Here is a 69899-nt window from a genome sequence, read left to right on the forward strand (position 1 = left end):
CTAAGTAGTCACCATACTATTTTCTATAATGTTTGTAGAGTTTGCAGTCCCACCAACAATGTATGAGTATGCCTTTTATTTACACACCCATTTTAACATATGGTTGCTTGTATTCTTGTTAATTACCATTCTGGCTGGAGGGAAATGGAATCTTAGAGTAGTTTTGATTTGAATTTCTCTAATTGCTAGAGATGTTGAACATTTTTTCATTTGTTTGTTGATGGATTGTATTTCTTCTTCTGTGACATGTCTATTCAGTTCCTTAGGCCATTTATTGATAGGATTATGATGATGATGATGATGATGATGATGATGATTTTTGCTGTTAATATTTTTGAGTTCTTTATATATCCTGGAGGTTAGTTCTTATCCTGAAGTGCATGTGTTAATGATTTTTTCATTATGCAGACTCTCCCTTCTTATTGTTGATTTTTTTTCTCTTTTTTTTTTTTGCTGAGAAAAAGCTTTTTAGTTTGTATTTTCAGTTTGTATTTGTATTAATCACTTTAATATGGCAGTGATTACATGAGTGTATAAATTTGTGTAAACCATTAAAAAGTATACTTAATATTTGTGTGTGTTTGTGCATTACTGTTTGTGAATTATTCCATAGTAGCATTACTAAAAAAAATTCTTGTCCTCATATTTCAAAGGTGATTTTACTAGCAAAAGATTTACTTCTGTTTAAAGTTAGAAGACATTATGTAAAGACTGAACTTAAAGTATGGTGAGATGCAGGGACTAAGGCATGTCCGCATGACCGTGTCCTATGAGAATTTCCCCATCAACCCTGGGCCAAGGACCTGGGATAAACTGGGGCACCTATGGCAGCTACTTGCATCCACTTGTATTAGACCTATCACTTGTGGGCATCCTGTGCTTGGATTGTTTAAAGAAAGGGCTGGAAAGGGCAGGAATCGTGAGAGCTTTCTAACAATGCTTGAAAACGAGTGATAAGGATACATTTTCTCCTTACTTTCTGGTGGAGGAGCTTACTGAAAAACGGTGCTATAATTGCTGTGCAGAGAAATTCTGGGTTGAAGAATGTAAAATCTTGGCATTGGGTGGGTTGGCATCGCCTCCTTTCTTCCACTTAATCAATGACAGAAGGAGGTGGGAGAGGAGAACTCCACTTAGGGAATCAGAGGGAGGTGCATAATTTTGAACATTGGGAGATTTAAATTTGATTGTGGACTTTTACATGACTTGATCTTGCCACCCGTGGTTGAAGGTCATATTTATGCTCTGAGTGAGAAGCAGTGGGGTTCCTGCAAGAGCTAACTCATCCTTGGTGTCTTTTTCTCTCCAAGAAGAGCTCTGACTTGCTTTGCCACCACTTGGAGCCTCCTGATGACACACAGGCTGAGAGGGATATGTGAGAAGAGTTGCTTTTTCTTTGTTTCCTCTTTCCAGAACTCTTTCTCTTTCAAGGCTACTCATGGCCATGTCGCTAGCTTTCTCAGAAAAGGTCATAAGGTCATTAACAATCTCTTGTTCTCTCAGCCGACCTTTCTTACTCTGCCCTTTCTGTGGGGTTGGAGGAAGGCCCTCAATGCCTTTCTGCTCTGCTCTGGCCCTCTGGAGTGGTGGGCCTGAGCCTTTGCTGTTCCTCATGCACAGTTATTTTCCTCCTGCCTGCCAGCTCTTCTTTGTGAGTGACTGAAAGTTTTTAAAATATAACTCTTCTCTAGAAGAAACCACTGGCTTTATCCTTATAAAATTTGATGGTACTTAAGTAAGGTGCCACCCCCAAACTTGAAGGGTAGCTGAACCAGTTTTTAAAGATTCAGTGGCTTCTTCATCCTCCAGATGTAGCTATTGACCATACACTTGCATCGGAGTGTCTGAACCTGTGGTGGTCCTGATTTTAAAAATTTTAAAAATTTTAAAAAACATTTCTGAGTGACCTAAACATAAGCCTAGCAATTTCAACATTATTCTAGATTTGTATTTGTTATTCATCTTTTATATAGTCTTAGATATGTACAAAAAATGTTTTTTTGAAACTCAAAATGAAGAGTGAATCTTACTTCTTTAATATCAAACCTGTACTTGTTTCTTTCCTGCATAAATATTCAATTCTGAGTTGAACTTGAGAGTTAAGCAAATATGGATTTCATTTTCAGCTAAAGTGCAGTTTTTTTCTTACCCATGCATATAGGAAGTTGAACACTGCAACAAAATATTCATTGCTGTTCCATGAATATTAAGGCATCCTTATTTCACAGAATTTCAGAATATATCTAGGGTTAATCAGTAAATACCACCAAAGTATGCAGTTAGACTCTGGCTCTCTGAGGACTTCCTTCCTCTCAAAGTCTCAAATTCTCAGACTGAGCCAAACAGTGAGAACCAGAGTCCCTCATCTAGTCATGTACTTATGTTAAAAGGAAAGGAAAATACCATTCAATGTTATCTGGTAGTTCTCCTAGCTGTTTTTCAATAGTTTTAAGGCTTGTTAATATTCTATTACTCTCAAGCAGTTTTGGAAACATTTTAAGATTTCTTTTTTATAATTTGTTTCTTGTTTGTTTGTAGTACTGGTGATTGAAGTTGGGGGTACTCTACCACCTAGCTACATCCCCAGCTCTTTGATTTATTTTTTTAGTTTGAAACCAGGATTTTGCTAAGTTGCCCAGCTGGCCTCTCCTGCCTTAACTTGCCAAGTTGCTTGGATTACAGGCATCCACCACTATGTCTGGCTCAGTTTTTTTTTAATCCATGAATCTTGTCACTTGAATTCAAAAAAGGTTTTCTCCAGAGCTTTGCAGAAATTGGTTCATAGGAAATGTCTATTGAGTAGGCTCTTCATCAAGGCTCTAAGCAACATCTGGCCTGCTTTTTCTTGAAAGAGCTCTGGCCACTCAAATTTTTAACCCAGCACCTGTAGTAACTCTTCCTTGCATGCTAAATAGCATCTGTGTATGAAACATATACCCACTGATTAATCGTAGGTTTTGTGAGAGTATTTATTATTTTTTTCCAGATATGATGGTGACACTTAAGAATTCAGCCATTATCCAAATCACATATTTCTGAACACAGAAAAATACATATTTCTAGTACCAGTCAATAAAGAAAATAAAAACAAGAACATACTCATATAACCTATATACAAACAACTTTAATCAGGTATAATTTTTGACAGACTTAGAAATATTATTATTTGAAGCTAATGACCCCTAAGATTTTTATCAAACTTTTAATGTAATTTCAAAGTGAACAAACTTCTTATGATTTTACTCTTTATTTTGAAAGGTTGGAGCAGTTTCTCAACTACTAATCAGTTACCACCCAAAAGAAATTGTGCATGTGTTTTTATATTTTCACACAATTTTTATGTGTGTACAAATTGCAGATGTGCAGTACAAATTGCAAAATTTTTCTCTTGCTAGATTTTTAAGACCCATTTCATGTTTTGTGCCATCTACAAAATGTTATGACCAAATAATGATTTGACAATACCATTATTTTAAATTATGTTAAAATTATCCCAAAATATTAGAAAATATTATTTTATATATATCCTTTTTATTGCATTTTAAAATTACAAAGAAATGTGCACTTAAAAAAAGTGTGTGACAGACTTTGAATTGGTAGTATCAGACATCTGAATTTAATTACAAGTATGATAAATCTAAAACAAAGAAGACATATTAATCATATACATATGATAATGCTTAGTTTACATTTTAGATATCAGGTACATCTCTGTCCTAAAAGTATGGATAAAAATTTTGTACTTCTTATTCATGACATTTAATTCACCAAGCACCAAGGCAAAATGAACACTGACTCACCTCTTATTGAAGTAAATGCCTGTGACAAACATTTGTACAATATTATGTAAAAAGCCAAGCAAATGAAATTACTCAATAAGCAAACTCAAATCAGTGTTTTAAAAAAATATAATCTTTGGTAATTTTCCTCTTTTAATGTTCTGACCTAGACAATAATGTACTATTTTGGACAAAGACTGTCATGCCATTTTTAATTTTGGACTAGAAATTGTCCTTATGGTATGATATGAGATATAAACAATAGCAATTTTTAAAAAGCAAAAATAAAAAGTTGAAAGAAAAAAATGACTTCCCCTTCTGCTTGTGAGGACAGGGTCTTAAGAATCCCACTGACCTTCATATCCATGTCACTCCAGATTCATCTTCAGGCTGGTGGTTCTTTCATTGTCTGATTCTCCATGATCTCTATGGCTACAGAGAGACTATTGAATGTGAGGCCATCCTACTTGATACTCAGACCTTCATGTTTCTCAGCATTCTCTTGGAACAAAGAAGTTGCGGTCGGGGGGTGGGGGGCTTCAGATGCTCTCCCATTGTTTTTCTGTACCTGTTGCAGGTAGAGTGGTGCTTCATTGCTTGGTCTGTGTCAGTGCTGTGGGGTGCCCAGCAGAGGCAGAGGCCTTACTTGCACAATTCCCTTTCCTCTCCACAGTGGAAGTGGCTGTAACATTCTTGGCTAGGTCAGACGCTTTTACCCAGTTTTTAAAACATTCTTGAGTGAACTCGTCTGTGTTTAACAAACAGCCATTTGGGGGATCCATAGCTACCTTCATAAATTGTTTTCCACAGATGAAGCACAATGAAATAGAGCAACTTGAGTTTTTACCCAAGTACTACCTGTTAATAAATAGTTTCCATCAACAAAATGAACTTTTTGGTGTCCCCTATTACAGTAATGTGGTGAAATGATTCCAAACCTTCTAATTCATTGTCATTACTTTATCAGAGTTGTCTTTAGGTTTAGGCTTAGAATCTTCCTCTCACAGAAACTCCCACTGAATTGAGTAATTCCTTACAACTCTTTTTGACACCAGTGAGAGCATGCTTGCTCTGGTTGGTGCATAAGAGGTGGTTGGGGCAGATAAGTCAGAAAAAGACGTGCTTTCTGTGTTCAGTACAACTTGGGGCTCACCAGCTACCAATGGCTTCCTTTGTCTTGCAGTAAAAACTGAAAGTGGAATTAACCAAATGAACACAGTCCTGCTTCTCACTGCTATTTGAGTGTTAAAGACCTATCATATTGCTATCTGGGCTACTCAGTCTCTGTCCATTCCTGTGAATGTGCATTGCCCAGTGTACAAAGTTCAAATGTTACTCTTTTTTAATCACTCCCTTACTTGGAGTTCTTAGTGACAGCTCAATGACATTCCTGGGATGTTATTGAAAACTTGGTTTGGACAGCTGTAGCCATTTAGAGTTTTCCATATTTAAAAGTATAAGGCATAAATAGTGGCCTAACAAAAATGTCTATATTCTAATCCTGGGAACCTGTGACTGTTATGTTACATGGCAAAAGGAACTTTGCAGAAGCTTGAGATGGGGAGGTTCTCCTGCAGTTCCTTTTAAGGCTTTAGGGACAATTAAAATAAAGATGTTAAAATGGGACATGATGGTTAAAAGCATGGACTCTGTAGCCAAACTACTGTGTGATTATGGATAATTTGTTTTTCTATGCCTCACTTTTCACCTCTGAAAAATAGAACTAAACTATTGTTGTGAGGATTAGATGAGAGGATTAGGACAGTACGTGGCACATCACAAATACTCACAAGTGTTAGCTATTTCTTATTTACATAGCAATTCCATGTGGAAGAACATTTCTTCTGATCTCTGTTCTAGATCTGAGAGCAGATGATTTAGCTGGAATAGCACAGTTTACACTGGATTGTGTGTAGTGATTTCTTTCTTATCCTTGTTAGTCTTCAGATTTTATGAATGTACTTGACTTGTTCTCATATTACACTATGAAATTGGATATGTTAATTCTTAACTTATAAATCTTCCTTTTAATGCATTGGCTCAATTTACAACTATCATGGTTTTATCTTTGATGCAAAAACATGCAACCTTTTTCATCTTACCTGGGAGCTATAGATGGTATGGTATTATTTTAGTATTTGATCTTCTTTTATGTTTATTATTTCTTCACTCATTGATATAGATTCTCTAGCCATTTGTTTACTAAAGCATGATAACCTCTAGAACTGGAAATTCAGTCATTCATTCAATAAAATATTTCTTCAATAAAGATCTGTTTATTCCTTGTGCATACTACAAAAGGAAAAGTTCCCACACCTTTCAGGATGCTTATTGTGTAGTCAGCAAGACAGAGCCAAAAGCACATGATTATAATTAGAGATGTGCACCAATGTCATAGGTTGGCAAAAAGAAGGGCTGAGGGAGTTCAATAAATCTAGCCAGATTTAGGACTCACTGAGTATGTAGGAGTTGACCATGCAGAGAGAGAGCACATCATAGACCATTCTGAAACACCTTAAATAGGCACCTTTCTATGTAATCTATGATCTTAATTACAGTCAGCTTCCTTCATCATGGAGCACAATGTTTGACATTCTACCTTGAATTAAACAAGAAATTCAGACTTGCAATCACTGCCTCCATATTAAATTATTTGAAGCATAATGATTACATTAAACTTACTGTGTAATCTCAGGCAAAAAGATTGTTGGTAAGGAATGTAGCATCAGCCCTACCATTTCAACTGAAAGATCTAGATAATGACAGGTTATAAAATTGACTCACCCCAAAGTAACAACAAGTTTAATATCAACTTGGAAAAAAATAAACTTAACATCAAATAGACTTTGAAAGTTGTAAAGCAATCGTCTTTTGACTGTCAAAAAAAGGGTAGTAAAGAGGTAAGACATAAAAGAGGTAACATTCTTGGGGGTTTTGGGGGGTGGGGTAGGGTGGGTTCTTTTTTTTGTCTTTTTTGGAACTAGGCATCGAATCCAGGATTTTGCAAATGCAAGGCAGACACTTTGCCACTGAGCTACATCCCAACCCAACATCCAACATTCATAATATATAAAGAAAAATTTTAATTGTAATAACCAAAGCAGAATACATGAGAGGAACAGACAACATGAGCAAGTGTGCGCACGTGCGAACACACACACACACACACACACACACACACACACACATTTAAAAATACCCGTTAAACATATAAAAAGATACTCAACTTTATTTTTAATAAAAAACCTAAATTAAAGCTACTGTTGGTGAGTCTTAGGGGAAATAGGTACTTATTAATCACTGGTGGGAATAGAAAAATGGCAGAGTTCCTTTGGAGGGAAATTGAGCATTCTCTAACAACATATAAGTACATATTTTTGCCTTAGCAATCCCATTCCTGAGAATTTACTCTGAAGGTGCACCCGCAAAATGCGGGAAAAAGAGGGGGAAACACTTGCATATATACCAGATTCTCTGTTGAGGTGTTTTTTATAATGATAAAAAGTTAGAAATAATGTAGGCATATGAAGATTGACTGAATAAACTATGATACATAGGATGGTGTAGAAAATAATTCAGAAAATCTCCATGAACTAATGAGTGATATACAGAAATGCCTTTGATTTATGGGTGTTGATTTATATCCTGCTTCTTTGCTGAATTCATTTACTATTTCTGGAAAGATCTACCTCGCTCTTGGGATAGGCAGAATTAATATTATCAAAATGATCATACTACCAAAAGCACTATATAGATTTAATGCAATTCCAAACAAAATCTCAATGGCATTCCTCATAAAAATAGAAAAAGCAATCATGAAATTCATCTGGAAAAATAAGAGATCAAGAATAGCTAAAGAAATCCTTAGCAAGAAGAGTGAAGCAGGGAGTATTGCTATATGAGACCTTAAACTATACTACAGAGCAATAGTAACAAAAACAGCATGGTATTGGCACTAAAACAGACTGGTAGATCAATGGTACAGAATAGAGGACACAGAGACTAACCCACAAAATTACAATCAGCTTATTTTAGAAAAAGGTGCCAAAAACATGCACTGGAGAAAAGGTAGCATTTTCAACAAATGGTGCTGGGAAAACTGGAAATCCATATGCAACAAAATGAAATTAAACTCATAACTCTCACCATGCACAAAACTTAACTTAAAATGGATCAAGGACCTAGGAATTAAGCCAGAGACTCTGTGTCTAACAGAAGAAAAAGGTAGGCCCTAATCTTCATCATATGGGTTAGGCCCCAACTTCCTTAATAAGACTCCTATGGCACAAGAATTAAAACCAGGAATCAATAAATGGGATGGATTCAAACTAAAAAGATTTTTCTCAGCAAAAGAAACAATCTGTGAGGTGAACAGAGAGCCTACATCCTGGGACAAAATCTTTACCCCTCACACATCAGATAGAGCACTAATCTCTAGGGTATATAAAGAACTCAAAAAGCTAAGCACTGAAAAAACAAGTAACCCAATCAAAAAATGGGCCAAGGACTTGAACAAACACTTCTCAGAAGAGGATATACAATCAATCAACAAATATATGAAAAAATTTTCAACATCTCTAGCAATCAGAGAAATGCAAATCAAAACTAAGATACAACTCTAATCGGAATGGCAGCTATTATGAAGACAAACAACAATAAGTGTTGGCAAGAATGTGGGGAAAAAGGTACACTCATACATTGCTGGTGGGACTGCAAATTGGTGTAGCCAATCTGGAAAGCAGTATGGAGATTCTTTGGAAATCTGGGAATGGAACCACCATTTGACCGAGCTTTTGCTCTCCTTGGACTATACTCAAAGGACTTAAAAACAACATACTACAGGGACACAGCCACATCAATGTTTATAGCAGCACTATTCACAATAGCTAAACTGTGGAGCCAACCTACATGCCCTTAAGTGGATGAATGGATTTTTAAAAATGTGGCATTTATACACAATGAACTTTTTAAAAAGAGAATAAAATCATGGCATTTGCAGGTAAATGGATGGCATTGGAGAAGATAATGCTAAGTGAAGTTAGCCAATCCCCAAAAAACAAATGCCAAATGTTTTCTCTGATATAAGGAGGCTGACTCATAATAGGGTAGGGAGGAGGAACATGGGATGAATAGATGGATTCTAGATAGGGAAGAGGGGAGTGAGGGAAAGGGAGGAGGCAGGGGATTAGCCTCCTAATGAATGTGGAATGAATGTGATGGACATCATTATCCAAAGTACATGTCTGAAGACACAAATTGGCTGTCAACCTACTTTATATACAAACAGAGATATGAAAAATTGTGGTATATATGTGTAATAAAAATTGTAATGCAAAAAAAAAAAACAAGTACATGTATAACGTGAATTGGCGTGAATATGCTTTATACAAAGATATAAAAAATTGTGCTCTATATGTGTAATAAGAATTGTAATAGACTCCATTGTCCTGTATTTTAAAAAAATAAAATCAATAAAAGAAAAAGAAGGGAATGGGGAGTGGGTAGGGAAAAACTGTGGAATGAACCCAAACTAACTTTCCAATGCACATATGTGAATATACTATAATGAAACTCATCACTTTGAATATCTATAAGATACTAATTTTAAAAAATGTATATCAGTGACAAAGCCTCTGAGAAGGAAATGAGGAAAACTGCCCCATTTACAGTAACCTCAAAAAAAAAAATAAGATACTTGAGAATCAACGAAAGAAGTCAAAGATCTATACAATGAAAACTACAGAACCCTAAACAGAGAAATCAAAGAAGATCTTAGAATATGGAAAGATCTACACATTCCTTTCTTAAAAGGAGAAAGGGAGGAAGAGGGAGGGAGAGGGGAAAGGTGGGCAGGGTCACATCAGAATATGATAGCCCAAAGGGTGGGGGTTTGGCCTGCTGAGAACTTCTAACTGAAGGAGATTGGAATCCCGAAAGCAACCTAGGCAGCAAAGCCTCTGCCCTCCTCCTGCCCTCCTGTCCTTCATCCTTCTCTCCCAAAGCCTTCTCTCATAAAACCTAGAAAGCTCTCTCTCTCTCTCTCTCTCTCCCTCTCTCTCTCTCTCTCCTCTACCCTCTCTGCTATTCCCTTCCTGTCCCCTTACCCTCCCTTACCCCCTCCCTTAAAAACCCTCATTTCAGACAGGACCTGCCTTAGGTCCAGAAGGAAAGAAGGCTATACAGAGAGGCCAAGAAGAATCTGACCAGACAGGGCTTGCTAGGATCCTGGCAGCCTTTTACCATTAGCTCACACCCCCTTTCCAGTCATTTCTACATGGCCGTCCATTCTTCATGGAACATAAACATAAAAACAGGAGTTTTCCCTGGATCTGTAGGTCTTTATTTCTGAAGGCTTTTAGGTCAAATAAAGTTCTATTAAATAAATGTTATGATTTTTAAAATGTAAAGATATATACTAGTTCATAAATTAGAAGAAGCAATTTATATAGATAGACTCTTTCTGAAACTCATCTGAATTTTTATTGCAGTTCCTGGACCTTTTATACAGCTATAGAATTAAGATACTGTATTAGTGATAAGAGGATAAACAGTTTGGTAAGACAGAAAACTCAGAAAGTGATTGCCACATGATTTATGATTGAGGTGGGACTGCAGATCAGTGGTGGAAAATGTCAGTCTTTTTAATAAGTAGTGCTGAGACAATTGAGTATTTATGTGAAATTGAATGAAATTAAAGCTCCTACTATACACCATAGACAATAATTCTGTGTGACATATAGAATTAAGTGTGTGGGGCTGGGAATGTGGCTCAAGCATTAGCATGCTCGCCTGGCATGCGTGTGGCCCGGGTTCGATCCTCAGCGCCACATACAGACAAAGATGTTGTGTCCGCCAAATACTAAAAAATAAATATTAAAACTCTCTCTCTCTCTCCCAATCTCTCACTCTCTCTCACTCTTTCTTAAAAAAAAAAAAATTAAGTGTGAATGGCAAAACAATAAAATGCTTTCAAGATAATACCTTTATGATTTTGGAGTGGGGTAAGTTTTCTTAAATATAACATAAAAAGCACTGATTGTAAAGGAAGATATTAAGAAATTTGATATTACTAGCAGTAAGTATTTATCATAATCAGAAGACACCATGGCAGACAAAAGTCATTCTTAATATTCAAAACTAATACTTGGTGTTAGAAGTTAGCAACGGTTGCTATCTTTTGGAAGAGTGCATTGGATAGGGTGTGGGGAAGGACACTCCCAGGAGGCTGATCATATCTTTCCTAGATCTGATGCTAGTTATACAGGTGTATTCACTTTGTGAAAGTTCAGCAAACTGTGCTAACAATTTGTACATTTTAAAATGTATATGCTCTACTTCAACAAAAAGTCTTTATAAAAGAAAACTAAGAAGCTATTTGTAAAACATTTGTCCAGCAAAATAATGGAGACCTCCTACAGCTCAATAAGATAGACATCTCAATAAAAAATCGAGCAAAATATTTGAACACACTTCAGAAAGAGGAAATCATTTATTTGATTTATTTGAAAAGGTGCTCAACCTTATTAATCTTCAGAGGAATGCAAATTAAAATGATTGATCTCTTTATACCAAAATTGGCTAACATGAAGAATCTGAGAAAACAGTACCTAATGAGGAAGTGGAGCAATGAGAACACTACTGCACTTGGGCTAGGAATAAAAATTGGCACAACCACCTTGGGAAATGGATTGTCATTACATAGTAGGTATGGAGGTTGCTGCAGTCTCTGGCTGGGCACAAAATCACGAGCCACCACACAGCTTGTAGATTCAAACAGCAATTCTTTATTCCCGAACTCACACCGGCCGTCTACAAACACGTTCTGGGGGAATCCAGGTTCTCTGCCCAAATCCACCACTCCACTGGGCTTCTGTCTCCCAAATATACTGTCTGACCCTAAGAACTCAAGAGGAACTCAGGCAGCAGGATATGCCCTATTCTAAAGGGGGAACACTCTAATCTCCTATTATGCTAAACCGGGGACACCCTAAACACGGATCCACCCTGGTCCTTGAGCAAGGTCACCTTTCAGGAGTCCTTCCACTAGACAGCATGGGAGTAGCTGGCAAGGAAATTGTCATACCTACTTGGCTGATGGCTCCCAGCAGAGGTAACATGCCAGGTGACTTAGTGATTCCTCTGTTTCAGAAATGGGTGCTTATGGGCACCAGAAGATGTTCAGAAGAGTATTTATAATAGCCTTGTTAACTATATCCAAACACTTGGAGTAATTCAAATATCTATCAACACAAGAATTTGTACATAAACTGTAGCATATTTATACAGCCATGTACTACATAATAGAATGAACTTTTCTGCAGAAAAATTCATATATGATATACATACATGTGAATATGTATGTATATAAATATCAATGTATACATATTCACATTTTTCATAAAATTTCAGAGGTGTTTCTTAGCTCTCTGAAGTTCATCCCAGATGTCCAGGTACAAGCCCCCTCTTCTAAAAGTACCCTCATTTGTCAATCAAAGAAGATGCATAAAAAAGGTATTATGTATATATTTAATGATATCAGCCTGAGCCCATTTAGGTTTGTTAATGCAACAGTGGAATGCAGCCTCCAGGCCTTCCCATTCTTGCATTTGTCTGTATTGTCTTCATATTTGTTTAAATTAGAAAGTAATACATTTTTAACAGCATTGTTGAGGTATAATTTGTATATCATAACATTTCCCTTCTGTAAGAATAAAATTCATTGATTTTTGACACCTCTATAGAGTTTTGCATCTGTCACCACTATACAAGTTCAGAACATTCCCATCACCTCCCAAAATTTCCTCAAGCCACATTTGCCATCAATCAAATGTGTATTTTCAAATATAGTGTGTTGATTGCTTCATGTATTTCAAATAACTCATCATTAAAAATAGCATAACACATTGATGAATAGAAACTTGAAAAACATCAACCAAAATCTTTTGTTAAATGTATTTTGAGGTTCTGTATACATACTTGATTAAAATCAGCTTATTTGCATCTGTTCTCTACTGGTAGTTTCAAAAAAGGGAACATACTGAACAGTTGATTTCTTCCTTCATATGTTCTTGGTGGGTGAATGTTGTCATGTTGTTCTGGGTGGGTTTTAGTTTCAAAAATTTTACTTGGTTTTGGGGAAAATGTTCAGTTATACAAATGGCCCTTTTATATGGCAGTCTGTATATTACTACTTTCTTAGAATAAATCATACAAAATAGAATGAAGAATAGAAGTTAGACTATATAGTTAAATTAAAATATAAATATCAAATTGTAAATTATTCTTTATTAGGAGTAACTAAAGGAAAGAATGTATTGATCAACTCTGATATTAAATGTCTCAGACTTTAGAACAGAATAACAAGTATTTTAAAAGCTTTTCTTGTCTTTGTTCTACCACTTCATATTAAGATGCTGAGTATAATATAGAAGTACATATGGAATATAAATATTATGTGAGAATATTATACTATTATGTATAATTGGGCTTCCTCAAGTGATGTTTTTAACAAACTTTTATTGTACATACTATACACTATTATTATAGAAATTATTATTTCTGCTTAAAGGTGATTGTATGGTTGGGAAATGCAGATATATTATGTGTAAAATTAAATATTTTTCTAAAAAAGTATAAATCAGATGTTCATGAATTTTGGACATAAAAATACATAATGCCTAGCTAGTTCTTAAGAGGTAGGCTATATCTTCTGTTTGTCAATGTATTTACTCTGAAATATTGGTGGAGCTATCTTTTATTGAGGTTTCTCTGTTGCCAGGTACTTTATTACCAAGGTTGCCATCAGAACCAGGAATGACATTACTCACTATCAGGATTGAGAAAATTGGTCTGAAAGACCCTGGACAGTGCATTGATCCCTATATTACAGTTAGTGTAAAGGGTAAATAACTGGCAAATTGCATTATGTTTTTTCTCATATGGGACAAAGTTTTTGACAGGGGATGGTCTTGTATATGTGACAACTTACTTTAATGCATTCTATAATGAGGCAAAATCCTAGAAGAGATCATAACAGAACATAGTTCTGAAAGACTTACAAAATATATTTCCTACTTGCTTTTGAGTTTGTATAGATTTTTGCTCTTCAGATTCCAGCTAACGTGCGGACTAAACATACACATTGTCCTTAACAGCAGCTACAGCCTTCAGGATGTAGATTAACAATAGCACTCCTCACCTTCCATGGGTGTGTAGTTTTCTACACAAAGCCCCATGTCCTGTTTTCCCATCTCTCCTGCTTCAGCCCCTCTTCTTCCTGTGCTACTGAGGTATCTACATAGGTGAGTCCTACAGAGGCAGATGAAAATCAGGGGACAGGGAAGTAGGGTGCGTCCATAACATCCATGCCCTGAGAGCAATCCCGTGGGATGAAGATGTGATTAAGGAATAAATGATACCATTTTACAGAAATAACTATAGTTAGTACAAATGGCTTATTTTAATCTGTGGTTTTGCACCAAAGGAACAGATCGGTGCTGAAATTAAATGGAGGAACTTTTATCAATTGCAGAAATAAAGTCAGATCCATGGGTTCATTAGTGCTAATTAAAAGAAAAATATGACCACAAAGAAAAAGATTTATTTAAAGAACCTAATCCACAGCACTAATACTGGTACACTTTTAAATTCCGATGTTACTAGTTATCAAATATATAGTATACTGGAAAATATTTACATTGTTTGATAGACCATTTGTAAAACTGCATACTCATTCAGAAAGTATACTTAAAACACAAAAATATTTAATGATGTTGTAAATGTTAAGTTACCTTTGCATATGTTAAACTGAAATATTTTTATGTAAATATTTTTTAATTATTAAATGTACTAAATTGTTTTTGAGCTTTTTGAGACACATAAATGAATAACACATAAACACTGAGGAGTTATTAAATGAGTCCATGTTGAATTTGATTAAACTGAGATTTTAAAACCCAGAAAATTAAAACTATATATAATGTACCATCTGGTTGTTGTAAATTCAGGGTATGTTGTAAACAATATAACCAGAATTTAGATAATATATATGAAAAATTATTCATTAACCAAAGGGTTTTTGTTGGCTGTTCTCATCCATTTTTGGTTCTTAACAGGGAAATTATGATAAGGTTAGGTTTAAAGGCTTTTCTAAATAAGCCATATACTTGATCAAAGTTAGAAATTGGTGGTAGAGCTCCATTGTGGCAAATTATATACTCCAGATTTTTTTTTTTTTTTTGCATAGAAAAATATAGTGGACTATTCCCTAAGGAAAACATGTTTGTTCTTTTTACCACTTCACTATGAAGATCAAGTTTTGTCCACTTGGCCATGTAAAGGCTTCCTTGTCCCCTTCATGAGGTCTCCTATCCAGTCTATATTCATTTCTCTCCACATACCCCATGAACTTCAACAACTCTCACATACTTGCTCACACCAAATAGGAATCTCTTAGCCTGAGAATCTCCTCTCAGCTCTTTCCATGCCTCTTTAGGAACTGTAACCTTTGCAGTTTCTAGATTTTCCGTCTGTATATGTGAATGCTCATAAGCAGAAACTTATTTGTTTCTCCAGATCTGAATGGCATAGATTTAACTCCTGTGCAAGATACTCCTGTGGCTTCAAGAAAAGAAGATACACATGTTCATTTTAATGTGGACATTGAGCTCCAGAAGCATATTGAAAAATTAACCAAAGTTTTGTAATTATCAGTTACTGACTTCTTAAGGACTTCTTAAGGACAGTACTTATCTGGGTTTGTGTTGATAGTGTACTTAAAACAAGATCTTATGTCACATAGTTATGAATATTGACTTAAAGAAAGTCAAATCAACATTTTTTTTAATTATGAGAATTAGCAGTTGCATTATCTAGTTGTGTAATAATGTGGTTAAATATTATTTGACAGGGAAGTATTTCTCATAATACAGAGTTAAGGAAGCAGGTTCTCTAATAATTACCTTAAGTCCTTTTAGGAACCTAATGATTACTTTCTAACAGTTAAGGAATTATTATTTTTCTTTCAATAAGATGCTTTGGGTAAAAAGATACTATAACTGGCAGTTAGTTTGTAAGAATATGGAAAGGACAATCTGGGCATGGTGGTTTCAGGAGGGAGAGAAATAAAATATCAAAGGAACTCTTTTAAATTTCTATTCTAATATAGGTGCTTATTGAAACCATTTTTATAGGTACTGCTGATACTTAAGTAACTTCTGTTTTTCTTGTGGTATTTAATATTTTATATTCTTTGGTAGTTTATGATTCTACCTGTGTACATAACTTACATTCTTGCTATACAATTTTGTTGTACTTTGTAGAATTAAATGATATGGAGAAATGTCACTCAGACATGGTAGATGAGCTTGGAGTGACAGCCACAGTGAGTTATCAACAGTTGTGTCATCAGACTGTTTGACACATGTTACTTTGTAAAATCATAGGCTTCTGGTGACACATAAGAAATGTGTGGTCTCTGGCTTATGTGGTTTGTTTTAATTCCTTAGGTGCAGCTATCTTCTTTGAATTCAAACACTACAAGCCTAAAAAAAGGTTTACCAGCACCAAGTGTTTTGCTTTCATGGAGATGGATGAGATTAAACCTGGGCCAATTGTAATAGAACTGTAAGTGATATACATTTAGGATTCACACTGTACTAATGGTTACTAGTTCATGTTTCTTCTTAGTCCCTCTTATCTAGAATGTAACATTGGAGTAAATCAATCATCAAAGTATTTTAAACAATCATCTTTCTATTGTGGTTACAGATACAAGAAACCCACTGACTTTAAAAGAAAGAAATTGCAGTTATTGACCAAGAAACCACTTTATCTTCATCTACATCAAACTTTGCACAAGGAATGATTCTGACATGAGTAATGTGGAATTTCTGTGAATTTTACCACTCAGTACAAACCATCATAGCTCTGGGTAGCATATTCATCCTTCAGGAGGCAGGAAGTGAGCCGTACCTATAGGCCAGTGAGTCCTTTGCAAAGCTGTACCACAGAACTAAAGTCCAGCACCTCATTGTTATGACTCCTTTGGATACAAGGTTTATTGTAGATTTTGAAACATGTTTTTACTTTTCTATTAATTGTGCAATTAATAGTCTTTTTCCTAATTTACCACTGTTCCTACCCTGCTTCCTGGAACAATACTGCTGTGGTACGTATGCTCATCTTCAAACTTTAAAATACAGCAATAAGAATGTGCTAGAGTTTACACATTTGCTCACTTTTGCTCCAATATGGTCTTTTGATTTGAATTAACTTCAAACTTTTGAATTGAAGTGGGTAGGATAGTACCAGATTGCTTTGAAAGGAAATTGGATCACTTATGGTCTGTCTTATAGGCTGTTCCTTAGAGCTGGCCTAAATTCACCCTCATCTGATAGTTCTACTTAGAAATAGTGTGCCTTGACCAGATCAATATCTTATATGGGAGTGCCCCCCCAGATTGTAGCTGTGATTTTTTTCCAGATGACCAGATTGTTTTTCTGAAAGTGAGCATATTTTTAGTCATGTTGATTAGTTGTTCTACATCACATTGCTATTGATTCTAGGGTTAACATTAATGATTCTAGGGTTAACATTAAAACCATCTCTCTCAGAATAATTACAAATTTTTGGGTGGGTTTAAATCATGTCATCTAAAAATAATTGAGTCAGATGCTAATGAGATACTGCAGGAACAACTGCTGTTTTTCTGACAACTGACTGTGAAACCTTAAAACCTGCATACCTTGTCTTTATAAAGTGATGAGTATGCAAAATCTGGAAAGATATTCTATTTTTTAATATAGGTAGATACAACTGCCATTTATTTCCTATTTAGATATATTGACATTCATATGAAAATATGCAGGTCATTAGCCTATTATAATTTCACCATTTACATTACTTTTAACTTAATGATGAGACATAAATAAAACTTTCATAGTACACAAGGTGGATATTTGATACACAGAACATAAAGATTTGTGAGGAGCTTTTTTGTGGGTTACATGTAGAACCCATGTATTTTAATATTCACTATTTTAAATGAACAATGCATGAAGGGAATGCAATACTTGGCCTATTTTTAAACTAGTGTAAACCCTAATCATACCATCTGTTTGCTTTTTAAAATGAATAACAGTAATTTTAGCCCTTGCACTTCAAGAGATCTAGTCTTTAATTTTTCAGTTGTCTGTTAGGTCAATTTTGTTTACTAGATGAATGTTAATAAAAGGATATGAGCCTGAAAGAATTCTCAACCAAATTTAGTCTTTTCTTTCATCTGGATTGGGTTAATTTCACAAGTGCAAAAATAGTTCAGTCTACAGTAGTTCTAGGAAATGAAGAATTTGCCTTAATAAAATGTTCACTCAACAGAAACTCTGAGTAGTCAAAATTTCCAGACTGTAAACTTCTCAAGAGAAGGGCCTCATCTTCTCCATGTCATGTAAACTTTCCAAGGTGCTTGGCAGCACTCTGTACCCTGTGGAGTACTCAGTACCTTTTTGTTTGATGTTACTGATGTTGAAGTTGCTCCCTTAAAATCTACTATTAAAATGTAGCAAAACTGATACATTGTTCTTTCTGTTTTTTCATAGACTATAAAACATGTATATCAAAGTGATAATTTAAAAAAAAACAAACCTTTTTTTTGGGGTTGTAGATGGACACAGTACCTTTATATTTATATGTGGTGCTGAGGATCAAACCCAGTGCCTCACACGCAACCCCAGCCCCTCAAAGTGATAATTTATATAAAGAAACATTTAGCATCCTTCACATAAGAATGCTTTTTTTTTTTAACCTCTATTTATTTATGTGATGCTGAGGATTAAACCCAGGGCCTTGCCTGTGCTAGGCAAGTACTCTACCACTGAGCCACAACCCCAGCTGCCACCAAAGAATGGGGTTATATGAAAAAAAAGAGGATGCTTTGTATGAATGTCTTTCATCAGCATTAAACAAACTTAAATTGAACATTGTCATTAGCTTAGCTTTAATTCAGACCTGAATGACCAAACCTCCCCTGCCAAAAAAGGTGGTTTTATCTTGAAGCAATTAACACAAAACAATCTGTATCTCACAAATTAGTTGTTTAAATTTACTTTCTAGTGTGGGAGGGGATGAGTCACTGGACAATAATTACAACTATAGCAGTAATACTTTCAGGTTGAAACACTACTGCTTCACAAATGAAATGATTTTAGTAACTAAACTCAAACACAATTTGCTGGAGAGGACTTCTAAAACTTTTGAGATACAAAAGTATAATTGAATCAAGGGACAATATTCTCTCACAACCGGTATATGGGCAGCTACCTTGGGCTTTGCTACAGAAGTGGTACAATCAGATGGATATAAGGAGAGGAAATTATGGGTGGGCTCAGAACTGCTCAGATAAACTACGTAGAACACATTATAGCTTACTAATAGAATAAATACAAAAAAGGCTTTAGAGGGAAAACTACTGTTGCTTTGAATAAAAAAATAAATCTGCCTTTCCTTGAAAATCTATCTTCCTAGCTGACATCACCTTTATTTAAATGCTATTTTAAAATTAGAAGTTATAGTAACTTCAGCATTGCCATGTGTCCTGTAGAGGTTGAAAGATACATTCAAAATTGGTGTTTGTGACTTAAATTTTATTTTACATGGCTAAAAATGGCATAACGTATTATATGGTTTTTCTCTTACACACAGCTGCTGCTTCTGATATTAAATGGAAGCTATGTAGATTGAATTCTTCCTAACGGACTCAAATTCTTTTTGATTCTGAGTCATCTTCAGTAGTTTAGAGATTTTGTTTCACAGAGATTTTGTTTCACACTGAAGCTTTTGCCCCTATTTTGAGAATACTTAGGGGACATAAAAAGAACAATGATATGTTCTAGGTTCCAACAATCCTATTACTTTCTAGAACTTTAAAGAATGGAAGAATATGGTCTAGCAGTAAACAAAAGTACCAGGCTTTTATAATTTTATTTAAATCTTAAACCTCTTAAAATGTACTGTTAAAATTGCTGTAATTAAAATTACAGCTCTGGAGAGCTAGTTCTTAGGAACATTGTTTTAAAGACAGTAGTTACAGATTCAGGACTTGCTTTAATTGATTTTTAAATAAAATATATTTGAGTATCTAAAAAAAAAGAATTTAATTCAGCCCATAGTTGCTGATTAAGGACATTATAAGCCTTAGGGTTTCATTCATTCTTAGAGGATTATACTTTTCTAATTTTTTTATCATATTCCTTGAAAATCAGTGGCAAGGTATGGGAAAGAGAAGAGTGTGTGTGCACATTTTTTTTTAAAAGAAATTTCCTTATTTTTTATAGACACAACATACCACCCTATATTTTACTGTTTTAATGCAATACTGGCAAAAGCAGTAGAACTTCAGGTCAAACAACTCTTGCTACTAATGTAAACTCATTCTCAGAAAACCATTCTCACATGGACAGTGGTTAGAAAAAAGTACATGAATGTGCTACAAAAATAGAGCCACAAGACTTCTCACAAGTAAAAGAAATTCCTCTGTATAAGTCCACAGTTGACCAAGGTCCAGCCTCCTTAACAGTGAGCAACAGGAAATATGCTGCCAAGTCACCATCTTCAGTTCTGAGAGTGAGTTTACATGCTTCCCCAATGGCACAAAGTCTCATGACGATCCAATGAATCAACAGACACTTGGGAAATATTAATAAACAATTTTTTATGAACTATTACAACAAAGAACTTCAGCAAGAAGGAAAATGAAGTTTATGATCTTTGAGTAAACATTTTTAGCGTAACAGTCTCTGCGACCAGATATTTAAAGAGAAAAATCAAGCTTATAAAACACCATTTCTCTGTTATCAACTGGAATACACTAAAAATAGGATACTGGAAATACATGTTCTTAAAGCATTTCCACAGGAAATGTCCATAATTATGACATTCTAAACCATTTAGCAATTGTATATGCTACATTAACTAAAACAAAGGTATTCCTTATTGCATATTTTAAAGTTGGAAGGATACTCTAGTTTAAGTGGGGGATATTTAGGGGGAAAATATTTTGGCTCCAAATGTATACTGCACCAAGGCAGCTTCATTCTAAAAACATAAACCATTTAAAATAAACTTTTATATTTTGAAGCCAATAATCCTTCAACACAATGAATAGTTCATAGTCCACTTTCTGACTAAGTGTCAGAGGTTAATTTTATGGGCCCTGTTTTAAGGCCTGTGAACAGCCCTCACTACTCTGAGAATCGGGTGTAGGTGGAGGTTCATCTTTAAAGCCTGAAGACATTAAGTCTTTTGCAGCAGGTGGTGGCCCATAGTCTTGGGGACGATGAGTTGGAGGTGGTAATGGGGCACCAGGAATGAAGTACTCTCTTGGGCCAAATGAGCCTAAAGGTCTAAATGGTGCAGGTCCTGGAAAAAAATCACGAGGGTCAAAAGGCAAATCCCATTGTCCAGGTGGAACACCTGGTGCATATTCTCTGAAGCCTATTGGTGGACGGATACTAGGACCTGGAAAATAAAAAGGAAGTTATGTAAATACCCAGAAATTTCTGAACTTGGGTGATTTCAAGTATGTTAATATAGTCTTTAATTTCTCCCAAGCCTAGAACATCAACTGGTGAACATCCTGACTTGCCAGATGAGGCAAACTGAAATGGAACAAGTTTAGGTTATAGCCTGGCCAACCAGCCATGAAGCAACATATTAAGGATTTAAACATGGCTCTACCTAGCTCCAGGCTTATCTTTTATCTTTCCCTACTATATAATTGCAGAATTATTTCTATCTCACAAGAGCTCCATTTATATTTGGAAGTACTATATTACCATGACAAGATGATAGATTATGAAATAAGAACTTTACTACATCAAAGAAATTTTGATAAAAGGAAATCCCACTATTTATTACTGTATCCATTAAAAATTCATGAAGTATTTCAGCATGGACTTTACACATGCCATCAGAATCAAGGTGCATGCCCTCCTGGAAAAGGCCTTCCACAGCCACCTAATTAAATCAGCAACATTTATTAGGTCACTGTTAAATCCTCCTCTTTAACACTTCCCTCTGACTTTTCTCAAGGTAAGGAGGGTTTGACTTTTCCTTTTCTATATTCTATAACCTACTGCCTATGATTCCAGTATGGGTGATTACAAACTTTATGTTATAGGATTTTCATATCTGTGACAAAATTTTAAGTTATGGCATGTGTCTCATCCACCTTTTCATCTATTGCAGTGCATATCAACATATTTTCAACAAACATCTGCAGAAGTAATATTTCTGGCTTTTCTCTATATAGCCCCTTATCCTTGTCTATGAGATAGCTATTGCCTATCTCAGTATAAGATTATGTAGTGTCCCATATGTCCCAAAAAACTGGAGGAAAAGTTAAAATGTACTCAGCTGTATCCTTTCATTGTTAAGACCTGAGATAGCAACCAACTGTTTTAGCAAGCAATAGAAATGAAAGATGAATGTGATTTATAAGTCAATCACTACTGTTCAGATCATCATACCAAATGGTGGAGGAATTGGCCGAGGCCCAAAAGGCCCACCGAGCTGAAATGGCGGTCCATACCAAAAGGGAGGTGGTGGAGGCCGTCGCATCGGGGGTTCCATAGGGGGGCCCATGAAGGGTACCCCTGAGAAAGGAGGGGGCCCTTTCATAGCCATATTAACCTGCAATTTAAGATTTTAAAGAAGTTAAAAGTTTTAAAATTCCTATGTATTAAGACAAAGTACCAACACCGATAAAAGCTAAAACCAAAACAGGCACCTGTCCAGAGAACACCATCAGTGCAACAAAACTCTACCCACCCCTCCTGTGTATTCCCACTGACAGCTTACAGAAGTTAGAAGGATTCCACAAGAGGGAGCAGTTTGTTAGTGATTATATCTGCTCAGGAAAGGGAAAGGCAAGAGGACTGGCAGAGGTTATTAACAGAGGTGATTTCTGACCAGTATGTCATGCTGTATTCACTACAACCTATTTCAAAGGGAGTCCCCCTCCTCCCCATCACTTCCCTTTCATCACAATAGCTCATTACTTCCATATTAAGAATGAACAGAATAAAATGAAAAATACATTCTTTACCCATGTAATAATAGCTACTATTCAGAGTATCTTCAGTAAGTCTTTCATAATTATTCAACCTCTGAGATCTTTAAGTAGACTGTCTTGTAAGAGGGAACAAAAGCAAATGGATTATGATAATTTGTTGAAGGCCACACTGCATATTAAAGGGTCTCAATCCCAGGTTTGCCTGCAAGCCATGCTTTTCCCACCTCTACTCCTCTATAACAACGGGTCTTTGCTCTCTTTTAAATCTTCTACTACAAAGGGGTTTGGGGGTCTTATCTAAGCTGCCCTTAGATTGCTCCAGAGATGTATATTCCTGGAATATGTATACACTGGAACTTGAGAAGTATTTTCCAACACAATGCTATATACACAAATTAGGAAGACAAGGCTTTAATATTTACTTTCATTTACTGTACACCATTTGAGATATTGATTTATCATTTCCTATGAGTAGTGAGTTTGAAACTAAACAATTAAAAATTTATTTTATTATAGAGCTGCAGAAGACCTACCAGATATAATAGCAACACAGTTACAAGAAAATGCACTTATGTGAACAAATGAGACCATTGCTTGGGACTGGCTCAAGAGGTCATTTCAGATTATCATTGTTGCACTGAAACAGTATTTCACTTTCAGAAAATCTGATACCAATCTAATTCAAATCACTCAAAATAGGGTTTGCACAAATGGAGGAATTCTTAAATAGCATTCTTCCAAACAAAAATAAAAATGATGAATTATATAAATTATAATGAATTTACTTTGCCTTAGAACATTCAACACAAAACACCATATAAAGTTAGAGTGATAACTTTTCACCTTCTGTAGTTCATTATAGTTGTACACACTTAAGCCACATTTCCAAGGAGAAAAGTAAGCTCAATATTGCATGCAGTTTAAAGCAAACAAGATCAGTGTCATGCTCTGAATATCCTTCCCAGAAATGCACAGAATAAAACCCAATTCAGTTCTCAACCTCTAAGTACTTACTCCAACTGGATGCTCAGTTAAAGAAGTAATGGTAGAAACTGAGGGGGTCTCAGGTTCTTGGGGAACAGTTTGCTTTTTAAAAAACAAATGGGATGGTACAAATAGAACACAAAGAAGGATAAAGCAAAGAGCAAGTACTGTAGGAAAGCAACATGTTCCTGCACCACCACGTGATTCACAGTAACTACAGAACTTACCTTGCCCTCATCCGTCACCTTAGCTGGAGAAGAACTTTTGGAGCTGCTGTTCATGTGAGCTGGACCACATCCTGGGTCTGTTAGAGATCAAAGAATGGATTCAGACTTATTCTAACATGAAGAGAATAAAAATCCTGCATCCACAATTACAGATTCTTTGAAATTACTTGGTCTCTTTACCAGAGGCAACGGGTTTCCCAGATGCCTCAGAAGACCATTGAGTACGAGGTAAAGGTCCATCCATTGACCCTTGGGAAAAAAGATCAGAGCCCTTATATGTATTTTTCAGAAGAAATAAACCACTGGTGGACAGGTCAGGGTTCAACAATAACTAGAAAGCAACATTAAAATGGGTTGCTCAGGGGCTGGGGTTGTAGCTCAGTTGCAGAGTGTTTGCCTAGCATGTGTGAGGCACTGGGTTTGATTCTCAGCACCACACCATCTACAATTAAAAATATTTTAAAAAAATGGGTTGCCCAATACATAAATCACAATTTATGAAGAGACTTAAGTAAAATAAAGAACTGCCTTGGGTTGATAGAACAGCAAATTAATACGTACTGGTCCTAAACTTTAAGCTACAGACTTGAAGTATGTGTAAGTTGGCTTTTCTTTAGTCTGTATAACCTGACTTCCAATCTTACCAAGACTACAGTCCTATTTAGAATTGGAAATAAGACTAAGTATTTCATATTGGAAATATGTATGCTACATAAAGTTTAAGGCTACTTTTATAATATGTGGAAAAGGAACACCATAGAGATTTAATTTAAAGATAAAGGTTTACACTTCACAGTGTAAAATTTAAAAGAAAAAACAATACAGGGACCTCCAGGGAAAAAAAAAATGTTTTCTATTCTAGAACAGATTTTACAGAAAACATTCACTAAGATAAAGTAAGAAATTATCTTCTATATATTGTACAGGCCCAAATTCTATGTTTTCATTAGAATATTCAAAAGGGAAAAAAATCAAAACCTTGAAGCAGTTTACTATAAAGCAACATGTGAATGCTCACCAAATCCATTTCTAGGCATATCTCTTTGATTAAGAGTAGCAGAAGGAGGTCTCCCAGCTGGCTCTGCTGTCAGTGAAGGGGAACAGTCTCCACCACTCACGGGGGATGGACCAAAAGAGCCATTATGGCTCAGTGGACCTAAAGACAACAATGCCGTGTTACTACTTTAAGGCAGCCTTCTCCCTGACACCAACCCCCACACCTCCCGCTTTAGCAAATCATTCAGATTATTTCATAACCATTACACACAGAAATAAAAAGTAATTTACATACATTCTGCACCAAGAAATAAAATAGCTCCTTTTACAAAGTGCCCCCTACCTCTCCGAGGAGGATTTTGTAAATTTGGTCTCTCCGGCATTGGTTTTACAATCACAGGTTCATCTTGCCGCATTGCCATCTTTTGGGTCATTTCCAGTAGTCTTGAATATTGAGAAAGAATGGGCTGAATTATGAAACAGCAATCATAGATAATATCTAGCATAACCTTAAAACACTATAAAACATACAGTAAGATACCAAAAATCACATACTTCTGTCTCAAATTAGCAGCTTCCCTTTTCTCTTCAGCTATAGCTCTTTCTGCAGAACGAGCTTTGAGCTATTAAAGAGAAAATATTCAAATTCAGTTGCGGTAGGCTATGCAAAAATAAAGAAAAGGGGAAAAAAATCTTACCCAATTATCATGAGCTTTCTTCTCATGCATAGCAATCTGAAAAAGGCAACACATTAAAAAAATGTTTTTAGGGATTCATTATTATAGCCTATAATTGTCTGTATTAGATATCAAAGAATTCTGCAACTACAGGACAGTATTAATTACTACCTGGTTTTTAAATGAGCGCTCGGTTTTCTGTAATTCTTCTTCCATCTCTTCAATTCTCCGCCTAAGAATTACAACAATTGAATAAAATTTGAAACATTCTGATCATTTTCTCTTTATTCCATCAGCTATACTTTTAAAGACTTTTATCATACATAAGAAAAACATTTCTAAAGTTATATGAATCCAGTGTGTTCAAAACTAATACTACAGACCAGGTGCAATGCCACATGCCAGTAATCCCAATGATTGGGAAGCTGAGGCTGGAGGATCACAAGTTCGAGGTCAGTCTCAGCAATTAAGTGGGAACCTATGCAACTGAGACGCTGTCTCAAAGTGAAAAAAAGGTCTAAGGATGTAGCTTAGTAGTAAAGCACCAAAAATAAATAAATAAATAAATAAATAAAATAAAAACCTAATACTAATAACTTCTTTATCATTTAATTGCTAGAGATTCTGAATTGATAAATTATAATTTCCTTAACTGTTCATCAGTGTGTTCTCAAGTAATTCTGCTAGAAATATCTTCCTCCTTAAAACTTTTTCTTTTTTTCAAATTATATCCATAGAAGATTTCCAAGGTCTATCAAATGCCACACTTTTGTGGGTCTTGATATAACACACAGCAAACTGATTTCTTAAAGAATTACTACAACATACAAAACCCCCAGAACTGTTTGCATTGACCAAGTTCCCTATGGTCTTGCCCATTGGGTACAAGTAAATTTTTGTTAACATTTTTCATTTGTTAAGTTGAAATTTATCTTTTCTCCTGTGTGAATTGAATGTGTTCATATCCTCTCGTTATTTATACTTCCATGCTATTTTCTTCTATCTACATAATGTAAAAAAAAAAATTAAAAAGAAAGCTAACACTAATTCATGAGACATTAACACCCTCCTTTAGAAACTGAACTCACTTGTAATTTTTAACTTCCTGTACAGCGGAAACCACCTTTTCATCTGCAGCTGACAGCTGCTGCTCTTTTTCTAGTCTCTCACATTCTTCTTGACTCTGTTTCCTAAAAGAAAACCAGTTATCAAATCAAAAGTTTCTCTTTGTGAATATCACTTCCCACAATTCTATAAAATGCTTAGGCACATAAAATAGGAATTCAAACCTGCAATTTCATAAATCAAACTCTGGCAAATCACTTACATTTTCTAACTTATCCTCTTAATTCTCTACTTACCAGTAAATAAAATAAATGTGAAAACAACATGTGCCCCAAGGGCAAGTCTCCTGTGTGTAAGATAATAAAAACTCACTTTACTTCAATGTGGAAGATCAGGACTGATCAACCTAACATAATTAAACATATTAGGATAAAGCAGGGGATAATTCTTTTCTCGTTTCTGCCATGGGTAGGACACTAAGTATATCTTTGTCATGGAGGAACTCTTTTCTCAATCCAAGACTGGTACCATATAGTCAGTCAAAGAAAAAATCTTCTAGAATATATCTTTTAGCTATGCAATTAACCACAGAACATTTTTCACACTTTAGATATTTATTTCAAAAGAATTGTAAATTAAGCAAAAAGACAAATCTGAGTTTTGATAATGTCTATCAACCAGAAAAAGAAGCCAAAGTGACCCACTATCAGAGTATTATCTACTGACAAGTTTTAACTCTGATCATGAAACTCAAGATGTTCATCTACTGACACAAAGGTAGCCACATTTAATGATTTAAAAAATACTATTTTCTGCTATCTTTGTACTACTTTAGCCATATTTCCAATTCAAAAGATAATTAACTTGAAACTTAATTTTCCATAAATCAGAAGAACTACAGTAAAAAAGGATTACTGGTACCAAATAGAAAAAGGGGATAATATATTCTTATATAGCTTCTCATTTAATTCTTCAGCAAGTATTTTATGAGTGGCTATAATATACTAGTTACCTTGTAAGATGCTAAAGAATAAAAGAGCTCACTGTTTCAGGTATAAATGATGCCTAAAGGAATATAATAATTTTCCCCACTGGCTTAAGAAAGAATATGGAGAAAACTGAATCTTGAAGGACAGAGAGAATTTTGATTCCAATTATCAAAGAGTTAGTCTGAGAGCACTAAGAACAATCAAAACATCTAAGAATATAAAATTGTGTTTGAAGGGATCCAAGCTAAAAAGTCAGTGAAGATATATGTATGTGGCCAAGATCCATTAGAAAAAGGAATCTCAGAATTACAAGTAAGGCTGGCACTTTAAGATACTTTTCTCCTATTGAAGATAACACAAAGATATGAGTCTGAACCAAGCCTTCATTAAATTCCTGGGCTTAGAGAAAAAATGAGGCTACCAATAAAGGGACCCTTAATAAAAGCCCTAGCCTTTGAGTTTAGATTAGAAAGTACTGCACACTTAAGTGATGAACAGGCAAAAAAATCCAAAAGGAACAATACTGAAAAACATTGAAAAGACAAGTCATTTTTTAATTATCTTAATTGCTGACTAAGTTTAAAGTGACAATCTTACTCAAGTAACCTCAACACTTTTCTATAAGAAGATAACTTCGTCTTAGTCCTCAAATTTCATCTATAATTATCACAACAATGTTGGCCAATCAAAACTGACCAGGCACTCCATAAGACAAAATTCTGTGAGAAAAAATCCCACAGAAAAGGAAACCAGCTAATGGGGTTATCCGCACATGTTTTAAAATCACTGTGCTTTATATAGTCAAAAAAGTAAAGTCAAGATTATGAATTTCAGGGCTGGGAATATAGTTTAGTTGGTAGAGTGCTGCCTTGCATGCACAAGGCTCTGGGGTTCAAACCCCAGCACCACAAAAGAGGAAAAAAAAGATTATGAATTTTGTCAAAGGATTAGAAACTATAAAACAAAGAAATAGTTGGGTGTGGTGACCTACCTACAGTCGAAGATACTCAGGAGGCAGAGGCAGAATTATGAGATTAAAGACAGCTTGGAAAGCAGTAAGACCCTAGTCCCTTATGAGAAAGAGCAAGGAGTCTGGGGAGGTAGCTCAATAGTAGAGCACATGGCTCAAGGTCCTGGGTTTGAGCTGTAGTACTGAAATAGGACTGGGGTTGTGGCTCAGTGGTGAAGCACAGGCCCCACATGTGTGGGGCACTGGGATCAGTCCTCAACACCACATAAAATAAATAAAATATTGTGTGGGGCTGGGGATGTGGCTCAAGCGGTAGCGTGCTCGACTGGCATGCGTGCGGCCCCGGGTTCAATCCTCAGCACCCCATGCAAACAAAGATGTTGTGTCTGCCAAAAACTAAAAAATAAATATTAAAATTCTTTCTCTCTCTCTTAAAAAATCCTATAAACAATAAAATATTGTGTCCATCTACAACTAAAATAATATTTTAAACCCTGAATTTTTTAAAATCCTAAACTCAATGAATGATTTTAACAGCAGATTTGGGAAGTGAAATAAATCCTAGAGCTTTTAACATAGGTCAGAAGAAAATATCCAGAAGAAGTAAATCCAGAATGTAGGAGGCAGGGGAAATCAAATTCTAATATACATTATTATAATCAGAAGAGAGAATGAGGTAAAATCAACATTTAGAAAAAGACTCGAAAATTCAAGAAGTGTTTAATGGTCCCAAGCAACATAACTGCAAGAGGAAAAGTGGGTGGGGTGGGGAAAACTACACCTAGGCACTTCCCAATACAACTGTTAAAAAAAGAGAAAGGACTACAGAAACTAGAAGAGGGATAAGACCAAAAAACAATGATAATGGACTCCTTAAAAAAAAATTTAAAACAGATGGTAATTAATTGGATATTTTTAAATTGCTAAAACTAAGTAACAGTCAAAATTCAGTAGCCAAAAGAAAGATCCTTTAAAAATGGAAACTGGTTTTAACTCTAATCATGAAGTTCATGTCAACCTAATACAGATTATAAAGGTAGCAATATTTAGTGAATAAAATACTATTCTCTGTTTATCCTTGTATTACCTTTGATACACTAATCAAATCTATCATTAAAGGACAATGTTCAAATAGAATGAAAATAATTTCAAATAAGAAACCAACAGTGTAGAATGCAGAACTACAGAAACTTTAAATATGTGTATAAATTGAATGAATGTCTTGTGGAGTTCACAGTATATGAAGTACTAACATACAATGCCACAACAGTTATCTGATTCAGGAGCTACTTAAAGCCCATAAAAAAAAATAATAAACCTATTAATCTATGTCAGGTTTTTATTAAATCCAGAATATATACCATGGCCTTTAAATTATGAGAAGATGAATAAAATTATAATTATATAATTATAATTCCATTATAATTTATGATTACATCAAGCTTATACAGGGGATGAGGAAAATAATTAAAAATATTTAAACTATTAAAAAGATACAAGGAAGAAAAAAAGAACAGGTCATCAAATAGAAAGCAAATTCTTCATAAACCACACGCACATATTGACATGGACAGACTTATATTTTAGAAAGTCCACTCAAGCGGCTATAGAGAAAACTACTAAGAATTTGAAATAAGTTATATACAAATATAAAAAATGTAGAATGAAGACAGATGATCTAGGTTAGAAACAGAAAAGATGACACAGGCATGAACTAACATAGTACCTGGGGATCAGTAAAAAGAGTAAAAACCACAGATGATGACTGAATGAATTTTGGAGGAGTTGAGAAAAATAGTGCTACAATTTAACTGCATTACAAAAAAATTAATTGCCATTTAGGTCATTCAGATTACTAGTAGGGACAGAGAAAACAAGTGTTCTTTTAAAAAAAAAAAGTGATAAAATGAGAAATGTTTCTTTGAAACAGGCCAGGAATTTAGAACTGGCCTGAACAAAAATTTGAGATTCTAAAAAGGTCGATTGGAGATCACAGAATTTTAGAAAAGTTAATGGAAAGGTTTCAATATTTAATGCATTAATTAGGCAACAGAAGTCAAAATACCTAAAAATAGTTAGGTCTGTAAGAAGGTCTGTCTTTGCTTTACAAGATATATATATATATATATATATATATATATATATATATATATATATATATGAGTAAAATCAGGTGCAAACAAATAAAATCTGACACAACCTATTTTTAGAGAATCCAAGTATTTTTGTGGATTAAAAACTTCAAATGAACTTTCAAAAAATAACTAGCTCCACACTAAGAAGATTAATATATAAATATATTCTACAAACAAGTACTTCTGTAATCATAACTCCTAAGGTCCTTGCCACTGTTCAATTTTGTGTGAACATCTGAGATATTCAAGTCCAAAACTTGTACCATCAATAAGTAAATATTATCCCTTTTTGAAGTTTTTATTCTACTAAAACATGTCATTCCAAATCACTCAGTATTTTTAAAGGTCCAGAGTTAGAGATACAAGTTCAAAACATTAGAATTACATAACTGATCACAATGAAAGGTAATTAAAATAAATAGGGAGATCATAGAAAGGGTCTAGAACTTTGAGAGGTATTTCCACATCAGTGACTGTTAATACCATTTTACCACTTCCTGCCTTCATATGAATTTGACAATTGATTACGATGTCCTCACAGCCTTAGTTTATGGTTCCAACTACCTCAGGACTCTTAAGACTGACAATGGAAAGAAAAATGCAACTTATAGGAAACAAACACAAAGGAAAAAAGACAAATCTCTACTTATTACAACTAGAAGAAATTGTAAATAATCTTAAGAAAACATAAAATTATCTATTAGTTCACACAGTGATAACAATAACAAACAATGAAAATCTTACTTTTGTAGTGCCATCTCATTTTTCTGGTAGAGTTCATTTAAAATCTCCACTTTCTGCCTTAGAGTTTTGCATTCCTCTTCCAGTCCAACTTTAGAAGACTGTAGTGAATTGCAGTCACCTTCTAATTTCTTTATTTGGTCTGTAAAGGATAAAACAGCTTATCTCTATATGTGTACAAGGACTTAAGAACTTGTTTGAGGGAGTAGTGCCAAGAAAAGTAAGAAGCATGAAAGCAAGAAGCCATTCTTTATCTTTCCAATAAAATTTTAAGTCTTTCCAACATGGCAATTTCTTCTCAAAAAGAACCCACCTTTTAGATTACATTTTGTGGGCATCGAGGCTCTTAGCATAAGTTGTAAAAGTTTTAGATCCTCTTCAACTACTGATATTGTAGTTTGTGTCTAAAAATTGCAGAAAAGAGAGGTATTCTTAAAAGTGAGGCACAGGAAGAATTCACAGGCACTATGGGACTCTTACAAAGAACTATACCCGAGAGACATCCATCATCTGCTTAATTTGATCTTTGATCTTCTCGTTCCGATCACCTAAAAAACAAAAGACTTTTGCTTTTTCTTTCCTTACTTTTAACTCTATATTCTCCTAACTTCCCCAAACTAAATAATGATTGTGTTCAAACACCAGAAGAAAAAAAAATCAATTAAATAACTAAACTGATTAGACTAATGACTTTTAAGAGAATTGCAAGCTTAGATTTAAAAAAAGAGAGAGAGAGAGGTGAATTTCAGGCTGGGGTTGTGGCTCAGTGGTAGAGTGCTCACCTAGCATGTGTGAGGCACTGAGTTTGATCCTCAGCATAAAAATAAATAAAAGTACTGTCTGTCTTAAAAACAAAACAAAAAAAGGTGAATTTCTAGTTTGCACAACTAAAATGTTATCTATGCTATTCTTGTAAGATAAAAGCTTTTCTTCTCTCTCAGATCTATCTTCACCTGGGCAAGTAAGTGTCTTATTTAGAAAGATTCAATCCTCTATTTTCTCCCTGAATCTACTACCAGGTGTGGTTTGAAATACTTGCTATGTAAGCAATATCCAACTTGGGAGAAAACATCTGGAAATATTTTCCTCATCAGTAAACACTGTTACACTCCCTCTCTCTAGCTTTCTGATAGTCTCTAGACTCTGTTCTCACAGCCTTAGTTTATGGTTCCAACTACCTCTGGACTCTTAAGACTGACTGTGGACCTTAAAACCACAGAGCCATAGAGATGATGAGTATCAAACTCAACTATCATCTGCATAAGAAATAAATTTCTCTTACTGTACAATGTTCAATACTCTAAGTATTGTACAGGATGTGACTATTGTAGCTGCAGTGTACTTACTAGTTTTCAATGGGATAGAAAAGGTCAGTGTTCTTCACATGCCTATTGCTACATTATACCCCAGCAACCCACCTCTGCCAATGCAACAGACATATCTATAGATCCAGTGATATGTGTCTACAACCCTGAAGCTTAAGAAGAAAATCAGCTAGCTGAAAAGTGGCATCTGTATAAATACTTAATTAAAGACAGGAAAGCAAAAAAAGGATTCAACCTCCCTGAGACTGATCTTACCTGCTACCTCTCCGTTGGTTAATTCATCTGACTCATCTTCTCTATTTTGATCCTCAGATTCAGATTCACATTGTAACCGATTCAACTGTGTGATATAATTAGTCAAAGTCTAGAAAAGAAGCAAAAGGTTGGAAGACTCTCGATTTTAATTCAGAAAATTTCAGGAGAAATCATGAGATGAAACATGTATTTGGAGTATAAACTTACATTAATAGTATCATCTTTGTGATTAAGAAATACAAGTAAATCTTTCTGGGACTTCTCAAATGATTTGATGTGTTCACTGAGCTCAGCGTGTGATGTACACCAGTCTTTGACTTCCTGCTGCAACTGAAAAGTCAAAACACATGAATTCCTGTGGGTTAGGGAGGGGTTTCTGCACTGGATACATCAGGACTACAAGACTTAGACAAAGAAATAGAGAACCATACTCCTCGGTGGCCTGCCTCAATTGAGGGGGTTGAGACCTTGGTTAAGGAAGAGGGCAGAGTGGCCCCAACTCTCACAGCTGCAGTAAGAACATCAGAGTTCTCAGGAAGTTGACCCTGTTTATTGCATTCCCCAGAAAATTGCTGCCAATTCAAATAATTTACCTCCAGCAGGAATGGCTGGGCACATATGACTGTCTCCTAAATTTAGACTCCTTATCATGTAATCTTCCCTTGGCCAGTGAATCAGTAACTACTCAAAAGAGGATCATAAAATACTTAATTTTCTGGTTTAAAAAGTTTCTTTGAGGCTATGCAAGTTAATAACTGATTGACATTTGATAAGAAAAGCAATAATCCAAAAATCCAAAACAGATGGAGAACATATATATGCACTCAATTTAGGGAGCATGTTTAAACTTTGCATATCTAGAAAAGGTCCTACATGAATATTCCTTACCTCAGAAACAGATCCAAGAAAGATACAAGATAATGATATTCACTTCTCTAGTTTACATTATGTATGACATCAAATTTTCTTTACCTGCTCTTTCGTCGTCTTAAGTATGGTATTTTCTTTCTGAAGCTGACAGCATTCCAACTTCACCTTCTCTTCACGAAGCTTAGCTTCATTAAAGACATTTTGAAGCTAATGCAAAACACTAGAGTTAGTGAATTAATTCCAAAGAAAAAACAAAGTTATACTTTCCCAAACCAGACATCATATAGTTCTCATTTTTTGCACATTTTAGCACACTTCAAATTTTTGGTCCGCAACAAAACTAAGATGTAGTATTAACATCCCATTATGCCAACTATCCCATTAGCAAGAGTTGGCAGCTTTACCTCTGAAAATTCAGAAGTATTCACTGAAATGACATCTTCAAGCTTCTCTATAGATTTCTTATTTTCAATTATCTGCCAGGAGAAAACAGAACACAAAATATGCATTAGGATTTCAGTAGAAATAGTGATATGTGTGTGTGTGTGTGTGTGTGTGTGTGTGTGTGTGTGCATGTGTGCGTGTGTGTGTATGTGTGTGTGTGTGTACACACATATATATACTAAAAAAGATAAACACAACAAAATATTTGTCAAGCCATCCCATTACATTTCAGTAATGCAGGGGATCCAGCTTTGAACTAAGCAAAAAATCAAGAACTGAAAGAGATGAGGGAAAATGAAGTCATAAATATTTCATGGCATCCACAACCTTACTGTTTATGAGATAACCAGAAAAAAAGGTCAAAGTATAGAAAATCATAATGCAATAATAAAATGTTTTAAAGCATAGAAAATTAATTAATTACTGTTTCAAATAAACCAGTTCAAATTAGTAATTTTTTTTCTAGTGATAGAGAAAAAAATTTCCCAAGATCATTTTTAAAATTTTCTTATCTGAAGTAAAAAAATGATAAAATTTAAGAGAGAATAGACTAATCTCACATACAGAAGAATTCCCAAAAATTTATAAAGATATTCGCTCCTTAAGAAAGTGGACATAACTCCCCAATCTTTGTTTGCAATGCCTGGGATTGAATCCTGGGCCTCATGCATGCTAGGCAAGTGCTCTACCATGAGCTGCATCCTGAGCTCGTAACTCTTCATACTTTAACTGTGGGCTGTGCATGGTAACTTCCAAAGAATATAATATGAAAAGGATTGGAAAGAATTTTTACAGTGAAGAAATCTGATAAATACTACCTCAGCTAGGTGATCAAGCTTACTTGGGGGTAGGATATTTCAGAACACACTCTCTACTATCTTTTGCAACTTTTATGTAATTACAGAAACTTATAGAAATTGAAAATGAAATATGTAAGTAAAATTTTTTTAAAGTACAGAAAATTGATTAATTCATTACTCTTTCAAGTAAAAAGTAAACAAATACTGTTCAATTGGACAATAGTTTTTTAGTTGATCTGCATGTTTCCAAGGGCAGAGCAAAGCAATATGAAAATTATCCAAGATTGAGAATAAAAATATTTCCTAGGCCCATAAAAATAATTTGTTGTATCAGTAGTTAAAAGTTCCACAAAATGGGCACAGATGTGGGTTCAACTTCCTTGACTCCTAATCTTACTTTAGTTAACAGCTGGACTAAGTTCAACTTAACCAATTTTACAAAATATTTAAAAAGCCAAATTAAAGCAACACTTAGCAGCAAAACTCTTACCAAGTCGTGATTCTTAGCATTCTGTTCTCTTTCAGATTCTAACATAACATGAAGACTTTTAGCTCTCTCATCCAGAAATTCTTTAGCTTTTTCAAGAAGCTTTATTTTATCCTGGGAAAAAAGGTGTCAAGATTACTCACTCATTACACTTACTTTTGAGTTTAGAATGTAATTCCCCCCAAAGAAGGGATTTTTACCTTATATTTAGTTGCTTCATCAGAAAGAATCATATTTTGTTTCATGGTTTCTTGGATCTGTGTCTCTGATTCCTTTATCTATGTAAATAAAGCATTCAGAATTAAGATACACAAATTATAGTGCTCTATACAAGTTACTTCCAGACAAGTGACCCTTTCCAGAAGAAAGCAGTACTTAATACATATGACTGCTTAGAATTTGGATGATTTGTAGGAAATAATGAAGTAAAAACTTTAAAATATGATTTTTAAATTAAAACAGGTAGAAATGATTCAAGCTAGAACCAAGGGAGAAAGAAACAAAAAAATAATTATACCTTCTCTTCATACTTTGAAAATTTCTGTATCAGTTCTTCATCCTCTTTCATGAAATTGATTATCTTTTGGGCAATTTGCTGTTCAGTGACTAAAAGGGGGAAATACACAAGATTATTACAATCACTAAATGAAATCCAATTACTCAATCTACTAAAAGCAAAGACATGTTATATGGTACTATGAGGAAATACTTCTTAGCATAACTATTATGCTTTTAAAGAGCAATCTATGCTTATTAGCAATTAGAGTATAAAATTATTAAAATTTAAGAAAAATATAAAAACAATGATATTTTGCTGGGCGCGGTGGTGCACACCTGTAATCCCAGTGGCTCAGGAGGCTGAGCTAGAAGGATCCCAAGTTCAAAGCCAGCCTCAGCAAGAGCGAAACACTAAGCAACTAAGTGAGACTTGGTCTCTAAATATAGGGGGTTTGGGATGTGGCTCAGTAGAGTGCCCCAGAGTTCAATCCCAGGTACCCTTCCCATCCAAAATGATATTTCAATTTAAGCTTATTTCACAGATGGGAAATACAGTAAAGTGTTGTAGCTTGATATTCCTCCCTTCTCAAAACACTTTCTTTTCAGAAAATGGAATCATTTAATTCTTTGCAAAGAAAAACAGAAATGAAAGCATACTGATTCACATTACCATTCTTTAAATTATCTATTCAATTACTTAATGCATGATTAAATCATTAGCATAGAAATACTCTTCAAATGTAATACATCTGCATTACATCAATATTCAAAGTTAATCTGCCCCAAATTAAAACTTATCATCTCCCTATCCACAATTTGTTCCTCCTCTTTATCTCCTATCTCAGTGTTGGAACCATCATCATCTACTCAGTTATCCATGCTAGCAACCTAGGAATAGTAAAATTTTCAGGAGGTAAAAAAAGTAATAGACATTAAAAGTCACTGTATCTACTTCTAACATACATAAAACACACATCAAACACCAATACAATACAAGTTTAAGAAACCTAAAAATTTACCTTGATATACTCTATCTTTTACCTAGAAGAGAGAAAAAAGATTAAATTTGATGTCAAACATCTGCTCAATAGAAACAGCATTCCTAAAACAACAGTCAGAATCATAACCAAGTGAGAATTTAATAACATTCTGGTTCAGAATAATAAATTTATAGGATTAAAAATAAGTAAAGGTTAACAAGCATTTTAAATTTAATTGGTAGTTATATTTCATAAATAGGCTCTGACATAAAAACACTAAGATATGTACCTTATTTCACAGTAAATATGTGTGTGTGTATGTGTGTGTGTGTGTGTGTACTCAAAATCATTTACTTGAGAATTCTAAATAACCAGGATAAAGTCTAGAAACAATGACTATTCAAAAGTAATTTGAGGAAACAATATTAAAGGCATAATCTTTGTACTAAGATATGCCACCTTCACTCACCAGAAAACATCTTAGAACTCCAATTTAAATTTGGCTATTGGCTGAATTTAGAAACTAATAGGCTACATCATCTTGTTTCTACAAACCACTAAATATATAGCAAGAAATCTGAAAGGGAAGACTGCTAGAAGAAAATGCACAAGCAACAAGAGAAATGACAATTAACATATTCTGGAAAGGACAAAAACAATCATTTCCTAAAGACAGCAAAAAACTGCCTGATAATAAAACCTAAGCAGAAATTTTTTTAAAAACATCACTAAATTTCTTTGTAACTTAGCATATACTTGTCCTTTCAAATGTTATAAATGGTGATGGAATACTCAGATGTGTCCATGGATCATCCATGGGATCTTCGTAATAGGAAATTGCATTCAGAAAACTCCAACACAGAAAGAAATGGCATTTCTTTAATGTCATAGCCTTGCTAACCTTTTACTCAAAATGACAACAGAAGAAAATGGGAAGTAGCATAAAAGTGGTCATCTAAGGAAGAGACTAAAGCTCCAAAGTCAAATGCTGAAACTGAGGAGCAACAGCTAGGAACCAGATCCCACATAACCTAGTGAAAAGAGAAACAGGTATTGTTTCTTTCTTGAAATGAAAGAAACAAGAGAGAAATATAAAGGGTTTTCATGTTTTTCCCTTCTCTTTACCCTTCTATTTCCTTTTTCCTTTTAGCTGAGAAAAAGTTCAATGAGATTGAACTGTGAAAATTCCTCACAGGAATCCAGGCAAACGATTCTTCTATTTAAGAAGGGAATGCTTTTTAAGAGATCTTACACTCAATTGTACAAGGAGAGGAAACTTATCTTAACAATGATATGTCTGATATAATTAAGAAATCAAAAAAAGAACACTCAGATTTGAAAAGATTTGTATCCAATGCTTTTGGCCTCTTTAACTGTTAGGCTTTTCATATGCAAAGTCCATTTACCTAAAATAATTTTCTTCCAATTATGTTAAATAACTATGAAACAGAATGACCTACAGTACAAACATATGTATGTATAAGCTTATATATATACGCTTATACATGTATGTACACACATACACAGAGATAGACTAATTCTGCTCAGAAAAAAAAGACTTAATGAACAAAACATTTAATGGATTTTTGTACAACACATAATCTATACTTCCAAATAAAAAGGTATTTTCTGAACATATGATCAAATCATAAAATCTGGGAAAAATATATATAAAAGACTGGAAAAATTATCTTATCTCCTTTTTCCCATATTACTGTATTTCTTTGTAGCATTTCCCCCTGTTTATATGTGTTTATATTAACATACAGTTCATCAACATTTAAATCTTAGTTTCTGCTTTTTTTTCCACTTCACATTTAATTGTGAGCATTTTCTGTACCTCAAAGTTTGAAATAGATAAATCTGCCTACTATTCCATTAAGCGAACATACAATATCCCCTAAATGAATTATGTTGTGCTAAGTCTTCAATCTAATACACTGTTCCACTGAAAAACATTACCAAAATCTTCAAAGCATAGTTATTTCTTTAATATAGATTACTAGACATATATGCTACATAAAAGGATATTTATCTAACCTATCCCATCTTTTATCCCACTTTTAAGACTTATGATACGTATGAAACTACTGGTCAGGATGGCTGTAAGAATTACCAGTTCTACCAACTGCACCCACACTAAATTATTTTATAAGGTTAGTTTGACTTAAACCACTAATTTGTGTTTTAGCAACTGAAAAGGAAAAAAAAGTGGGGGGGCAGTGACTATATAAGATAATCCTTGTGCTTATGTGCTAAGGTATAAGTAAGTTAATTTACTCACAACAAGAACAGTTCTCCAAAAGAAAATGACAAAGGATACCAATCCAAAGAAAACAGTGAAAACTACAGGCTCCCATGGTAGTCCATAAAAATCAGGCCCAGGTTGATACTCATCAGGCAATGTAGTAAACAGCTGAAACAGACAAATTAGAAGAAATGGGAAACCTTAAATTTATAACAAAACAGTCACAAAGAATCATGGCAATTCTAAACCAACCTCCTCGTCAGAAATCCACCTCCTCAATATTTTCCAATAGTTTCTTCAAGAGAAAGGATACTGACAGTCTCATATTTTTTGTTCACTTGCAGTGTTTTCAAGTATAATGAATCTAAATACTTTTTAAAAAAATTTATTTATGTATCTTTAGTTTCAGGTGGACACATTATTTTGTTTTTATATGGTGCTAAGGATCGAACCCCTAACCCTAACCATCTAACCCTAACCCTAACCCTAACCCTAACCCTGTGCCTCATGCATGCTAGGCAAGCGCTCTACCACTGAACCACAACCCCAGCCTGAATCTAAATACTTTAAATTGAGCATACTTTAAATTTTCCAGTTTGTAACAGGCCCTATATCATCACATTGTCTAACACCTGGCTAGAATCCCTCTGGATCATTCTTTTCTTTTAGATAACCTGGTTTTTATAATTTAAAAAATTTATTTAACACAAAAACTTAAATATATGAAAGAACTAATTAATTTTATGGCAACAAATAAAAACAATGAAACAATAAAAAGATTTCAAGCCCCTTTGGGTATCATTTGATAAGCTAGAATACCTTACTATTCTGAAAAGTGTTTAAATAAAGAAAAGGAATCAAATATTTATCTCCTGCCTTAACTATACAAACCAAATAACTGTGTAAAGAATAATCAATCATAGCCAGGTGCCGTGGCATACACTTGTAATCCCAGTAGCTAGGGAGGCTGAGGAGGGAGGATAGCAAGTTCAAAGTCAGCCTCAGCAAAAGTGAATTGCTAAGCAACTCAGTGAAACACTGTATATAAATAAAATACAAAATAGGGCTGGGGATATGGCTCACTAGCCAAATGCCTCTGAGTTTAATTCCCAATACCCCCCCCCCCAAAAAAAAAGAATAATCAAATTTTTATTTGTGTAGGCATCCCATCCTTTAAATGAAGAAAGAAAAATCCAGCAACTCAGACCATTGCTATTTTGCAACCTATAATATATTAGCAAATCTCACCAACGTCACTGTTGACTAGTAGTCAACATCAAAGGAGAGGATATGCATATGTCAATGCAATATTTCCTATTAAGTTTTCATAAGAAAAAGAATTGAACCTAAACCTGACTATGAATTTCCAAGAAATATAAAGCAACAGAGAGAAGCTGAGGTTGTTAGCTCTGCACTTGCCTAGAATGCATGGAGCCCGAGGTTCAATCCCAGCACCACCAAAAAAAAAAAAAAAAAAAAAGGCAATAGAGAAAACAGGTTAAATTGTTGTACCAGGGGGATGTCATTTATTCACCAAAACTACAATATATCCTAGAAGTCCCACAAACATATTTTTTTCAATTATTGCAAAAAGTTACAACAAAAGGAGAAATCAATTAACTTATATGAGACTTGTTCTCCCACTGAAAGCAACCAGAAAGTTGGAGAATATATATATATATATATATATATATTTGGTACCAGGGATTGAACTCAGGAGCACTTGATCACTGAGCCACATCCCCATTCTCAGCCCCATTTTGTATTTTATTTAGAGACAGGGTCTCACTGAGTTACTTAGAACCTCACTTTTGCTAAGGCTGGCTTTGAACTCATGATTCTCTCTCAGCTTCCTGAGCCACTAGGATATTAAGGCATGTGCCACCATGCACAGTCAAAATATATTTTTAAAGAGCTATTTTTCAGATAGAAAGCCACAAGGGACATGCAACTGTCACCCCTAAGAGAAGGAGAACAAATAGGTGAGCATTCTACCTTGAGGCAGGCTCTAGACCTCAGTTTGGGAAGGGGAACCCAAATGGGGCCTAACAGTCTCACTGAGGAGAAAGAGACCAGAGTTCCAGGAGATTAAGCAGCCAAAAACATGTAGAGAAAACTACCAGAAAGATGGGAGCCACAAAGAAAGAGAGTTCCAGAAATCTGCATGGAGGTGGTCTTCAGTTTGGGGCTACATTCTAAGCAGTACCTGCGAGGGCCAAGAACAACTATAAGCTAACCAATCCCACAGTTGGCACTGAGCTGGGAGAAGTCTGGATTCCAGCTAGTCAGAGAGAGTTGACATACAAAAACAGTATGGTCAACAAGCTCATGAAGAAGTATTTGATCCAGGCATGATGGCACATGTCTGTAATCCCAGCAGCTCAGAAGGTTGAGGTAGGAGGATCCCAAGTTTGAGGCTGGCAACTTATCAAGAGCCTAAGCAAGTTAGTGAGACCCTATCTCAAAAAAAAAGTTCACTCAATATCATTAATTATCAGGAAATAAACTCACAAAGACATACCCACTAGAATGGCCCAAGTGCTAGTGAAGATGAAGTCAAGTGGAAGTCTCCTGAATTGCTGGTGGAAGTATAAAATGATTGTGGTCATTTATTAGCATGGCTTGACAGTATCACATAAGATAAAAACATACATTAGACGTAGGAGGCAATTGCACTCCTAGATATGAGTCCACTTATAGGGGCATACATATGAAATAGTACTGTAGGAAAAATGAATCTATTATTTAAAAAAAAAGTTATCAGTGGTTGCCTGGAACAGGTGGTGAAGGAACTCACTGGGAAGGATCCCAAGGAAACCCCTTTTCTAGTGAAAAAACTGTTCTATATCTTGATTATGGTAGTTTTTACATAGGTATCTACATTTGTTAAAACTCAGAGTGTGATTGCTTTGGCAGCACATATACTAAAATTGGGACAATACAGAAAAAAATAGCATGGTCCCTGAGCAAGGATGACACCCACATTTGTGAAGCATTCCATAGTTTTGTGGAAACAACTCTTCAACAGATGAATGGATAAAGAAACTGTGGTACATATACAAAATGAAATGTTACTTATAGCATTAAAAGAGAAAAAAATTATGGCATCTGCGGGTGAATGGGAATATCAGGCTAAGGGAAGTAAGCCAATCCCAAAAACCAAAAACTGTATGTTCTCTCTGAAAGTGGATGCTGACCCATAATGGGGGTGAGGTGGGTGGCAAGGGGCATGGAAAGAATGGAGGAACTTTGATTGGGCAAAGGGGAGGTAGGACAGGCGAGAGGGCATAGGGATAGGAAAGATGGTGGAATGAGATGAACTTCATTACCCGAGGTACATGTAGGACTACTACACGTGTTGTGTACAACTAGGAAAAGTTTTGTTCCATTTATGTACAATGAATCGAAATGCATTCTGCTATCATGTATAACCAATTAGAACAAATTAAAAAAAAACTCACTGATATTGGCTATCAAGGAATTACTGTTAAGTTGGGTGATGGCCCGTGGGTTCATTATACTATTCTCTATGCTTTTCTTTAAAGCTTTTCTAATTACATTTATTTTTTAATTAGTACATAGAAATAAACATTATAATTATTGAAGTAGGTAACATGACATTTTGATGCATGTATACACTATGTAAAGTTTAAATCAGGTTAAATATATCTACCTCCTCAAACATCATTTATGGTAAAACTTTCACAATCTTTTCTTCTAGTATTCTGAAATGTACAGTATGTTATGGTTACCTATAGTCCCCTACTATTCTCTCTGCTCTTATTTGAAAGTTTCCATGATAAAAATACTAAAAATAATTTTTAAATTAAGATATAACTTCAAATATTTAAAGGATTTCTATGTAGAAAAGAATTCAATTTTATAGAGGAAATCATGTGGAGGAAAATTTGGAGTCAATACAAGGATGAACTAGACAACAGAAGAACATATAGCCTTGTAAGAGAGTGACTCATGCTAGGAAATACTGGTGTAGAGGCCTCATAACTACTCGTCAGGGCCACAGTAAAGAAAATTACACCAATGAGTGAGAAACTAGACTAACAGCCTTCCAAGGTTTCTTCTAACACTAAGATTCCACTAAGATTCCATTGATCAATGAATCTGATTGGTGCACATCTCCCAAACACATCAGAGCCTATTACTCTCCAGTCCTATCAGATATCATACTACTTGTTTAAGATTTTTCATTGACTTGTTCATAATTTTTGCATATATTTGTTAAGTCCTTTTCTTAAGACTTTCAAAAATCACAATCATGCCTTACACCTGTTAGACTCTTTTAGTCCTCGCACAATGTCCTGTACATACTGGGACATCAAAATGCCTTTTTGAAGGCTCCTTTCAAATCAGTCTCATAACATTGTGCCTCTTCTTTGCCACTCACGTCAATGTCTTACCTCAGTGATTTTGCAATGTCACTGCAAAATCACTGAGCATACCTGCACCACATTCGTGTACCCCGACCTAGACCTAGAGGAGGGCTCTGTGCATACCTAAAAATATGAATAAAGAAATCCTTCCCATATCGTGAGGCTGTAAACTTTCCAAGTGATGTTGATTCATTCTGATAATCAAATTATGACTGTGGAAGACTGGGCTTTAATCACTGGAAATATCATTATTCTAACTGCCTGGCTTGTACATACTCCTTACCCAGGTGGCTGCCACCACCATGAACAAACATGGAGCCAACTGAAAAATGATTCATTTCTCCCCATCACATCTTTTCCACCCTGGTGGTCTTTCCTCCCCAGGTATTCATTGTCTTTATACCACATCTGACTGCCTACATGAGAATTAGGGGGTGTGTGGGGGTAAAACCCTACAAAATGCCAGACACCTCACCAGACACTTTACCTTGTCAAATCATTTAATTCTTATGATTGGAGTAAGCATTATCTACATTTTTCAGATGGGGAATCTGATATTCAAAAGTTTAGTTATTTGCCCAAACTTCTAAATGATAACCTTGGGATTTGAAACCAGATCTACCTGGCTACAAAATCTATACATTTTACAAGGAAAACAACAACATCACTTTTCTTACACAAGTCTTGAAATAACACAACCTACAGGGAACAACTTCAGTTGAGAAGGATTACTGTCACAATGGCCCTAGGACCATCTTCACCTCCAAGCTCTAAAAGCTTTCTCATTCCTATAATTAAACTCTAAAAGTCCAACATCAACAAATATCATGAGGGGGAGGTAAGTCCTAAAATGCTTAGATAAGCTTCTAGGCAGATTAAATGTCTTGTTTGGATCATGATTTTCTTTAGAAAGGTCAGCCTTAAGTGACTCTTTCTAAGAAACAGATCTAACCTAATTCCTTTCATTCTTAAAACTTTCTAAGGATCGCCACTATTAATGGTCTAATGCTACTTTGGCTCATGACTTCGTTTAAGATTTGCTGGCCTCTCCAACAGACCATTCCCCTCCAACTTCACACTTTATACAACACCAACTATTCACCTTCTCCTGGCCTCCCCAAATATGCTTTTCTTCATGTTTCCATTTCTCTGAACACATTTCTTCTGACTGCCAGCTTCCCCCACCATCCTCCACCCCAGCCTGACTAATCAACAACAAACCACATGTCACACTCCTGTTTGCCCTTTGCCTGTGCTTCAAACACATCTCAACTACTTTCTGACCTTATTGATCACCCTTCCAACCATAATAAATGCATTTATGGACAATAATGTTCTAGCATCAAATAAATACCTCTCTTTCTGCCATTATCTTACTGTGTTTCAAGAACGAAAGGTTCTGAGGGGAAGAACCAAGTTTTTACAGGTGTACAAATGTCCAGCCTTGGTAGACAGCAAATCTTCCTCATATGCTAAACTAAGTAGCCATTAAGTCACACCCCTATGGCTTTTGTTTTAGGAGCTATCTACTCAAAGGGTCAGGAATCTTTTTCATAAAGACATTTTAAGTTCTTCACTTCATGACCAGAAGCCACTTAAAAACTAATAAATAATCAACATTCTAATTGAAGAAACTATGCCAAACTTACCATCTTAGTGAAATAAAGCAAGTATGAATATAACAAGGAAAGCATGTTGTCCAAAAGGGTGGCATCTGGTGGCTCTTCCACCTTTATCTCCTTTAGTTTTTCTTCTGTATCAGCATCATCAACAGGAGTACCTTCTGTTATAAGTAGCTCTAAAATTGAAAGGGGAAATGGCTATTTTATTTTATGCTATAGAATAAGAATTGTCTCTCTTCAGTTTCAATATTCATCGAGTGTTTCACTAAATATATAAGTCACAGTGCCTGGAATATGTGGCTCTCCTAAAGACAATTAACACAGAGAAAAAAACTTCAAAATCCTAATTAGAGCTGTCAGACCCTTCAATTATAAAATGAACAATCTCCAGTCTACTCTCCACTACTTCCATGGCCATACAACTGCTACCAGAACAATATTTACTAAAGGAAAATTTTTAAAAACAGAGATATATAGACAGGGTCACATTCAACAAACATGGATTTAGTGCTGGTGAAACTTTGTGTTAAAAATTTTAGGAAAGCTGAAAGAGAGGGAGTCTTGGTTTGCAGATTTACAGGTCGAATGAGCCAAGGCTTAACACAGCATCTGGCACCTGGCAGAGATACTCAACAACTATTTATTGAGTGGACAGATGACAGCTATTTAAAAAGAACACAGTAATACCAAGAGAGACTAAAGAGAATTGGGTACAGACCTGCATTGAGGCTCTGTGAATGAGGTAGAATTCCAGTTAGACCTGAGAGCTTGTAGGGGTGGAATTTCAATATGAGTTACATGAGCCTGGAGTATGTTTGATTAAACAGCTAGGAGTCCAACATGCAGTTATTAAGAAGTTGGACCAGTTGGGCTGGGGATGTGGCTCAAGCGGTAATGCGCTCGTCTGGCCGTGCGGCCAGAGTTCGATCCTCAGCACCACATACAAAAAAAAAAAAAAAAAAAAAAAGATGTTGTGTCCGCCGATTCCATTCACCACTATTTTTTTAAGCTTTTGCCTACTTTTTAAAATTTTTTTTTAGTTTTTGATGGACCTTTATTTTATTTATTTGTATGCAGTGCTGAGAATCAAACCCAGTGCCTCACATGTTAGACAAGCACTCTACTACTGAGCTACAACCCCAGGTCCTCCATTCACTATTGGTCTATGAATTTGACTGCTGGTGAAGTCTGCCCATTGGCTCAGCATCTCAGCACCTGAGACACATTAAATGACATTTGGGAAGATTTTACCTATAAAGGTGATTGACATCATTTTGTGATGGAACCTAAAAGGCCAGGGAAATAATTCATGCTTAATTTTGTAAGCCAAGTTTTCCCTAATCTTGAAAGTTTTGGAGCATGAAAATAACAAATCTTAATGATGCGTTATTCATTTTCAGAACCTTATGGAGTTAAACACAGTTTATAAGTCAGTAGTGTTCATATATGGATGCAATGTCTTCTGGAAAATGGGAGAACTGATATGTTATTCCTTCTCAAATTAACTGAATCCCCCCTGCTATGAGTTCTCCTACACTCTGTGTGTGCAGATGGGGGCGGGGTCAGGATCAGTGCTGCTAAGCCCTGCACTGGTGCAGGATAATGCTATAGCTATGCTTACAGACCAGAACCTTTAAAAACACAAAATACAGTAATTATGGCTTCATAGCACCATACTGGATGGATAAAACAAAACAATTAGTCATCATCTAATTTACTGATAAAATGAGAGTGAGCAACACAAAAGTAGAATGCTGTTGATGCCATTATTGGGGATTTTTTAAAAAAATTGTTTCTCATCTCCCACTGGATACTGTGCACTATGATGAAGTATTCATAAGTGTCAGTCTAAAATGGATTGCAGTTCTGTACTGTTTCCTGTAAGTATATAGTATAAAGATCTGGACCGTTGACTGCATTTGAAAAAGTTTAATTACCATGTCCAGGAAGCAAGTCAAAACAGGACTTGAGGTATATTACATTCCATTTAGAAGAAAAGGGAAAAAACACAGAATTTATGAGACTATGAACAGTGATTCTCAAGCTAACTTGTACCAGGCCAGACTTTCCTGGAAGGCCTGCTAAACACAGATTGTGGGTCCCACCCCCAGAGTTTCTGGTGCTGTTGGTCTGGTTGAAAATTAGTTTTAGAGCATAAGGCCTTTGAAGAATAATATTTTAGTTGTAAATGGTTTACACAAGCTAGTCATAGCTAAACATTTGCTTTTAGGTGAGTTACAGTCTCTGGCCTATTTTTGATTTCTAGTCATCTTTATTCTTTATTTTCTCTCACTTAAGAGATTTTTTTTTTGAACTCACATGTACCTATATCACTCTCTGCTCTATTTTGTACCTTTGGCAACAAATATCCTTGAAAGCCTTCATTATGATAATGCCTCTACTTTGTAGAGAAAAATTGACAAGCTTTACCTGGGTCTACTTTCTCAGTATTTGGGATCTGAGACACTTCTAAGACACCCATGTCCTCAGTCACAGGTTGACTCAAGAGGCTGGGCTCTTCAGGATGGTTCATATTTAAATGATGACTCAGGAGGCGAGGCTCTTCATGAAGATTTCTATTAAGATTATTTGTGTTCTCTTTAGGAAAATCATCTTCATGGGGTGGCTGCATCTCTACAGGGGAGAAGAATGCATTGAGCCAGCTGTATGACACTATCTACCCCCACTTAAGCCCAATGATCAGCACTCCCCCTCAGCGCACAGCTCCAGAAACCTCAACACTGCCCTCCATGTCCTGGCATGCGCTCATGAGAACAACTGGGCAAGGATATGGGAGGGTTAATTGTTTTCATCCCATTTAAAGGATGACTAAACTATACAGTCAAATTTATAAAGAAGCCTTTAATCCAAAGTATTTTATAAACAAATACATTTATGATAGAGGCTTCAATAACTTACCTTCCCTTGGCAAACCAACATACACCCACATGAATAAATGTGCAGAAGAGAATTCTGGTCCAGAACAAAAATGTGAAATGTCTATTCTGCTCAGAAATAACAGGAACTCTTTCATCTACAAGTGTGCTGGTCTCACCGAGCCAGTATAGAGAAGGGAATTCCGTAAGTCTAGCTTGCTAATGTGCCTTTCAAATATGTTCAAAGTAACCTAGGAGCCAAATGGTGAACCTATCTCCTTCCTGAGCTCAGGACATAGACCAATAGGATCCAGAGCAAAGATGATCTCTTTACAGCTTCATATTCTACCCTGAACATTCACTTGTACTTTGCATTCTTATCCAAAATATATCTGCTTTGATTAAATGTACAACTGTTTTCTTCCCCAAATTATCAGGTAAAAATAGCATTCTTGGGAAGTAAATTTTTCCAATGGCTTTATGTCCTTCTGAAATTCTTATCATATACTCTCAGTTGAAATATTTCATTTTGAAAAACAATAGATAGAGATGATCAAATATGAAACCAGGAAACAGAAAGCTTTCATCAGGATATTGGCTCATTGTCAGTTTGACGAATATTTAATTGAAAGGCTTCTATGTGTCAAGCACTACATTATAAGGCTTGTCATCCTGGTTCCATCCTTGATTAATATGCATGCAAGGACCTTAGAACCCAGTGGAGTAAAACCAGAATAAGTGACCTCTCCCCCAAGAGACTGGAAATAGCATGGTATCCACAAAAAATAAATGCTGGGGAGGGGAATTCAGGCAAGCTATCCATTAAAAGTTATTCTAGGGCTAGGGTTGAGTGACAGAGCACTTGCCTAGTGCAGGTGAGGCACTGGGTTCGATCCTCAGCACCACATAAAAAGAGATTAAATTCTAAAAAAAAAAAGTTATGCTAGTCACTCCACACCCACATGATCTAGTACAGATATTTTATGATTAAGAAATTATGTTTAATAAAGCCCTTTTATAATTTTAACATAAAATCTGTACTGTTAACAGGTCTACTTTTGTGCATTAGTTTCTCATTTATATCTTTCTCTTTAGCTTTTTATAAAATTTCTCTTTGAACATGCTAACCAATCCCAACTGTCCTAAAGGAAAAAAAGAATAAGCAATGTCCTTTCATGCTCTAGCCCCAAAGAATGAATAAAGGAACATATGGGGCTCCTGAGTCAGCCTTCTTTCTCCTTTAGCACATGGAAACTGAACAGAGCTTTACAATAATACACAAAAACACCTGGATGGAACAACTCCTTTTCTCCAGCTCAAGCCGCAGGCAGTTATTTACCTTCAGCTTTAGCCCAGATTTCCTCTAGAGGAGGCGCTGTTATCAATGAAGCAGTCTCCTCCACTGTGGAGTACTTGTACCTCACTAAATAGATCAAGTATTGGATATCATCCAGCACGGCAGCCTCTTCAAATATGTTACTTTCCTTTATTCCTATGTCTCTAATATCATTCACACGATTATCAAGCATTTGCTCTGCTACGCTCAAAATGTGTGACTCAGAGGCACGGAAGACCTTATCTAGAACTTTTTCCACATTATAGGGCAGGCTCTCCTGCTGTGCCGACTTCAGCTTTAATGACATTTCCTGCAACATGGCTTCCAGTTCTTGGCCATCAAAGTACTTCAGGAAGCGTTGCAAGGACTTTTGTTCTGTAAAGAAGCTGCGGATTATGGGCAAGTCTTCCTCCTGATCGCTAAGCTCTGGCTTTAGGGCTATATGTGGACTCTGTGGAAGTATATCATCTTCAAGGTCTGCAGAAGCAGGACCCTGGCTTTCTGTGTCTGTGATATGCCCTATGTCCTCAAGGTCCTCTTTTGAGATTTCTTTTCCAGTAGCCTTTTCTGTAGACCCTGAAGGGTTCAGATGTTCCTTAGGGTTGTCTTTTTCAAGATCGTCAGAATCTTTATCCTGAAATACTTCACTTATCCCTGAAGTCTGAGTGTTTTCCTCATCACTTCCATTAAAGAGTCCCTGGGCTTCCTCATCTGCCAGAGGACTTTCCTCCTTTCCCATTTCCATATCACCTCGTTCCTTGTCCATCATGTCTACCCTTTTGGCTGTGGTTTCACTTTTCTTAACAATCTCCCAAATTATACTCATTTCTTGTTTGTTTTCTTTGGTTTCTAGATCAGGATTGATAGTCTCTAAAATTGCTTTCTCAAGAACGTGCTGGTTAACATTCTGAATCCCAGAATGTTTTTCTTTTGACTGTTTTGCACTTACAGCATTTTCATCCTCCAGTAGCTCTTCAGGGGGATAATAATCCTCCTCTACTGCTGCTGGCCTTTTGGTATGAAGACCCGGTACTTCTACCTCGTCAGTTTGCACTGTTTTTTTAATTTCCTGTGTCCCCTGTGTTGCCTTATGCTGAATCAATTCTTCAGCCGAGGACTGCTCTTTACCCTCGTCCTTGGAAAGCCCTATCTTCTCATTTACATGACTAACTGTAACAATCACATCTCTTTCTTGTTGCCAAGAAAGATTTTTTCCGGGACTGGGGACCTCTTCTTCCGGTTCTCTTAACAAACCAATTCCATCTGGAGAGGAGAATCCAGATTGATTTTCAGTTTTCAGAACTAGTCCCTCTTTAATTTCCTGAGGTTGATGCTCCACTGAGTCTATGTGCAGGGTTGGTGTACTTACTGAACCTTGCTCCTCCATTCCATCTTTGGATGCATCATTTTGATTATCTCCCAGGAATGTTGCAATACCCAAGGATTCTGGTGGTTTACTCTGTTCTTGGGTCATCAGACTCCCTACAGCTTTATGTAGAGATTTATTCTCTAAGATATCTTCCAAAATCTTCTCTCCAGGTGAAGAGAGTTCTTCATTCACTTCTTTTGAGATATGGATAACTGCTTCTTTTAGGTCATTCTCGTTGTTTTCAAAGGCTGATTTTAATGTGTCCTTGCCCTTTTCAACAGCTGGCAATGAGCTGAGCTTATTGCTTTGGGGAGAAGTATATGCAATCATCCCTTCTATCTTCTCATCCTCTAATTCTGAAACATCTTGCATCAGGTGCTTCTTAGGCTCCTGAACATCTGTCTCTTTTCCTTTAATATGAAGTTCGATGTCCACTTTTGGCTCTTCATCATTATCTGTCTTAGAGGTTTCCACAAAAAGACCATATTTTGCACTTTCAGGATAAATATAATCTGTTGCTGCTTGTGGTTTCTTCTGTTTTCTGTCTGGAACTAAAGCTTCCTCATCTTCTTTTTCTTCTTCTGAATAAGAATTCCGCAAATCCATCATATCTGTTTTCTCATCACCACCTGTGCCAATATATAAAGTATCCTCCAAGGTTGTCAGTATATTTTTATCATCCTTGATGCCTGGGGGCAGAGTTACCTCAACCTTATCTTCTTCATTTGAATTCTGCTCTTCACCTATTGAATATTTCTCCACTCCAAACTCTACTGGGAATTTCATGCCTTCTTCACTTATAAAGGTTAGTAATGGGAGCTCCCCAAAGCTTTCCTCATTCTCCTCTTCTTCCTTATCAAATGCATAATAATCAGCATCCAATTCCTCATCATCAAAATCTTCGTCTAATGAAGTCACCAGTCTGGTCGTCTCATAATCAGACACAAGTGCATCAGCAGTATAACCAAATTTGGTTTTCAAGTCTAATGTCATTTCTTTTTTCAAAAGTGTATAAGCATTAGTCTTCTGTTCATTTGAGACCTGAGAACTGTTGCTGGTTTTGTTGTTTTCACTTTCTGGCACTTTCAATTCATCTTGTAGTATTTCTTCAAAGGGTTCAAATGAAGTTTGTTCACCTTGAGCATTATCTGTTTGACTATCTGCATGAGGATGGTTCTTCTGAGCCAGAAATTGTTCCTCAAGATCCATAGTGTTTTCTGAGAATGCACTTTCAATTTGCTCTGAGTTTGCTAGTACTGGTTTAGGTTCAGGTTCAACATCCTGGGAGACTTCAGGAAATTGTTCCACTTTTTCTATAGCTTTCTCAGAATCTTCATTTGCAGAATCATACAATTCCAAAAATCCTAGAAGTTCTTCTACACTATAATTATCAAAATCATCTCTTCCACCATCAAAACAGACAAAATCTGTCTCCTGTAAGGAAAAGGAAAACATTAGTGTGTCAATAACAAAGTGTCACAAAAGCAAACTCATCCATGCTCCCAAATTCAGGATTGGTTCTAAAGAATCTTTGGGGTCAACCAGATTACCCTCCTCCAACCCCCATTGGCTAACTCCTTCTATGGCTGAGTAAATCTGTCTTTTTCTAGACTACAGTGTTAGAAAGTCTATTCTTTCTTTCTTTTTTTTTAACATGGGTCATATTCTTTAAAAAGCATAATGAGTAAAAATGGTGACAATTTGGTCTCCAACAGCCTGACTCTTGGGTCTCTCTCAATTTGCTCTGAGCATAAGTAGGGAAAGGCAAGGTATCACTTGTAGGATCCTCAATCTCTAAAATCTACACCTATGTTTCAGGAATTTAATTCTTAATCATTTGCTCAGGAGAAGCTGGAAGATCCTGCAGCATTGAGAAAGATGAATCAGTTTTAAAGTATCTTACTGAGATACAAGTACATTTGATGGAATAAAGAATGATATTAAGGAGGCTCCTCACATTATTATTACCACAAGAACAAACTGAAAACAAGATTCAACAAGTTATACACCTTCCTCTTCATCAGGGTTTCACAGTCACTAAGACCTCTCTCAGGACTATCTATATATTTATTTAGTCTTCCTTCTTGCCACTAGTAAGCAAATTGACATATAAAAGGAGCCATAGTATGAATGGAAATTTTTTTAAAAATTTTTTTAAAAATTTCCATCTCCTAATTAAATCTTCATAATATTCTGTGGGGGTTCTGGGGGTGGGGGAGGCAGTTCAATGTAGTAGGGATGAGTGATTTCCTCTCCCCATCACATGCATTTCTAAGCCATGAGGGATGCATGTAATGGGAAACATAATGAAAAGGCAGAGTTCAAAACAAATGAGTTCTCTGTAATCAGTGAACTGCTGTCACAGCTTAAATCCCAAGAACTAACTCTCTTTACCAACAATGAAGTCCAACAAGCAACAGAAGTGATTTTATGGCCCCTGAGATTATGAAGAAATTTTAGGAACAGCAACAACAAACAGGATGACTTTATCCATTCACCCCATCTAATCTAAGAACTATCCTAGCCTAGCAGCTTGCATATTCTACAGCCACTACAAAGAGCTGCCCAAAGATGTTTCAATGTTGGTGGGCATCAATTACTACACAATTTAAAACTCTAGAAAATAATCAGCTGAAGTGAGAATTCTAGAACACGAAATCCTTTCAGTCACAAAATCAATTTAAGTCAGAGCACAATACAGGAATGCTGTATAAAGGAAGCAGTTGGGGCCTTAAAAGATCTGAGACTGAACATCACCTGAAACACTCAGGTCCCCTTTTCCAAATCTATAACATGACTACGATCCCATATATGACTAAGAATAAGAAAACCTTTGTAAGTACGTATTTCTAGCCTAGTATAAAAGTTAGAGTTTATTAATTTAACCTAAATATACTTAAAATGTCTAATAACTATCCAATGAGTAGTTTTCAAGTTGGAATACCTCCTTTTGCCTGTAAAATGAAATTATTTACCTCTTAAATTTAATAGCCAAGTACAAATATATTACATTATTTATTTTTCACATATAAAACAGAAGAGAAAAGCCCTATAGTTGAGTAAACAGCCTTCTATAAGAATATCTGTTTCAATATATTAGAAAACTCTCAGATTATAATATAATCACCCTTGAATGCCTTTCAAACTTTTTTTTATAGGTAGTCTGATTTCAAATGAAAATCTGATACACAAATGTTATAAACACATTATAAAACTTTCAGAAGCAGTTAACTGAATATAATGGGTGGATTTATAAGCCAGTTTACAATTGAGAACAAAAAAGAAATCCATAACTTACATCTGTTGAAATTTGTAGCTCTTCTTTAGTATATTCACGAACTACTTTGATGAAATCTTTCGGAAAATAACCAAAAATATGGCCAACCTATAGTGCAAAGGAGACAAATATAAAATAAATTCTGTACAAGAAATATAAATAAGAGATTCTCAGAAGTGGCAGGAAATATACACATAATAGATAGGTATATGGTATAACCAAGAAAGAAAGTTGCTATAACAATTACACTGAGATTATTATTCCAAATACAGAACTGTTAAAACAACATTTCCAACCACTGAAGTTTTCTTTTTTACATTTAGCTTAATTCTCAACACAGAGCATATAAAGTTAAGACTTCTGAAGTAAATAAAAGATTTGCATAGGAGATTATTGTATATTATATGGTTAAAACTATATAAATCAAAGCTGGTTATAAATGCAATTCCAAATAACCTCTAGCAAGAATTTACCTGTACATTTTGTAGCATTGCTCATAAACCAATATTTATGTCTTTCTTAACCAATATATAACAGTCATGAAAATTAATAAGTAAAAACAATACAAAATCTCTAAAATGTATTACCACTATAGCAAATGTATTGATAGTATATGCTTTCCTAGCTTTTTCCAAATCTACTTTTACAAGTACTTGGGGAGAAAATAAAATTACAATATAATGCATACTAAACCACATATCAAGCTTCAGTTTCACCCAAAATAAATCCTCTGCAGAAAAGAACCCCATTTATTTTCAGCACCAACAGCTAAATTATATGAAGTTACATAAAGTGTACAAAAGGTATATAAAGTTCCCCTTGAGAAAGACACTCTTATTACTAACTACTGACTAAAAGGAACAGAAGATTCTTGCCAATAATTAAAGGAAACTGATAGGCAAATCAAACGCCCAAAAAAGAAAATTAAAAAAGGCATCTTATCACTAACTCTAAAATATCCCCATTCATGAATGTTCTTGTTATATCTAGAAACCATCTGAGAGCCAGTATTAGTGGTAGAATACTGCCATGAAGATTAGATAAGACGGAGCAATTAAAAGTTTCATCACTGGCAGATAAAGTCTGAGACTCTAGAAAATCAACAACATTGCAGAATGAAAACTAAAAACTCAAAAGGAGAATCATTTTGAAAACTAAAGAGTTTTTAATTTCCTAAGTATAACATTCATGACATGAGAGGCGAGTCTGAGGGGAAATACACTTTTCCCTTCTGATGAAAATTCTATTAAGGTTAAATTTGGAAAAGGAAAAAAAAACAGAGATGTATGGAGAAAGGAAACACATTTATCTCTTATTAATCTGTGTCAATTGAGACCATAGATTATATAAAGCTCCATAATTACACACTGGGTGGTATCCCATTTCTTGTGATATGAAAAAAAAATGATGCAGAATCATGGAGGCTCATGACTGGAAATAATTTTTATACCTAATTTTGCTTCCATACATCATCCCTGCTGAGGTGCTGCTGATTTGATTTGTGGGTGGGGAGCAAAGAACTGCCACAAGAGAACAAATTCTGCATAAGCTACTATCAGAACAAATGTACTTAAGTGCCACTGCCCTGAATGGAAATATTCAAAAGGAAGATGGATTAGACAGGGGTCCTTTCCTAACTAAGTTTTTCACTTTATAGGGAGCTAAGATAAAACACAACCTGACTGAAGGCAAAGAAGACAAATGAATGCCACAGGAGCAATGCAAACAAAGTGCCACCCAAACACTCATCAGTCGGCAAAGATCCTTTCTGGTCAGGTGCTGAAAGCAGGGCTCCTCAGGAAGACAGGATGAGTGCTGCCACCCAGAATGGCAAGAGTCCTAGGGATGAACATAGTTAACAGGCTACAATGTGACAGGAGAAAATGTAAATCAAGCCCATTTATCCAAAAGTTCAAAGAAGGGGAGAAAGACGACTACTGTATGAAAAATGCCACTTGGGTACATGGAAAAACAGTTCCAAGTTTAAAGATTACGAATCCTATTTGGTATACTTGAAAGAAACAATAGATGGTTCTTTATATGGAGTACTGCAACTGGGACTCTGTCTAAATATAAAGTTTGTACCTAAAGGCACCAAGTTTCAAGATCATTCCCTAAGAATCAGAAATGGCAACAAAATGAAACTAGTTTTCCCATAGGGATTACTCTTATTTTCTGCTGTGTGGTATTTTATTTAGGGTGAGAACTTTCAGGGATGCAACCCGGAATGTCTCTAAACTGGAACATTCCTACAGTCATCAAAGACCCTTGCTACTATTTTAAGTAAACAATCCACATATCACATTTAAATGAAAAGGACAATACTCATAAGTATCTCAATGAGGTCACTCCTTGTGAATCTCCCCATTTAAAATATCAAAGCATGATATAAACAATGTCATGTCTTTCATCAGAAGATCCATACAACTGGCTAGAAGTAGAACCCCTGGGGGAACCTTCAGGCATAGATTATAGGAAAAGCAGGAAATGGATGACCCAGAAGTTGCAAAAAAGAAAAAAAAAAAGCACATAATGAACATAATATTCTGCTTTTTTAGAGTAAAAACAGCACAAATGATTAGGTAAAATACACAAAAAATCAACTTTAAATATGCATGCCTGAGTTACTATCTCAGACTTAATTTACAGGATTAACTCTAATGTCCTTGAATCCTTCCCTTTTGAAGCAGCAAAGCTAAGAATTGTCAGGTTTTCACCATGACAACCTTTATGATGTGTAGAGCCTTCTGGAACTTGATGTGAGGGGTAGCAACCACAACCAGTTCAGTTCTGTTTCAGAAAGTCTACTGACTTTCTATGCTGTGCCAGGCCTAAGGCATGTTAGGAGCACAGGGCCTGGCAGAGAGGTTAGGTTAACTCTACAAAGACCCCAAGAAATCAGTCATTTAAATCTACACTGCTGAAAAACCCATCAAAAGTAAGAATATAACACCTGTCAAACTTTTACTTACACTTCTGGCCCAAAGTTCTGGTGATACCTCTGCCAGTTTATAGTAGACATATACAGGGTCACCTTTTTTAAAATTCACAAAACGACAATCTGGGCCTCTGAAATCTTCAAGAGCTTCACCTCGGTACATTAACACTGTATATGAACATTGAAAAAAGAAAAACAAACATTAGAATTTGATTTTTCATGATCCACATTGACCCATCAGGAAATATGAATCCCACTATGAACAAAAATCAAGTTTTTCCAGTACTCTCTGGAATCACTTTTAATTCACCTGCTCAAAGTATCTAAAATTCTTCGAGATTTTATTGCTATAAAATACAATATTCCCTGCAATTAGACAAGGGAAAAGGAAGCTTCTCTATTTTTCTCTGTGCTGAGAAATAAAAAGCAATGTGGCTACCACCAATCATGGCTGGTTTCAGTGAAACTCTTGGTTCTTGCAGGCCTCAATTTTTTTCTGTTTCATAATCATAAAAAGCTTCATTTTGCAAATATGTAAATCCAAGTGTAGACATGGACAGGCTTAAGTATGGCTTCATGCAGAGGTAATAGGGAGGGAAGAGGGAAGAATATCCAGGAACCTCCAAGGGGTTAATTAACTTGAACTAACCGCTAAAAGACATTACCTTTAAGTGGCTGCAAGTGCTACCATGCAGCCATAAACACTGTCAATTTCATTTGCAGAAGAGTTGCTGTCTCTGTGTTCAGGATCTGGGTAAATTACCAGGAAATGTATTTTCTCTGAGCAAATATTGTTGACTATATCCAACATTAAGATTGTTTCAAAACATCCTCATTAATATCAAAAATCAAAAGTGGGTATCCTATCTGACAAGGAACAAGTTTAACCATGAGAAAAGGTCAGGCAATACCTTCATGCTTAAAATGCAGGACTAGAATCACAATTGATCTAGAAACTGGTAGAAGCAACATTTTTCTTTTGGTTGACCAAATACACAGTTTCTGATTTAAGATGAAATGGACAATAGATGTATGTAAAAAGCACAAAGAAGAAATGGAAATAACACTTTTTCTAAAGGCCAATTAGCAGTAAAATACACAAGAATGTGTGTTTTATAAAAATATATGTCTGAGGAACAAACACAGATTTGGAGAGGGTAACTTGTTATTTTGAAGCTAAAATAGGACTATTTTCAAAACTGTCAGCATCCTAATTCATAGATAATTAAGAGGCCAAGTTGAAGGTGAGAGAAACTTTAAGGTGGGGAATTCTCATCACAAGTGGAAATGGCAATGTTTCTCTTGCTCCCCCTTAGGTCATAGAGGATTTACAAATAAGTAATATATTAGGTGACAACATAATGCATACTATGGAGCACCTATTTAGTTATTTTTTTTTTGGAGCACTTATTTGGAAGGCACACAAGGACACCTGACATACACACCTCACTACTTCCTACAACACAACACAGACCCACCTGTTGTGTTTGGTCACATCTGTTTGGACACAGGCCATTTCTCAAGCTATGTTACCCCACTGAACCTTACCAACACCATGTCTTAGTACTGAGGAAGCATCAGTGATGAGATTGTCCAGGTAGCCCACATAGGATAGCGCTTGACAGCAAAGACTAGCAAACATTCTACCATGCCGGAAGCCTGATTTTGTTCACCCAAAACTGAAAGGAAATATCATGGCAGCTGCTTTGCTTTTCTGAGTGTTTATTTACTCCAGCCTTAGGGTTACCTCTAGGAACAGCTTAACATATATTGGAAACATCTTTTTTCTTTATGGGAGTGGAACAAACAATTCAAATTATAAAATTTGTTTTTGGTAACACCAATTTAGGCATAAAGAGCTCAATGGTAAACTTCTTGGCCTTTTCAGCATGAATATTTTAAAATATGTACTGCTTACAATTTATGGACAACATGGTCATCAAGTTACAAGGTTACTAGAAACCAAGCAGGAGGCCAAAAGAAGAATTCTGGGCCAGTAAATATATAGAGGAAAGAGGTTCCAACAACACTAGCAACTGAGTCTAAAACTGAATTGGCTTATAAAAATCTTGGAGTATTATTGTTATTGCAACAAACCTCTTCATCTGAATCTGAATGGCTACATCCTCCCCACCGCCCACCTCCAATCCAGGTGTGCAGGAAGCAATTCTGTCCGCTTCCTGCACACAGAAGAGGCTGCAGTTCCCAGGTGGCCAGTGCAGATCCTTGGCCTCTTTCAAAAGCAAAAGATTACTGGCCCACCTGCTACCCTACCTCAAATATGAAGGGAGGCTTCTATGCACAGAAATGACAGGTTGAAGCAGAGTCGGGGCCGAGACCTGGGAACACATTGCGTGCCTGGACTTGGTGCTCTTCCCAAGTCTAAACTCTAGTCCCTGTTAAAAGGCAAAACCAGCCCAATCCCCAGTGCAGCAAAAAAAAACGAAGGGGCCAGTGAGCCTTTCCCAAGGAGCCCCACCATCAACCTGCCACTGGGATTAAGGCCACCTAGCCCTGGAGAGCATCTGCCCTGATACCGCACCGGCCCAGGTCCCTGTGGCGGGGGCAGAAAAGCGCTCTGCTACAGTGTGGGGAGCCCCGGGCGCGTGGCGCGCAACCCCATCACCCATTGAGATCCTAGGCAAATCCTGGAAGGGAATAAACTGAGAGCTGTCCCTGGGGAATCCTGTTTCCCAACCCCCGCCTCAGTCAGTAGAGAAAAATAAAACGCTGGCAACAAGTGGGAGTCCAAACCCCCGCAACCCGAGCGGGCTGGCGGGGGCGCAGGCAGAGCCGGAGTGGGCACACGCAGGGTCCCGAGGCTCTTGTCACTCCTGCACCCCACCCGTCGTCCTTCGACCCCCTAGCCCAGCCCGCGGGGCTGGGGACTGGGAGATCAGAGCCCCATGCAGCCCTGAAGAGCCACCGCAGAGACCCCGGGCCGCCCACCCGCCTGCGCACTCACTGCTGCATTCGTCGTCTGCACAGAGTTTGTGCTTCCAGAAGCGCTGGCCAGTGCTCGGGTCCGGTTGGCCCAGTACTCGCCAGGTCGGACAGAGCACGAACAGCCAGAAGAGCAGCCCCGGCGCCGCAGCCATGTTGTGGTCACCTCGGGGAGTAGGCTGCGGCGGGCATGGGGCTCAGGGGGCAGGGTGGGTAGCAAGGCGCGGAGGGGCGGCACCCGGGAAGGCTTCAGCCTTTCCCGGTTGACACGTCAGCAGGGATATATGGGGGTCGATGCACTGGCTCTACTGGGGAATGCAGGGAGCCGGAGCTCCCCGTCCTTCTCTAGTGGAGACCTGCTCCTCAACTGAAGACCTTCTCCTCTAGTAGCTGCCGTGGCAACTAGGACTCTCTTTCTCGTCCAATCACCTGCCTTTGCTTCGGTGCCCTCACAAGCGACCCTCCGCATGATTCCATTCGCCACCCACCATCCCCCGCCACTCCGCCAACCGGTCTTTTCTGGCTTTCATCAACTTCTCATTTGTGGTCCATCCTGAACTAGCCTACTCCACTTCACCATCACTCCCATCCCCCATTCCTGGTCTGGTACCACCTTTTCTGAACTACCAAATCCCACCCATGACTTGTCACAGCTAGTCTATGGTTCCAAGCTCCCTCCCCTTCAAACTCCTAGAGGTTCCTTGAAGCCCCACCCCAATCCCTCTGATTAGGAAAGGGGAAAGTGGGAAAGTGAATGGAACTGTGAGTGAGGGTGTAAACTGGAGACTATGGCCTGCTTTTTTTTAAGGCGGGGACAAGTGAGGGCAGAGAGATGGACAGTAGTCTTCGGGCTAAGATCTTGAGATTCTTATCTTTATCCATAAGGGAAGAAATCATTTAATTCAACAGCATATTTTTAACTTTCATTTTGTGCTACCATTCATGCCAGATGCTGGACAAAGCCCTAGCACGGTGTGGGAGTGGATGAAAATCAAAAGACAAGATATCTGGTCCTGGTCTGAAAAAGTCCACAACTTCGTGGGAACCAACTGTCAAAATCGGTTGTCAGAGAAGAAAGCAATTAGCTAACATTTCTTGAACACTTTCTTTATGTCCAGTTGTTATTCTGAAGGTTTTATACATATCAATTCATTTAATCTTCATAACAATAGTACCTTACAGTAGTAGTAGGTCCTATTCCAATCCTTATTTTAGAGTAAATTGAGGCAGTCACACATCCAGTTGAAAGGTTAATAAAACAGGTACTTGTTACTCTGTTTTTCTGTATGCTCAACAAAACACCGTTGAAATCTTAAAAAACTGTCTGCTAATCTTGTTCCCAGAATGTGCTGTCCCCAACTGCCGAACTGTTTGCTAATCTTGCTCCCAGAATGTGCTGTCCCCAACTGCCAAACTGCAGAATGTAACTTCCCTCCCTGCCCTCTTCAAGGAAAGTATATAAGCTCTGCTTAAGCTGTTGTCAGGGCTCTTTGCTCTCTCTTTGCTCTGTTCAAGTGAGCTCTGAGTCCCAGCATGCTGGTCAATAAACCCTTTGCCATTGCATGAGATAGTCTCTTGGTGGTCTCTTCCTCCGACGCTCGCCTGACCTTTACACAGTGAGTAATGGAGCTAAGTTTCAAACCCAAGGAGTAGACTCCTTTTCATCACAACCCATCAACTAACAAGCAAATGTTGTACTTTCTGACAAGAGGAGCAAAATATGATTTAAATCATAATATAGCTGAATTACTGATATGTACAGTTAAGGGGGGGAAAGGCACAAGCTAGCCAGCCCAAGGAAGAGTGTCTGCAATGCTCTCATCCTTGGTGGAGCCATTCTCATTTGTCTGTGACCAAGGGCTTGTTACTATAGTCTCTGCTAAAGTTATTCATCAACCTCCAACACTGAACCCATCAGTTGTTTCCCCAAATTAACTGAATCTTTAAAATTTAGAGAAAAGAATGTAGTCCACCATGTTCATAATGTTAAATAAAGAAAACAATGGAAAAAAGGTGTGCACAAACATTTGTCTACAGGGGCCATGAGAGGTCCCCGTTGGTCCAGTGTACTTCTGCGCTTTCTGGAGAACCAGTGGATCATAGAGAGAAACTGTCTGAGTCATTCTTCATTTCTTTTCTACCATGTATTTACTATGTTATAAAATGTATCTACTAGGCATCTCTAACAACATGTTGAAAACTGAACTCATTTTTCTCTCAAAATCTGCTCCTTTCAGTCTTCCCTAACTCAGAAATAAGAATGACAATTTAATTCCCATTATCCAGGTGCTCAAAGCCCAAAACTTACAAACCATCTTTGATCTCTTTTCTCTCACATTCCAACTCCAGTCCATTAGACAATATTATGACTTTATTTTTATAATTTTATTGAGATATAGTTGACCTACAATAAATTGCAAATGTTTAAGGTGTAAAATTTGATAAGTTTTGACATGAATATACCCATGAGACTATCACCAAAATCAAAAGAGTCTTTCATCCTTCTTTGTAATCCCTCCCCTCTTCTTTTCTGGCTGTCTCCAAACATCTCCTGTCATTATAGATTGTTTTGCATTTTCTAGAATTTGATATAAATTATACAGCATTTTATTTATTTATTTTTCTGACATCCTTCTTTCCAAGTAAGCATTTGAAACATGCCCAGAATCTGACCACTCCTCTGCATCTGCTAAGCCAATATACAGGCCAAACCCACATCATAAGTCACCTGAATGATTTCCATAGCCTTCTTCTGTCTTTGCTTCTGCCCTCATTTTCCCCAATATCTACTGTCCTGATGGCAACTAGACTGATATTTTTAAATATAAATTTGATTGTGTCTCTCTGTTCAAAATCTTCCTATAGCTTCCCATTTCCAAATAAAAGGCAATGACTTTAGCCAGGCCTGGTCGTACTCATCTGTAATCCCAGAAGCTCAGGAGGCTGCCAGGAGGATCCTGAGTTCAAAGCCAGCCTCAGAAATGTAGTGAGTCCCTAAGCAACTCAGTGAGACCCTACCTCTAAATAAAATATTTTAAAAAGGACTGTGGGTGTTGCTCAGTGTTTAAGTGCCCCTGGAGGTTCAATCTCTGGTATCAGGAAAAAAAAGGAAAAAAAGCCATGACTTTATTATGGACTGCCCTGCCTTATTATGGACTGCTCTTAATCAATGTGACTCCCCTCATCCTTTTCTCCCCATTTCCTAGCATTCTTCTCTTGCTCTGTTAGTTCCATTTAAATACACCAAGCCCACCCCTGCTTCAGAGCATTTACACTTGCAACTTTGCCTCAACCTTAACTCCCCAAATCATCTGACTAGCTAACTACCCCCCTCACTTTATCATGTCTTTGCAACAGTGGCATTTCATGTGATAAAGGCCTTCCCTGGCCACCCTACGCAAAATAGAGCCTCTTGCCATGACTATCAAGCCCATCACCCTGCCTTTCTTTCTCTTCAGACTTGCCTTACCACTTTAGACTTCTCTTACTACTTGCCTTACATTTGTTTATCTATTTGAGTGCTCCAACCCAACCTCAAACACAATTTCCAACACGAGCAGGAAATTAGTTGTTTTGATCACTACTGTTACATCAGTGACTAGGGAAATGCCTAGAATGTATGAGAGAGTTAACAAATGATTTGTTGAATAAACTCATGGTTCCAATGATCTCAACTCCAGGAATGGACCCCTGAATGTTTGTGTTGAATAAAAACATAGTTGTTGTGGAGAGTAGTTGTTCGGTTAAATGATACTGGAATATTTAAGCAGTTCTTTAAAAACTAGATTTAATTTTTTCCTATTTTTCTTATTATATAATATGGTATGTTGTAGAATTTTTCTTATTATAGAATAGAGATTAATGATAATTCATTGGTGGAAAAATCAGAATAGCAAAATGATCTAATTGCATATTATCTTCTTGATATTTACTTTGACTCATAATCAGATATAATTTTATATGCATAGTTAGTGCTTCCAGTTACTGAAGAACTAGCTGCTTAGTTTGTAGAGTTTTCAATATTTTGATTTATCAGTATTATTTTTTAAAATTATTGCCTTAAAGACATATTAGCTAGTCTGGTGGATAATGAGAAGAAAATTTCTCAACTGGCCACAATAAGGTAGTGGTAGTTCTTTCTACCAGGATACATACAATTAGTGGATGAATCAGCATTCACTTTTACTCATAGCATTTAAATATGTGGCATTGATGTTTAATATAAGGTTATGTTAAAAACCTTCAGAAAAGTAACAGGATAGAATGTGGTGGTGATTGTTGGCATGGAGATAAATAATCTCAAGTGCATTATTCTTTAATACCTCAAAGGGAATTCTTACAGGGTAAGGGTTGAGTAATTGTTAAAGGTAAATGTATCCAGTTTGGGTGGAGGGGACATAAAATTCTAAGTATGAGGGTTCCTAATGTCAGAGTACAATCTAAATGAGACAAGAAAAACATATCTGAAACAAATAATTGGCAGCATAATAACATATACCATTGGAAACTTGTGAAGGCACTTGCCTAGGAGCATTCAGAAGGCCTAACGCTGCCGTTACCAGGAAGAACCTCATCTATTGTAAATGATGTGCCAGAGAATAGTGTTAAACATTATGGAGGACTAAATCTCTCCAAGAGGGGCAACAGATTTACCCTCGCATATGAAACATTGGAAAAAAGTGGACAAAATACAAACAACAACAGTTTTCAGATATTAGATAGTAAGCAGCATAAGAGTGACCTCTAAGATAAAGTTAAGCATGAGAGATGAGTGCTAGGATTATCCCAATTTACTCCCTGGAAAGAATTTTTCAGGCCACATTCAGAGAAGGGAAACTCAAATAGAAAATCTCCTGAGTTGAAGAGATGGATTTTAAAGTCTGAAGACACCGATGCAGCTAGAAGTCACAGATCAGAGTAAAGGAGAGAGTAGAGAACTGCAGAGGGAGAGAGAGTGTGTACATGTACTAGCTCTCTAGACATCTATGGAGGGTTCCCCTGAAGTCTGTGGTTAAGTAACAATGGGCACACATGTAAGGCCAGAGAAAGAATCTTCAGAAAGGAACAGGATGGAAGGTGGTGGTGATTGTTGGCATGGAGATCAATTTTTGTAATCACCAGCTGGAATGGAAAATCTATAATAAAAAGGCATCAAGTAACATAGTCAGTAAAGGGCAAAAATCAGCCCAAAATTGAAGGTAACTCCTGTCTAGCAGAATCTTAAAAAGATAAAAATGTTTCCAAGATAGTTCAGAAAAAAGCTGTACACAGCTCAAGAATATTTAAAAGAATACAAAATATCCAATACTCAACAAGGTAAATTCACAATGTTTGGAATCCAATAAAAATGTATGAGGCATGCAAAGAGGTAGCGAAATATAACCCATGTTGAAAAGAAAATTAATAGAAATGATCATTAATTACACTGTGATAGAGTTATTATACAAGGACATTAATACAGTTGTATACCATATGTTCAAGATGCTATGGAAAAGCATAAGCATGTAAAGGAGAAAAAAGAAGATATAAAAATGATCTAATTCAAACTCAGATAAAACAATGGCTAAGGTGAAAATTACACTGAATGAGATTAACAGCAAATTCTACATTGAAGAAGTCAATATCAGCAAACTGAATATGCAGTGATAAAGACTCTCCAAAATGAAACACGGAGAAAGAGACTGAACTGAACAGAGCATCAGTATGCACAGCTTCAACCAGTCCAATATATGTGTTATGGTAGTTCCTAAAAGAGGTGAGAAAAACACATTTGAAGAAATAATAAATAAAAATGTTCCATATCTGATGAACACTCAGATTCAAAAAGCTCAATGAACAAGAAAAATGATAAAGATGACACAAATATACACTAAATGCTTAAAACCAGTGCTAAGAAAAAATTGAAAAGCATCTACAGAAAACAGATACCATTATGTACAAAGGAGTGAGAGTAAAATGTCAAAATTCATTCAAGAACCATGCAAACCAGAAAACAGTACATCAATATTTTCAAGTTCTGAAAGAAAAAAACACTGACATCCTAGAATTGCATTCCAAATGAAAATATATTTCAAAATGATGTAGTCTTTAATGCAAAAGATTTTTTTTTGAATTTTTTTAATTTTTATTTTTTAGTTCTCGGCGGACACAACATGTTTGTTTGTATGTGGTACTGAGGATCGAACCCGAGCCGCACGCATGCCAGGCGAGCGCACTACCGCTTCAGCCACATCCCCAGCCCCAATGCAAAAGAATTAAGTTAAACCCTACCCCACATAAAAATTACCTCAAAATGGACCACAGACATAAATGTAAGAACTCAAAATGGACAACACATATATATGTAAGAACCAAAACCAAATGTAAGAAAACATAAGTAAAACTTGGAGAAGAACTTAACTACGAAGTCATTACTTCGTAGTTAAGACACCAAAGGCCCAAGCACCAAAAGAAAAAATAATAAAGTAATAAACTTCATCAAATTTAAAACTTTTAAAGGCTACCATCGAAGAAAGTGAAAATACAATTATAGAAGAAAATATTTACAATTCATGTAGTTAGAATATAACTACCGAGAATACATAAGCAATTCTTATTGTTCAATATGAAAAGACAAATGGCAAGAAATTAGAATAGACATTTCTCCGAAGAAAATAAGCAAAAGCCAATAAGCAAATGAAAGGATACCCAGCACCATTAGGGAAATGTACAACCTCAGTGAGATACTACTTCACATCTATTAAGATGGTTATAATCAAAAAGATAATAATAAGTTGGAAAGGATGTGGATCAATGGGAACCCTCACACACTACTGGTAGGGATAGACTACAGACCTAAATGTAGCAGCTAAACCTATACAACTTCTGGAAGAAAATATAAAAAGCTGCTTGGCAGAGACTCTCTCTGCCTCATGCTCTCTTTTTTCTCTCTCTCCTCTCAGAAATAGATCAGACTTAAAAACTTTGTCTCATGCTGGGCGTGGTGGTACATACCTGTAATACCAGTGGCTCAAGAGGCTGAGGCAGGGGGATTGCAAATTCAAAGCCAGCCTCAGCAAAAGTGAGTCACTAAGCAACTCAGTGAGACCCTGTCTCTAAATAAAATACAAAATAGGACTGGGGATGTGGCTCAGTGGTGGTATGCCCCTGAGTTCAATCCCCAGTACTAAAAACAACAACAACAACAAACTGTCTATTCTATATTCATTGTTATGGAAATGGAAAGGTAAGCTGACAGACTAGGACAAAGTATTGGCAAAACATATATCTCTCAAGAGAATGATATCTAGGATATGCAAATGATTCTTGCAACTTATTAATATAAGAAAAATGAGCCAATTTGAAAGGATGGGCAGAAGATTTTTTTCTTCACCAAAGTAGATACAAATATGGTGAATGTGCACATGAAAGGATATCCAACATAATTTGAAATGTAAATCAAAACTGCAGTGTTATTACACATACAGTAGGATGGACAAAATTTAAGACTGATCATAACAAATGTTGACAAAGATGAAGACTATGGTATCTCTCTTAGAACTGCAGACTATACCATGTAGTACAAACAATGGCAAACTGTTAGAAAACTGTTTGGCAGTTGCTTTAAAAATTAAATCACATCTGTCGAGATATTTACTCCAGAGAAATAAAAGCATACATCCACACTGAGACTTGTGCACAACTATTCATGGTGGTTTTATTTGTAATAGTCAAAAAATCCCCAATGTTGGACTGTGGGAACATGTCATGCCTCAGAATCCTTATACTCATATTAACCATATAGTAGGCATTTGATTACTAACTATTCCATGAATGTAGAGATTGATTTTTTTACTGTTAATAGAACTTCTCTTTTATTAAATATAACAGCCAAAAGAAAATCACGTATAGCACAATGAATTATCACAAAGTAAACATATCCATTAAACCTAACCCAGGTCAAGAGATTGGACATCAAATGCACCTTCATGAGCCCTCTCTCATTGCTCCCCTAATTATTCCCTCCGCTCCCCCAGAGTTAGGCACTATTTTAACTTCTAATAACAAGAATTAGTTTTGCCTGTTTTGTTACTTTATTCAGTGTAATCATACACATGTGTTCTTTGGTGTGTGGCTTTTTTAGCTCCATATGTATTTTTATAAGATTTATCCAAGTTGTTGAATATGAATGTACTTCTTATTTTCATTGCTTAATAATTTTCCACTGTATAAATATAACCTGGTTTTCTTAAAAAAAATCCCCAATGTATATCAATAGGAAAATAGATAATAAATTTTGGAAACATACTTAGCAAGAATAAAGAACTATTGATAATAGCAAAAACAGGGAGATTCTGAATGAAATAAACTAGACAAAAAGTAATATGCACTGAAAAATTCTTTTTTTTTTGTACTCCCTAGTACAAATATCCAAGGGTGCTCTACTGCTGAGCTACATCCCCAGCCCTTTTTATTTTATTTATTCTTTTATTATTATTATTATTTATTTTTTATTTATTTATTTATTTTTTTTTTTTTTGCTATCAGAGATGGAACTCTTGGGAACTCAAGCACTGAGCCACATCCCCAGCCCTCTTTTGTATTTTATTTAGAGATAGGTCCCACTGAGTTACTCAGGGCCTCATTAAGTTGCTAAGGTTGGCTTTGAACTCCCAATTCTCCTGTTTCACCATTCTGAGCCGCTGGGATTACAGGTGTGTGCCACCATGCCCAGTTTAGTTTTTATTTTGAAACAGAGTCTGGCTCAGTTCCCCAAGTTTACCTCAAACTTTCGATCCTCCAGCCTCAGCCTCCTAAATATCTCGGATTACAGACTCTGCCACCACCTCCCAGCAGATTCAGTTATATTTAAAGGTAGAAAGTTATAAACCAGGTGAATCCTAGTAAAGGTCTTAGTAAAAACTTAATAAAAATAAGAGCACGATGCTTGGTCACAATATGGTAAGTCATAAAATGACAACAAATATCCATTTTCTCTCAGGTTGACCAGAACAATATCATTTCTCAATGGATTTCAAAGGGTCTCCTTCCTTCTTTCCTTGCCCTCCCTCCCTCCCTTCCTTCCTTCCTTCCTGAGTTTTGGCGTGCGTGTGTGTGTGTGTGTGTGTGTGTATGTACTTCATCTTCTGTGCCAGTGTAAGAGGTTTAGGCAATGGATCAACCTTTACACCTGTGCCTAAGGACCCCAATCTTGGATCTATCTCCAAGGGTGGAGGTGACTCTAGATCCTCATTATAATCTCGAAAGTGGGAACTCCTAAAAAATAAACAGGTCTTTATTGGTAACACCAGTTTCCTCTTTGGTAAAAGTTAGTGCAGTGGGAGGGTGGCAAGGGCCCTACCCTGCCACAAAATAAATGCTAAAATGCATTTTGATACAAATCATAAACACTAAAGAGTTAAAAGTAAGAGATGAGTCTTGGGATTTGAGTTAGACCTGGATAAGTACATAAGATTCAGATTCTAAAAAGAGAATAAAAAGCAAGTGAATTAAACAGCATAAGAAAGACTCAGCAGAAAGAAATATGTTTAAAGGACAGTAAAGACACCTCATTTTGCTAAGAGGAAAGGATTCTATAAAGGATGACATATTTGTGTGCTTAGGTCAGA

At 36.1% G+C, this 69899-nt stretch overlaps 1 protein-coding gene and 1 non-coding gene across 2 annotated transcripts; one reads left to right on the top strand and one right to left on the bottom strand.

Moving 5' to 3' along the window:
- Nucleotides 1–20296: 20296 nt before the first annotated feature.
- On the bottom strand, nt 20297–60446 carry LOC143386240 (transport and Golgi organization protein 1 homolog). Its single transcript, XM_077107999.1, has 29 exons — nt 60314–60446; nt 57383–57516; nt 54432–54518; nt 49768–52567; nt 47983–48186; nt 45580–45728; nt 39576–39707; nt 37331–37352; nt 36331–36419; nt 36014–36091; nt 35817–35927; nt 34487–34558; nt 34185–34289; nt 33420–33542; nt 33213–33321; nt 32125–32180; nt 31946–32036; nt 31636–31774; nt 26821–26922; nt 25904–25964; nt 25754–25789; nt 25611–25678; nt 25399–25499; nt 25078–25215; nt 24240–24308; nt 24060–24136; nt 23863–23934; nt 22304–22466; nt 20297–21293 (listed from the first exon to the last, which is right to left on the bottom strand). Exons 1-29 carry the CDS (start codon nt 60444–60446, stop codon nt 20980–20982), a joined length of 5835 nt encoding a protein of 1944 aa, XP_076964114.1. The 3' UTR covers nt 20297–20979.
- LOC143386255 (U6 spliceosomal RNA) lies at nt 42440–42546 on the top strand. The gene has a single exon (XR_013089559.1). It is a non-coding gene; the product is annotated as a U6 spliceosomal RNA (small nuclear RNA).
- Nucleotides 60447–69899: the final 9453 nt, after the last annotated feature.

This window comes from Callospermophilus lateralis, unplaced genomic scaffold, assembly GCF_048772815.1.
Source record: "Callospermophilus lateralis isolate mCalLat2 unplaced genomic scaffold, mCalLat2.hap1 Scaffold_107, whole genome shotgun sequence".
NCBI lineage: Eukaryota > Metazoa > Chordata > Mammalia > Rodentia > Sciuridae > Callospermophilus > Callospermophilus lateralis.

What these genes read in the sequence shown, in the direction of transcription:
- LOC143386240 (XM_077107999.1), bottom strand. Translation starts at nt 60,446, where the DNA reads ATGGCTGCGGCGCCGGGGCTGCTCTTCTGGCTGTTCGTGCTCTGTCCG. An exon ending in AATGAGATGGCACTACAAAA is followed by an intron (nt 26,923 to 31,635) that starts GTAAGATTTTCA and finishes GTTTTCTTTTAG; the next exon opens with GAAACAGAGTCAAGAAGAAT. An exon ending in TGGGAAACCCGTTGCCTCTG is followed by an intron (nt 24,137 to 24,239) that starts GTAAAGAGACCA and finishes GATCTCTAACAG; the next exon opens with ACCCAGGATGTGGTCCAGCT.